This window comes from Pleurodeles waltl, chromosome 1_2 (assembly GCF_031143425.1).
Source record: "Pleurodeles waltl isolate 20211129_DDA chromosome 1_2, aPleWal1.hap1.20221129, whole genome shotgun sequence".
NCBI lineage: Eukaryota > Metazoa > Chordata > Amphibia > Caudata > Salamandridae > Pleurodeles > Pleurodeles waltl.
In genome coordinates, this window is record NC_090437.1 from 664,989,091 (window position 1) to 665,061,179 (window position 72,089).

Sequence of the window (72,089 nt, forward strand, 5' to 3'; positions counted from 1 at the left end):
GCCCCATCTCGCTCCTCCCTTTCCCTGCCAAGGTAATAGAGAAGACCGTCAACAAACAGCTTACCACCTTCCTGGAAGACAACAACCTGCTCGACCCTTCACAAACCAGATTCCGAACCAACCACAGCACTGAAACCGCCCTCATCTCAGTCACAGACGACATCAGAACCCTGATGGACAACGGTGAAACAGTCGCCCTCATCCTCCTCGACCTCTCGGCGGCCTTCAACACCGCCTGTCACCGCACCCTAATAACCCGCCTCCGCTCCACCGGGATCCAAGGCCAGGCCCTGGACTGGATTGCCTCCTTCCTCTCAAACCGCTCTCAAAGAGTTTACCTCCCACCGTTTCGCTCAGACCCCACCGAGATCATCTGCGGCGTACCTCAAGGCTCATCGCTCAGCCCAACACTCTTCAATGCCTACATGAGCCCCCTCGCCGACATAGTACGCAAGCACGACATCATCATCACCTCCTACGCCGACGACACCCAACTTATACTCTCCCTCACCAAGGACCCCGCCAGCGCCAAGACCAACCTACAAGAGGGCATGAAGGAAGTGGCAGATTGGATGAGGCTCAGCCGCCTTAAGCTGAACTCTGACAAAACGGAAGTCCTCATCCTCGGCAACACCCCGTCCGCTTGGGATGACTCCTGGTGGCCCGCGGCCCTTGGTACCGCACCGACCCCCTCAGACCACGCCCGCAACCTCGGCTTCATCTTGGACCCTCTTCTCACCATGACCAAGCAAGTCAACGCCGTGTACTCCGCCTGCTTCCTCACCCTCCGCATGCTCCGCAAGATCTTCCTCTGGATCCCTGCCGACACTAGAAAAACCGTGACCCACGCCCTTGTCACGAGCCGCCTGGACTACGGCAACACCCTCTATGCTGGGACCACCGCTAAACTCCAAAAACGCCTGCAACGTATTCAAAACGCCTCGGCCCGCCTCATCCTCGACGTACCCCGCAACAGCCACATCTCCGCACACCTGAGACACCTGCATTGGCTCCCAGTCAGCAAAAGGATCACCTTCCGACTTCTCACCCACGCACACAAAGCCCTCCACAACAAGGGACCGGAATACCTCAACCGTCGCCTCAGCTTCTACGCCCCCACCCGCCTCCTCCGTTCCTCTGGCCTCGCGCTCGCTGCCGTCCCTCGCATCCGCCGCTCCACGGCGGGTGGGAGGTCCTTCTCCTTCCTGGCAGCCAAGACCTGGAACACCCTCCCGACCAGCCTCAGGACCACCCAGGACCACTCCGCATTCCGGAGACTCCTCAAGACCTGGCTTTTCGAGCAGCAGTAACTCCCCCTTCCCCCTAGCGCCTTGAGACCCGCACGGGTGAGTAGCGCGCTTTATAAATGTTAATGATTTGATTTGATTTGATGATGGTTTAGGGGGGGTATATGGGTATGTGCAGTGGGCATGCTTTAGTGATGGGTGTCCATGCGTTGTTGTTGCATGCAGGGCTTGGTGTTGGGATGTGTGGTTTGTGATATCGGTACATTTGAGAGGAGTTGGAGTGATAGGGGTGGGGGCGAGGGTGGGGGTATGTGATAGCATGCAGGTAGGGTGGGGGATGTAATAGTTAAGATTTGACTTACCAGATCCCATTCCTCCACTGACTCCTGCGAGGCCCTCAGGATGCAGAATCGCCAAGACCTGCTCCTCCCATGTTGTTAGTTGTGGGGGGGAGGTGGGGGTCCGCCGCCAGTCCGCTGAACCGCCTTGTGGTATCTTGAGACCACGGAACGCACCTTCCCCTGTAGGTCGTTCCACCTCTTCCTGATGTCCTCCCGATTTCTTGGGTGTTGTCCCACTGCGTTGAACCTGTCGACTATTCTTCGCCATAGCTCCATCTTCCTTGCAATTGAGGTGTGCTGCACCTGTGATCCAAATAGCTGTGGCTCTACCCGGACGATTTCCTCCACCATGACCCTGAGCTCCTCCTCCGAGAACCTGGGGTGTCTTTGCCGTGCCATGGGGTGGTGTGGGTGATGTGTGGGGTGGTGTGTGTGGTGATAAGTATGGTGATATGTAGTGGTGTGTGGTGTTTTGTGCGTGGAAGTTGTGAGGGTGATGGTGTTGTGTGCCTGTGGATGCTAGTTTGTTGATGGTGGTGTCTCTCGCTGGCCTTCTCTCTGTAATTGTGGTCCTAGGGGTTTGTGGGTGATGTGGGTGTGTGTTTTATATTGTATTGGGTGTGTGGGAGTGGTGTGTGTATGTGTATCAGGTGTGTGTATTTTGAATTGTCCAATGTAGTTGTGTTTTGTAAGAGTGTGTGTATTTTGAGCGCAGCGGTGTGTACCGGCAATGGAATACCGTGGTTGAAAGACCACCACGTGGATTCGTGCGTCGTGATAGTGTGGGCGTATTTCTTTTGGCGTGACGGTGGAGGTTTAGTTTTCGCCAGTTTATCACTGACCTTTGGTGTGGCGGACTTGTGTGGGTGTCTGAATTTTGTCGGATTCCGAGATGTGGGTCATAACAGCTGTGGCGGAATTCCGCTGCTGCAGTGGTGTGTTGGCGGTCTTCTGCACAGCGGTAAGCGGCTTTTACCGCCAATGTTGTAATGACCCCCATTGTATTTCTACATGAGGATAAAAAGTAATCTTAACATTCCCTAGAAAACAATAAGAATTGTACTAAGAACTTAATATGCACATATATGGCCTGATTACAACTTTGGAGGAGGTGTTAATCTGTCCCAAATGTGACAGATATACCACAAGCCGTATTACGAGTTCCATAGGATATAATGGACTCGTAATACGGCTGGTGGTATATCCATCACTTTTTGGACGGATTAACACCTTCCTCCAAAGTTGTATTCAGGCCCATAATGTCTTGAATTTAACACCTTTGCAGAAAATTCAAAAGGGCTGGATAGTTGTGTGCACGTCAGGAAACACTACACATCAAAGTTTTAACTGTCATGAAATGATAGCGCACATTGTAAGCGGTCTGTTCTCCTAGGTTTAAATGCAGGGACACTGTTGATTCCAACAAGTATATGCAACTGCCATGAAATGGTTGCGTACAATGAATATCAAGAGTTAAATGAAAAGGAATGAATTGCGCGTTTTGCCGATTCGAGTGTCACCATGTAAATGCCAAGAAATGCTTGCGCACAATGCGTATCAAGAGTTAAATGCAAGAACAACAAAGCACGCGTCTTGCCGGTTCGAACTCCACCATGTAAATGGCAAGAAACGGTTGCGCACAATGTGTATCAAAATTTAAATGCAAGGAAACGAATTGCGCGTCTTGCCGATTCGAAAGCCACCCTGTAAATGCCAAGAAATGGTTGCGCACAAAGTGTATCAAGAGTTAAATGCAAGGAAACGAATCGCGCGTCTTGCCGATTCGAATGCTAATATGCAAATGTCTAGAAATGGTCACGCACACTGTTGCCGACCCGAATCTCAAAAGTCAAATGCCAGAAATGAATTGCGCGTCTTGCCGATTCGATAATCAACATGTAAATGCCAGAAACCAAGAGCACATTTACACGCACAAGGAAAAATCTCCCAATATGAAAATTAGGCCCTAGAACTCGAATGCCTTCGAAAACGGGATCGAGGCCCAGCCCGATCTCCGTCTTACCGCCCTGATCAAGGATCACCAATACAAATGAAGGGCAAGGCCTGGAAGAATCAAAGTAGGCCTCCGGAACAGGAGCTCAGGAAGTTGCTGCTGCTCTGCACCGGGACCTCTGAATAGTGAGCACATAGAGCTGGGCTGGCTCCCTTATATAGAGTCTGGCCCAGCCCACAAACCACACCCAGTCATGCTGCAGGAAAAGCTTCCAGAAGGTCCTAGAAAGGGACCACACCCTAACACACTCAGTAAGCCTGCAGCAATACATTGCAAATGAACAGTTGTTGCAAACATCATTAATAGTGTTTTTCAAGGTTAAAGTCTGCAAAGCAAAAGGTTAACATACTGCATATAAATACATTGCATGAATTAGGTCCTTGCATAAAGGTTGGGTTTTTGCATTTTTAGTTGCCCGTAGAGCGCGCACTGTCCTGATGTTTGGTTGCATTTTTAGTTGCCCGTAGAGCGCGCACTGTCCTGATGTTGACACATTGCCCCACGGAGGTGGTGGTCCCTGTGGCTGGGAGGGAGCACACGCGCCTCGCATAAATTTCATATCCAGCCCAGGGAGAAGGCGTCTCCGGGCTGTGGGGGAGGCCGTATAGGCCTCCTCCATTACGAATAAACATTTTGCCCCAAGGAGGTGGTGGTCCCTAGGACACGGGGGACTGCACGACCCCCACATATTTTTACATCATCGCCCCAGGTAGGTGGTGGTCCCAGGGCAAACATAAGTCCTAGCGGGGCCCTGTATGCCCCCCTCCGTTTTTAAGCCCCCTATCACACGGGAGACCTGGCACACCCAGAGGGAAAAAGAAAGAAAAGAGCAAAGGACCGCCCTTTATAAAAAACGAATCTCAGAAAAATCTGTAGATCCGGATCTGCAGATTTTTCCGATATATTTTTAAGAAATGCTTTTTAGCCCTGGCGGGGTCAATGAGGGACCCCACGGGCTAAGGGCTCAGTGTGACCCTACCATGGCCCCTTTTTAAAAAAAATACTTTTTTTGTAGGACTCGGCTGTAGTCCAAAAATGGCTGCCTATACTTCCTTATTGAAGTGGGGGCAGCCAATCAGATTTCAGCATGGGGACAGGTGGATCCGTGGAGGATCCATGTCCCCAGATATCTATATTTTTTTTAGCTCTAATATCTCCAAAACTACTGAACAGATATACACCAAATCCCAAAAGGCACAATCTGGGGAACAGGGCCTATCTTTCTGCCAAATTTGGTTTAATTCCATTCAGCGGTTTGGGCTGTAGGCGTATCTAAAAACCCTCTGAAAAAATGAATGGGGAAAATGCATTTTGGGACCCCCCTTTTTCTCAGCCCCCACTAAATGGATCACCCCCAAACTTTCAAGACAGCAACTAAACCCACTGAAGTATACATTTTGGAAATTTTGTGAAGATTTGTCAAGTGACACCAAAGTTATTAAAGAGCTTGTCCAATGGAAACTAGGTCCTAACTATAACTACCTACTGGAGACTGCCAGTAGGTTTTCGCGTTTCGGCCTGAGCCTTCGACTGGCCATAGAGTAGATTGTGAAGTCAGTGTATTTAAATCATGTGATCTCCCAACATTCACCAATAAAAATCCATGATCATTTTATATCACTTAAAAGGCATTTCTAATCGATTTTGTAACCCAAATTTAGTTCATTTGTCTCAATTGGAGATCAAATTTACCTTAAACATAAATGTATCTCATTAAATCAATATATATGTTTATTCCCTTCCTTCGAAGATTTTCTTTTTAGGTAAAGTACCATTTCTATGTTGTTTAACAATGCACAATTATCGACATTAGGGGATTCCATTTGAAACAATGACTGCTCTATAAACACCGTATATCATTTTTACATCTCTCCTCACATTGGGTTATTTATTCACGATAAAGTACCTAGAAAATGAAAACATATTGAGCTAAATATGAAGCATAACCAAAATAAAAAGGCTGCTAAATTCTGCAACTTTATGTAAGGGGATACTTTTCCCCATGAGGATCTTATTTGTTTCATTAATTTCATAACCCCATGATATCTTTCGGTAATCATCTCTAAGGTCTAACTAACTTTTCACGAAGGTTCAAGAAGGACAATCCAGTTCAAAACCTGTCTCTTATCAAATGTCTCCTTTTGGATCTTTTCTGTTTTTTATTATTTTTTATCTGTTCTTTATCTCCTATAGGTGTCTATGTAACTCTGCACCCATGTTCAACCCCCACGGCATTTCAGTTCCAATTAGAATAATCCATTTGGATTCCATCCTCCTCAATCTTTGTTCTCGGTCTCCACCTCTATCATTCTGTTTAATATGTTGAATGCCGTAGTATCTCAAGTCTTTTTGTTAACCCTGATGCTCTTCCCATATGTGCTTTGCTATTGAATATGTCATGTCTTGATTGCTTATTGCCCTCATGTGTTGTAAAATTCGTAATTTTAACTTATTCACTGTACTTCCAGCATATTTTTTACCACACACACATTCCAATACATAAGTGACATATGGGGTCTCGCAGTCTATTCTTTCCATGATTTTAAGGAACCTTCCATCAAATGTTGTGAAATGCGTCATATTTTTACAATGGGTACATGCTTTACACTTTGTACACCTCCCCAATCATTGCCTTTTATCACTCAACCAATTAGATGTATTTTTATTTTGCGGGATCATGATCCCCTAGTGTAGGCGCTCTTCTGCATGTAATCAGTGGATGATTGGGTAGTGATTTAGATAATGTATCATTTATATATATATATATATATATATATATATACAACAACAATAAACAATAGCTTTATTCGGTCAGAAAGGCCATCAAAGCATAAAAATACATACATAGCAGAATTAAAAAACATGAGATAAAAAGATACAAACTGACTTAATAACTTAATATATATATATACAATGATTAAAATATGACAGGGAAAAAATACATCCCTTTGCTTCATACCTTCTAATAAGTAGTTAATAACAAAAACGAAAAGATTTATTTCAATGAATGATATCGTATATGACAAGGGGTCACAAGGAACTTGCTAACCGCAAGGATTACAAATTTGGAAGTATCACTCTTTAAGATCCTAATAGCTATAGAACACTGGCTCAAGCCCAAATCTCAACAAGTTCCACAGATCCATTTTGACCTTGGGACAGTATAAGCAGGGCAAAAAAACATAAAGGGGGTCATTCTGACTCCCGCCGGCCGCGGTAACCGCAGGGCCGGCGGGAGCCGCCAGAATACCGCTGCGCGGTCAGAAGACCGCCGCGGTTATTCTGAGTTTCCCCCTGGGCGGACGGGCGACCGCCAGAAGGCCGCCCGCCCGCCCAGCGGGAAACCCCCTTCCACGAGGATGCCGGCTCCGAATGGAGCCGGCGGAGTGGAAAGGGTGCGACGGGTGCATGGCAGACACTGAAAATCTTGGTGGGGCCCTGTTACGGGGGCCCCTGCAGTGCCCATGCCATTGGCATGGGCACTGCAGGGGCCCCCAGGGGCCCCACGACACCCCTTACCGCCATCCTGTTCCTGGCTGCCAAAACCGCCAGGAACAGGATGGCGGTAAGGGGGTCGGAATCCCCATGGCGGCGCAGCAAGCTGCGCCGCCGTGGAGGATTCCCCAGGGCAGCGGAAAACTGGCGGTACACCGCCGGTTTCCCGTTTCTGACCGCGGCTGTACGCCGCAGTCAGAATGCCCAGGGATGCACCGCCAGCCTGTTGGCGGTGCATCCGCGGTCCCCGGCCCTGGCGGATTTTACCGCCAGGGTCGGAATGACCCCCAAAATGTTCAATGGTTTCAGCGCAGCCAAGACAAGCTGGGCAGAGATCAATAGATGGAGTGGCACCCCAGCTTTTGGTTAAGTATAACAACGGGAGGCTTCCAAAACAGAAGTGTCCGTAGAGACCCTTCCCCAATAGGTCAGGAATCAGATCAAGATATTGTTCATACTGGGGATACCACTTAAAATCAATAAATGAATTGGTCAACCGGCCATAGGATGTACAATAGACCTGGTTACTTTTTACATAGGACCAATATACTTTCTTCAAAAGAGTCTTATCAAATCTCTCCAGATTGTGTGGCTCTTCCCAAAACCTTCGTAGTCCCAAAATACAGAACCAATTGGATACATGCTTAACCCATGGTATAGTGGCCGCTTCCGGCCTCTTTAGTATATCAAGTGCTGAATCTCTATATACAATAAGTTCAGAGACAGCCCAAATCCTTACCCAGTATAGCAAAGGTCTTAAAGCTATCAAATCGGCTATACGGTTGAAACATAGGTCCAAAAACATAGGGATCAAAGGAGTACTGCGAGGGCATGCAAGTAAAGCCCTGGCAAAGTTATTTTCTCCTACCGCTAGTCTTTTGCTCTCAGAAAATCCCCATATTTCAGCACCGTAGGCGGCAGCACCCTGCGCCTTTGCCAGGTAGATTTTAATAGCTGGAGAAACAGCTTTAGATAAATAATTCTTGTAAAAGCGCAGGATAGCAGCCGCTCTGTGCTGAAGAAGCCCCATGCTTTGTTCCTCCCAATGCAAATTATTTGATAACCTTACTCCCAAGAAGTCAATAGTCTTGACTCTACTTAATAGGGCCCCATCCAAGTTGATGGTGCATCTCCGACGAGAGCCGGGGGTGAACACCCTCAGTTTTGTTTTATTAGCATTCAATTCCAAACCATGATCATCACAGAAAGACTTGAATCTATCCACAAGGATTTGAAGGCCCATAGGGGTCTTGGAGATAAGAAGCGAATCGTCAGCAAACAATAGTATTGGGATCTTCTGCTCGTTCAGAGTGAGAGCGTCATTAGAACATGAGGACAAAATTTGTACCACTTTGTTAATAAATAAAGTGAATAGTGTAGGAGCCAAGACACAGCCCTGGCGAACTCCCCTCCGTATAGGGATTTTATCTGTCAGTTTTCCTTGGTCGCCCCACCTCACTTGTGCATACGTATTAGCATGTAACCGCTGTTAAAGAAAAACTAGATTATTGGGAACGCCCATCTGGAGTACTGCTTCCCAAAGCTTTTATCTGGAAACCAGATCAAAAGCAGATCCAAGGTCCACGAAAAAAACATATAAAGGTTGTTTGGCGGGAACCACATGTTTCCAGTACAAAAGTCAGTCTAAAACCTGATCTATCGTGCTAGTTTTCGAAAGGAAGCCCGCTTGCAGCGTAGAAAGGGCCTGATGGTCTTGAACCCAGCTAGTTAACCTCTCAAGCAGTTGTTTGGCAAAAGTTTTCTGCAGATTATCAATCAAACTGATGGGTCTGTAGTTGGCAGGGGAATTTGCGTTGCCCTTTTTAAAGATGAGAATTATTTCGGCTCCCTTCCAGGTGCTAGGGATTGCACCTCCGGCGGCGATTCTATTTGAAATCAAACTAATGTACCAGGACCAAATAGATATTTCTGATTTGTTTAAATCACCTGGTATCTTATCAGGCCCAGGTGCTTTTCCTGATTTTAATGAATTAATTGCAGTTTTAGTTTCCTCTATGGAGAAAACAAGTTGTTCAAAACAATCACTCAGGCTGACCAGCCGTGGGGTAGTTGAATCATGTGCTGGTAGGTGTACAACTGAGGGGTTATGAGGGGCAGCTTAGGGTTGGGTGAAATGGTCTACCCAAGTCTCAGGTTGAGTATGGTTCCTAGTACACCTCCTGCCCCCTCCTTGCCCTCTGGACATTAATTCCCAAAACATCACATTATTGTTGTTTTCCGTAGCAAGGATCAAGCCCTGCCATATCGAGTCTTCCCATAACTTTTTTTCTAACATTTGAGCCTTCTTATATGATCGCCTAGCTGGTTGAATCTCTGCTAGGGAGCCTGTCTTAATAGCATCTTTTAATTCAGATTTTGCCCTACTGCAGTCCTCATTGAACCACCCTCTATCACCCTTGGGAAGGTCAACTCCTAATTTAGCACTAAACTTTTTATAGAAGAACCTCTGCAATCCCTTCAGCATTTCTTGATGAATATCCAAAATAGGGATGTTATCAGCTTCATAATCCTCATAGATTGCCAATTTATCCATAAACAGTTTATAAATCCCCGTTATCAAATACCAACTCGACAGAACCTTGGGCCAGGAGACTTGTAATTATTATTCAACAATGGTGAGGGAACCACTGTACGTTGCATATTCAGAGTTCTCCTAAAAACACCCCTGTCCATGAATAGTAGCAAGGGATTGGGATCACTTTCGATTCGAGATTCTACCTTCATGTCCTTTAATAGAGGCCACAATCTAACATCAAGTAGAAAATAATCTATTACACTTGAGGACATCCCTTGTTTAAAGGTAGGTGCCATGTTTAAATCTGAAGGTGTGCGTCCATTGCAAGCCCTGAGTCCATACCTTAAGCATAGCGTAGCTAGCTGAAGGGCTACGCGAGAACGGGTACATAAGTGATTGTTTGTTAGCTGTGGGATTCCCCACATTTCATCTTCCTCATCTGTTAATCCAGTAACCATATGGGAGGGTTCAAAGGTACAGTTTAAGTCTCCTGCTATTATTAAATAGAACGGGGGACATAAGGAGTCAAGAAGTTCTGTCAACTGTGTCAAAATTTGAGACTCAGTGCCCCTTGGAACAGTTCTAGGGTATACATTAATGACAATAATTTTTAATTCCCGATGAAAAGTAAATTGAACTCCCATTAAATCCACTGAATCTGTTTTTAGCAAAAGATGTTCACATTGCAAATCCTTATTAATGAGCATTAACAATCCCCCTTTGGCACGACCAAGGCCCTTCTCTGGTAACTGAGCAGGAATATTATAAGAAAAAAAAACATCAATATAAATTTGCCCATCAGCCCAGGTCTCTTGAAACAAACAAATGTGAAAATTATTAATGAAGGTAGCCCACTCCGAATCCCCCAGCTTCTTGCCAAGACCGGCTACGTTCCATGTTAAAATTAAAAGCTCGGGGTTAACTATGTTGTTGCTGTAAGCGGGGCTAAGTCCCTCTTCCATACAATTGTCCCCAGTGATAGCACGAAACCGCACTTCCTGATTGCTATTTAGTCAATCAATAGCATCCAGGGAGTGAGAAGAGTTATGATTCACAGAGGGTTCACATCCCAAGGCCGGGGCTAACTCACTAATATTCCTTTCTGTACAAGTGCAGGGTGGTTTTATAGAGAGGTTAATACCAACCCTTCTCTTAACCCGCAAATCACAAGTTTGGATTACAAATTCCATGAATTGATCCGCCATAGCTTTTTTATGAAGGAAACAGAGATATCATCATGATTTAGCCCTAGTTGACTATGTCTACCTAACTCAAGGATGCCAGAGCGAATAACCGAAAGGCAATTGCATCTGAAGCGTAGCCAAAGGATGACCTTATTGGTCAAAGACTCATGATCCTCGGGAAACCAGGTGGCAATTTGGGAACATTAATCATGTAAACGGTACTATCTCTACTTGTTTGGCCCGAGTGTCGTGTCTGTCGTGGCTGCTGTGGAATGTCAGTCAGGGGCATACCTAATCCAATGGGGATCCCATGAGGGCCTGCTGCTCCACCAGAACCTCGGGATGTGGCTGCCCCCTTTAATATACCTTCCACAGGTCGAGGCCCTATCGCAGTGTGAACACCCCCCCAGGCACCCCTTATATTGGAAACTCCAGTATGCTTCTGCTGTGACCTTGCAAATTCTAGTTGGTTGCTCTCAACATGGGTCAAGAGTGGATCAAGTAGAAGGGGATTCATAACTACCTTGGGGGGAGGAATAACTGATTGTGATCCTAGCTTAGGCGCAGCTGTTGTTCCCCCACCCATTCCCACCTTTTGCTTTGTTGTCTGGCAGCTACAACCATATTTTGGCACCAGATTCTCTCTCAGCAGGCCCATTAAAGATACAACCAAGGTCTTAACTTCATCCACCTTTTGTAAAACAAGGGCTAAATTAACCTTCTCATGAGGAATTTGCACACCATCAGAAACGTAGTCATTATTTCGCTGAACATTGTTCTCAATGGCCTCTCCATGCTGGACATGTGCTACACAGGCAGGCAAATCTCCCTCTTCCTCCAATGGCCCAAATCGATTTGTGCATGGAATATTAGGAATCACCACGATCTCTGGGCTTAGTGTGGGGGCAGGGGTAAGCCGTAATACCCATGGAAAGAGAATCCAAATGACTAAATGGAACATCAGGGGTGCTGCAAGGAATTGCTACTGTCTTATGCGTAGATTTGTCCTTAGGGGCAAGAGAAGCCTCAACTTGAGAAGTCAAAAGTGAGGGATGTATAGTTGATGTCTTCCTCTTCCTGGTGAAAATTTCTGGTATTTTCACCGCCCCTAGGATTTTGCTCTTTTTTGTAGGTGGGTAAGAATTGCTATTCAAAATTTCATCAACCTCCTTGAATAGCAAATCAATTTCATCCAAGGGATTAGTTCCTTTACTAGTTGTGGGGCTCGCTATTTTTTTAGTGAGTTTTTTCGATTTCTTAGTGCCATTCTGGTGGGCTGGGACATCCACAGCTTTACGTTTTCCCATTACTAAGTGCTGATGGTATACAAGTCACAAAATACAAAAGTAATAGTGATTGCCCAGCACACTAGTTTTTTTTTTAAGGGAAAATGTAACTTATCCAACCTCAGTCACTTGGTAAAAAACCTGACACCAACCCAGACTGATCTAGCGGCTTAACTGTTTGAATAAGGTATTCAGCACACAAAATATCACTGTAACAATCACAGGGCAGGAAGGGGTCAGTATCGTACCTTAGAGCCCAGAGGGGGGGCCCAGCCCAGCCTCAGACGGGTGCTGATGGGCCCGCCTTTGTCCCGGGCTTCGCCCGGGCACGGCCCGCACGCGTCCCGTGCAGCGGCAATGAGCGGCGCGCTTTATAGCACCCGCATAATGGTCCCCAGGTGTGAGGCAGCACAATGGAGCCTGGGACTTGGAGTCCCACCAGGCAAGGAGGAACAGGCAGCAGCTGTGAGCGGCGATGCGCAGCGTGCTATATAACGCCTGCGTAATGGTCCCCAGGTGTGTGGCAGCACAATGGAGCCTGGGACTTGGAGTCCCACCAGGCAAGGAGGAACAGGCAGCAGCTGTGAGTGGCGATGCGTGGCGTGCTTTATAGCACCCGCGTAATGGTCCCCAGGTGTGAGGCAGCACAATGGAGCTTGGGACTTGGAGTCCCACCAGGCAAGGAGGAACAGGCAGCAGCTGTGAGCGGCGATGCGTGGCGCGCTTTATAGCGCCCGTGTAATGGTCCCCAGGTGTGAGGCAGCACAATGGAACCTGGGACTTGGAGTCCCACCAGGCAAGGAGGAACATACATAGTCACCACTAAGTAGGTTGGTCAGACTTTCCATAGGAAGAGCATTTTTTTTTTACTTTGATGCCGCTTGACAAATCTTCACATAACTTTCCAAAACAAAAAGTTAATCTACCTTAAGTCCTCCCTAAAAATTTTAGAGGTGACCCATCAAATGGTGAAATGAGGAGCAGAGTGCAAAGTGAAAAAATTAAAATAAAATTCAATCTACCTCCAGGTGGCTCTATAGGCCTTGTCAAGGCATTATGGGGGTCATTCTGACCTCGGCGGTAAAAGGCCCTTACCGCCGGTCAGAAGTCCGCCATTCTACCGCCGCGGCCGCGGTAAACCGCCACGGTCATTCTGACCCACAACGGCGGAACCGCCAAAATCCCGACATCCAAGGAAGGCCGCCACATCAGCGGGCCGCGGAAAACTGGAGATGACCAAACCTCCACCGTCACGCCAACACAAACACGCCCATGCCATTCTGACCCACGAATCCACGCGGCGGTCTTTCAACCGCGGTATTCCATTGGCGGTACACACCGCCGCGGTCAAAATACACACACAGCTCCAAAACACTGCCACATTGGACAATTTGAAATACACACACCTGACACACATACAAACAACACTCCCACACATCCAACCAACTATAAAACACACACCCACATCACCCACAAACCCCTACGACCGAAGATCATAGACGAAGGAGAGAGAGACACATCACAGAATAGAGAGCTACATCACACAGAGGCACACTACACCATCACACACACCACATAGAAGCACAAAGCACCACACACCAACACACTCTTCACCATATACACCACCCCACACCTCATCCACACCACCCCATGGCACCCCAAAGGCACCCACGCTTTTCGGACCAAGAACTCCGGGTCATGGTGGAGGAGATCATAAGAGTCGAACCCCAGCTCTTCGACTCACAGGTGCAGCACACCACTATAGCCAGGAAGGCGGAGCTATGGCAGCGGATCGTGGACAGGGTAAACGCGGTGGGACAGCATCCCAGAAATCGAGAGGACATCCGCAAATGTTGGAACGACTTACGGGGAAAGGTGCGCTCGATGGTCTCGCAACACAACATCGCAGTGCAGAAGACTGGCGGGGGACCCCCACCCACACCACCCGAATTCACAGCATGGGAGCAAGAGGTACTAAACATCCTGCATCCTGATGGCCTCGCTGGAGTACACGGAGGAATGGACTCTGGTAAGTACAATCTCAACTACTTCACCCCCCCCCCCAGCATGCCAACCCCCACCACCACCCTCACCCCCAACCCCCCATCACACATCCTCCCTGAGAATGTCTCCCCAGCACAACCCACCCAACACCAACCCCTGCATGCCACCACAAACTATGGACACCCATCACCTAAGCATGACCACTGCACATACCCCCCCCCCCAACACCCCCACAACACCTCCCCCAAGGGAATGACAGCACTGGGGGACAAGGGCACCCATAAATCGCACACAATAGCACACACAGAAACAATAACCATACTCTCTTACCCCATGCAGGACCCGAACGCCAACACACCGGCCAGGAGGGTCCAGAAATGTCCATCCCCCCCCCCCGGAAGAGGCACCCAGTGATGACAGCAGCTCTGTCGACCTGGAACCTGACGACCAGCCCGGACCATCGGGGACCTCTGGACAGTCGGTTCCCCACACACAGGCCACAGCAGACCCAACCCCCTCTGGGAACAACAGCACAGCTCCCACCCAGCGGGCCCATGGCTCTGTCTCTAGGACAGGTCAATCAGCGGTGTGTCTGCCACTACAGGGCCCCCAGGCTAACCCACCACCCCAACAACAACAGGGACCTGGGGGCAGTGGTAGTGGGCACACCGTCCAGGGGACAGAGTCCGGGGGAAACAGGGCAACTCGGAGGGCTGCTGTGCGACAGGGGGGGGAGGAGAGGCCCAGGGAACCGACTCTCCAAGAAGCCCTCACCACCATCATGGCAGCCTACCACCGCTCACAAGAGACGATGGCGACGGTACTGGCCAGGTTCCAGGAGATCCAGGCACAGCATGAGGAACGCTACATGGGGTTCAACAATCATCTCACCAACATCTCTACCGCCATGGGGAGCCTAGTCCAGGCCCTCCACCGGATAGAAGACACGTTGCGGGACCATGTGGCACCACACAGGGCCCCTGTCACTAGCCCGGACCAGGAACAGCCTACCACCTCCGCCGGCGCTAGTGGACAGGAGGCCCCACCACAACGACAGGCCACCAGAACCCCACCTCCTGCTGAAGAACAACCACCCCGCAAGAGGAGCCTGAGATCAAAAAAATTGACAGAGTAGGATGTCAAGACCCCCGCCAGAATGAGATACCCCCTGAAGTCATCCCACTGTCCCACATTGCCACCCTGTCCAACCTTGAACTGCCCCTGCTCCATCCTTCCACAGGCATATGGACAATGCACCTGTGAGACTGAGAACTGGACTCTGCCATGGCCATTACTCCACCCCCACCCATCACAGTGTTTATATCATGTACCATTATCTAGCACAAAAAATAAATCACTCAATGCACTGAAATCATGCTGGAGTCAGGCTGTATTATTTACAAATGTAAAACACATTACCGATCAATTATGTTCTGTAAACTTTGTGCTGAACACATACCGAGATCAATAAGCATTAGTCCATGGGCTAACCAAGCAGAAGTCACACAGTGGGTCATACAGCACTGAAAAGGGAAGGGAGAATCAAACATCAGTTTCAAATAACTGGGGGGTCATAGACAAAGTTGAGAAAAACAAGGCAGTCAGGAAAATTAAAATGGCGTGTGTGATTCTTACCTGTGTGCTACTGAAAATACTGTTGGATAACTGTCCCTGTTGTCTGGGTCGTCCTCTGAGTCTTCCTCCTCTTCACTCTCCACAGGCTCTACAGCTGCTTCAACACCACCATCTGGACCATTCTCCTGCAGGAAAGGCACCTGACGTCGCAATGCCAGATTGTGAAGCATACAGCAGGCCACAATGATCTGGCACACCTTCTTTGGTGAGTACATCAGGGATCCCCCTGTCATATGCAGACACCTAAACCTGGCCTTCAGGAGGCCAAAGGTTCTTTCAATGACCCTCCTAGTTCGCCCATGGGCCTCATTGTACCGTTCCTCAGCCCTGGTCCGGGGATTCCTCACTGGGGTCAATAGCCAAGGCAGGTTGGGGTAACCAGAGTCACCTATTAGCCACACACGTTGTCTCTGTAGCTGTTCCATCACAAAAGGGATGCTGCTATTACGCATCACATACGCGTCATGCACTGACCCAGGGAACTTGGCATTCACATGGGAGATGTACTGGTCAGCCAAACAGACCACCTGGACGTTCACAGAATGGTAACTCTTCCTGTTTCTGTACACCTGCTCATCGTCTTTTGGGGGGACTAAGGCTACATGGGTCCCATCAATGGCACCAATTATGTTGGGAATATGTCCAAGGGCATAAAAATCACCCTTCACAGTGGGCAAATCAACCTCCTCTGGGAATATAATGTAACTCTGCATGTGTTTCGTCAGGGCAGACAACACTCTAGACAACACCTTAGAAAACATTGGCTGAGACATTCCAGATGACATGGCCACTGTTGTCTGGAATGATCCACTTGCAAGAAAATGGAGGACTGACAGCACCTGCACCAGAGGGGGAATTCCTGTGGGTTGGCGGATGGGGGACATCAGGGCTGGCTCCAGCTGGGCACACAGTTCATGGATGGTGGCACGGTCAAGTCGGTATCGTAGTATGATGTGGCGTTCTTCCATTGTCGACAGGTCCACCAGCGGTCGGTACACGCGAGGATTCATCCTTCTCCTCGCAAATCCCAGCGGACGGTGCCTAGGAAGGACAACATGGAGCACAGAGTCAAGATAATCACTGGTACGTTCACCACTGCTTGCATGGCACACGGTTATCTAGGTATTGAAAGGCGTGTATGTGTGGCAATGCCAGGCCTAGGCCTGTGTGTCGCAGTAGAGATTATGCCATGTGGGCCCTTGAAATGGCGGCTGCCTGACCTGTGAAGTGGGACAATGGGATGTGAGGTCACTGCGCTGGCGGAGCACACCGTGGCGGTAGGCGGTCGAAGACCGCTATACGGAGCCGCATTGGATAACATTGAAGCCTATGGGTTTCAGGAGCCAATGACGATGTGTGCCGGCGGTCGCGGTACGCACCGCCGCGGTACGCACCGCCGCGGGCGTGACCGCCATTTTCTATCTGCTTAATCACTCGAGACCTGATCATCCACAGGAGAGGACCTATACTGCAAGTGCTGCTGTGAACTCGGTCTGGAAGTGACAATGGCTGCTGCGACTGGGGAAAGGGCCCCTGCCTTCACGTCTGAAGAGTTGGAGAAGCTCGTGGATGGGGTCCTCCCCCAGTATGCGTTACTCTACGGTCCTCCAGACCAACAGGTGAGTACACCGGGTGCACATGGAATGGGCGATGCCTGTGTGGAGTGGGGTGGATGTAAGTTGGTGGGGTGGGGGGCGAATGAGGAGTGCAACGCACGACAGATGAGAGCATGTGCTATATTGCAAGGTTGGGGAGGGGGGGCCAATCACATCTAACATGCAGTAAGTTGATGATTGTTTCCTTCCCACCCTGTACATGTCACATAGGTCAGCGCCCATCAGAAAGTCGGGATTTGGCGTGCCATCGCCAAGGAAGTCCGGGCCCTGGGGGTCCACGTCAGACGGGGCACCCACTGCCGCAAGAGGTGGGAGGACATCCGAAGCGGAACCAGGAAGACCGCCGAGTCACTGCTGGGGATGGCCTCCCAACCTAGGAGGGGTGCCAGTCGTACCCTGACCCCCCTGATGTCCCGGATCCTGGCGGTGGCCTACCCGGAGTTGGATGGGTGCTTGAGAGCATCACAGCAGACACAAGGGGGTGAGTATCAGCACATTCAGCTATCTTTCTGCGCAGTGGAGGCGTCTGGGTGGGGGAGGAGGGTTGGGGGTGACATTAGGCCAGGGCGCTTTCTGTAGTGTAGTCCTCTCCCTTAGTCATGGCCCTGTGCTCCCGGCCCCCACCTCCGTAGGGTGACAAGTCCAGCTATTGATGGTCCAGCCTCACACATGTGCGTGCTTGTCGTCTCCTGACCTGTTGTCCGAGTCAGAAGTACTGAGTAGTGTGCCCCGAATGCGCGGCTTAGTGCATGCGGCTCCTGTGTCTGTCCTCTCCGCCAACGGTGTTGACATTGCATGCACTCAACCAGGTTATCTCTTTCTCCCCCCACCCTTCTTCTTCATCTTCTTGTGCATGTGTGCATTAGCATCATCAGGCGGAGGAGATTTGGCATCGGAGCACGAGGGAGCTGCAAGCCACAAGGCCCCGGTGGGCACAGGAACAGACACCGAGGGCCCAAGTGAGCCGGAGGGCGAGGGGAGCACCACGACGGGGACCGCTGGTGAGAGCAGCGACAGCGACACGTCCTCGGATGGGAGCTCTCTAGCGGTGGCGGCAACATCCGGGCCCCCCGCCTCTACAGGTACAGCCGCCACCCAGCGCACCAGCCCCACCCTCCCAGCAGCCCCTCAGCCTACACTCCGTGCCCGCTCACCCAGGAAGGCGGGCGTCTCCTTCGCCCCAGGCACCTCAGCCCCTGCCCCTGTTACCCCTGCTGCCCTCAGTGAGGAGGTCATTGATCTCCTCAGGACACTCATTGTTGGGCAGACTACCCTTTTGAATGCCATCCAGGGGGTAGAAAGGGAGGTGCATCGGAGCAATGCCTACCTGGAGGGCATTCATTCGGGTCAGGCTGCCCATCAATGATCGTTCAATGCTCTGGCCTCAGCACTGACGGCAGCCATTGTCCCTGTTTCCAGCCTCCCTCTTCTGACTGCCTCCAGCCTGTCTCTGTCTCCTGTTCCTCAGCCTATCCCATCCACACCATCTGACCAGCCTGCACACACCTCAACACCCAAGGGCAGCTCATCCAGACACAAGCACCACAGATCCCACAAACACTCACCCAAGCAACACACAGATGCAGACATCCCAACAGTCACTACCACCCCTGTGTCCCCCTCCTCCTCGTCTCCCTCCTCCCTCCCTGTGACGTCTCCACTCACACCTGCATGCACATCAACATCAGCCAGTGCTTCCATCACCACCACACCCTCCTGTACAGTCCGCACGCGTGCAGTCACCACCCCCACTGCCATTTACACGTCCCCTGTGTCCTCTCCCACTGTGTCTGTCACCACCCCTTCCAAGACACACAAACGCAGGCAGACACCCACCCAACAGACATCCACCTCACAACAGCCTACAGCACCTGCACCTTCACCCAATGACAGCACACCTGACTCTCCTACAACCACATCCTCTTCCTCCACTTCCATCTCCACTTCTCCTACCTTTTACCTTGGCCCTAAAAAACTTTTCCTGGCTAATCTTGACCTCTTCCCCTCCGATGACCTACCCCCTCCATCTGCAAAGAGTCCCAAGAGCACCACAGCCACCACCAGCCCAACTTCGGGTGTCACTGTTGTGCATGGGTTCTGGAGCCCACCCTTTGCCAGCAGTGACACCTCCATCAGCAGCAAGGACACATCCAGCCCCCCCCCCGGCAAGAGGACCAGGAAACACAAGGGCCGCCGTGCGAAGACTGACACGGCTGCCCCCAAGGAGCAGAGTTTGCCCACTTCACCAGCCACAACGTCTAGGGGAGGCAAGGGCCCGAGAGCCCCATCTAAGGAGCGTAAGGGCAGCAGGGCGGAGACGTCAGCCAGCAGGAGCGCGGAGCAGGTGGGCCCCACATGCCACATCCCAGCTGTAAAGGAGGACACCAAAGGGCCCAGGACTCCGTCACCGAAGGGCCCAGGAACATCACGGCCGGAGGGCGTCTGAGCACGGAGTCCAGGCCAGGTCTGGCTCCCTTGAACCTACTGGATGTGCACCGCTGAACAGGGCCCGCCGTGCAGAAGAGCACCGCTGAACAGGGCCCGCCGTGCAGAAGAGCACCGCTGAACAGGGCCCGCCGTGCAGAAGAGCACCGCTGAACAGGGCCCGCCGTGCAGAAGAGCACCGCTGAACAGGGCCCGCCGTGCAGAAGAGCACTGCTGAACAGGGCCCGCCGTGAAGATAGGCACCGCTGAACAGGGCCCGCCGTGCAGAAGAGCACCGCTGAACAGGGCCCGCCGTGCAGAAGAGCACCGTTGAACAGGGTCCGCCGTGCAGAAGAGCACCGCTGAACAGGGCCCGCCGTGCAGAAGAGCACCGTTGAACAGGGCCCGCCGTGCAGAAGAGCACCGCTGAACAGGGCCCGCCGTGAAGATAGGCACCGCTGAACAGGGCCCGCCGTGCAGAAGAGCACCGCTGAACAGGGCCCGCCGTGAAGATAGGCACCGCTGAACAGGGCCCGCCGTGCAGAAGAGCACCGCTCCGCTGGGCCCTTCCTGTCAAGCACCACTCCGCTGGGCCCTTCCTGTCAAGCACCGCTCCGCTGGGCCCTTCCTGTCAAGCACCGCTCCGCTGGGCCCCGCCATCTCAAGCACCGCTCCGCTGGGCCCCGCCGTCTCAAGCACCGCTCCGCTGGGCCCCGCCGTCTCAAGCACCGCTCCGCTGGGCCCCGCCGTCTCAAGCACCGCTCCGCTGGGCCCCTTCATCTCAAGCACCGCTCCGCTGGGCCCCGCCGTCTCAAGCACCGCTCCGCTGGGCCCCGCCGTCTCAAGCACCGCTCCGCTGGGCCCCACCGTCTCAAGCACCGCTCCGCTGGGCCCCTTCATCTCAAGCACCGGTCCGCTGGGCCCCGCCGTCTCAAGCACCGCTCCGCTGGGCCCCTTCATCACAAGCACCGCTCAGCTGGGCCCCTTCATCTCAAGCACCGCTCCGCTGGGCCCCGCCGTCTCAAGCACCGCTCCGCTGGGCCCCGCCTTCTCAAGCACCGCTCCGCTGGGCCCCTTCATCTCAAGCACCGCTCCGCTGGGCCCCTTCATCTCAAGCACCGCTCCGCTGGGCCCTGCCGTCTCAAACACCGCTCCGCTGGGCCCCGCCGTCTCAAGCACCGCTCCGCTGGGCCCCTTCATCTCAAGCACCGCTCCGCTGGGCCCCGCCGTCTCAAGCACCGCTCCGCTGGGCCCCTTCATCTCAAGCACCGCTCCGCTGGGCCCCTTCATCTCAAGCACCGCTCCGCTGGGCCCCGCCGTCTCAAGCACCGCTCCGCTGGGCCCCGCCGTCTCAAGCACCGCTCCGCTGGGCCCCTTCATCTCAAGCACCGCTCCGCTGGGCCCCGCCGTCTCAAGCACCGCTCCGCTGGGCCCCGCCGTCTCAAGCACCGCTCCGCTGGGCCCCGCCGTCTCAAGCACCGCTCCGCTGGGCCCCTTCATCTCAAGCACCGCTCCGCTGGGCCCCTTCATCTCAAGCACCGCTCCGCTGGGCCCCGCCGTCTCAAGCACCGCTCTGCTGGGCCCCGCCGTCTCAAGCACCGCTCCGCTGGGCCCCTTCATCTCAAGCACCGGTCCGCTGGGCCCCGCCGTCTCAAGCACCGCTCCGCTGGGCCCCTTCATCACAAGCACCGCTCCGCTGGGCCCTGCCGTCTCAAGCACCGCTCCGCTGGGCCCCGCCGTCTCAAGCACCGCTCCGTTGGGCCCCTTCATCTCAAGCACCGCTCCGCTGGGCCCCTTCATCTCAAGCACCGCTCCGCTGGGCCCCGCCGTCTCAAGCACCGCTCCGCTGGGCCCCTTCATCTCAAGCACCGCTCCGCTGGGCCCCGCCGTCTCAAGCACTGCTCCGCTGGGCCCCTTCATCTCAAGCACCGCTCCGCTGGGCCCCTTCATCTCAAGCACCGCTCCGCTGGGCCCCGCCGTCTCAAGCACCGCTCCGCTGGGCCCCGCCGTCTCAAGCACCGCTCCGCTGGGCCCCGCCGTCTCAAGCACCGCTCCGCTGGGCCCCTTCATCTCAAGCACCGCTCCGCTGGGCCCCGCCGTCTCAAGCACCGCTCCGCTGGGCCCCGCCGTCTCAAGCACCGCTCCGCTGGGCCCCTTCATCTCAAGCACCGCTCCGCTGGGCCCCTTCATCTCAAGCACCGCTCCGCTGGGCCCCGCCGTCTCAAGCACCGCTCCGCTGGGCCCCGCCGTCTCAAGCACCGCTCCGCTGGGCCCCGCCGTCTCAAGCACCGCTCCGCTGGGCCCCTTCATCTCAAGCACCGCTCCGCTGGGCCCCGCCGTCTCAAGCACCGCTCCGCTGGGCCCCGCCGTCTCAAGCACCGCTCCGCTGGGCCCCTTCATCTCAAGCACCGCTCCGCTGAGCCCCGCCGTCTCAAGCACAGCTCCGCTGGGCCCCGCCGTCTCAAGCACCGCTCCGCTGGGCCCCTTCATCTCAAGCACCGCTCCGCTGGGCCCCGCTGTCTCAAGCACCGCTCCGCTGGGCCCCTTCATCTCAAGCACCGCTCCGCTGGGCCCCTTCATCTCAAGCACCGCTCCGCTGGGCCCCGCCGTCTCAAGCACCGCTCCGCTGGGCCCCTTCATCTCAAGCACTGTTTATGGTTCACTGTGCCCACCATGCCTCCTCCTTGACCAGTGGAGACTGTTATCCACTTGAGAGACTGTGGCTTTGCACTCCCCAGGATGGCAGAGTGGGCAACCCACCCACTGTAGAGACTTGAGAGACTGTGGCTTTGCACTCCCCAGGATGGCAGAGTGGGCAACCCACCCACTGTAGAGACTTGAGAGACTGTGGCTTTGCACTCCCCAGGATGGCAGAGTGGGCAACCCACCCACTGTAGAGACTTGTGAGACTGTGGCTTTGCACTCCCCAGGATGGCAGAGTGGGCAACCCACCCACTGTAGAGACTTGAGAGACTGTGGCTTTGCACTCCCCAGGATGGCAGAGTGGGCAACCCACCCACTGTAGAGACTTGAGAGACTGTGGCTTTGCACTCCCCAGGATGGTACAGTGGGCAAGCCACCCACTGTAGAGACTTGAGAGACTGTGGCTTTGCACTCCCCAGGATGGTCCAGTGGGCAAGCCACCCACTGTAGAGACTTGAGAGACTGTGGCTTTGCACTCCCCAGGATGGTACAGTGGGCAAGCCACCCACTGTAGAGACTTGAGAGACTGTGGCTTTGCACTCCCCAGGATGGCACAGTGGGCATGGTGGCCCCTTCGTGGATCTTGCGTTGTGGACTCATGTGGCTGTGGTGCCCCCCTCTTCCCTTCCCACTGAGGTGCCTGTAGTATTTTCATCAGATGCCCCTGCAGTGTTCTCTCCAAAGGACTCAGGTCTCCTGTGTGGGCTTTGCCCTTGTGTCGCTACACTGTAGCCCACGGACTGTTCCATTTGACTTGGATGTAGCGGACTAATTGCCTCGGTTCGCCATGGCAGTGTGTATAGTATTATTTTGTTATGGATATTTTGCATAGTTGCCGATACGTCTCAGAGTCTATTTTTTATAGAAAAATTTGGTTCACAATTTAATTATGTCTTTGCATTTTTCAGGGGGGTTTGGGTGGTGTCACTGTGCATTGTTGCTCTGCATTGGTGTGTACATAGTTTGGGAGGGTGGGGGTCGCATATGTGTGTGCCCGTAACCTTTCCTCCTCCCCCCTCCCGTGTGTCGTAGGTGCAGTACTCACCGTTGTCGTCTGCGCCGGAGTTCGTACTCGTGGTAGATGAGCAGGTAGACGAGTGCAGGTAGGATGTTTAATTCGGGTTCCATGCTGTCCTCCGTACTCGTGGAGTGTGTTTTGGTGAGCGTTTTCCCGTCCGTAGTCTGTTTCCGCCGTGTTTTTATCGGCGGGGCTCCCGCCCCGGAAAAGGTGGCGGATTGGTGAGTTGTGATAGTGTGGGCGGTACATTGTCTGCCGCCTGCCTGTTGGCGGTGACCGATGCGCTGTTTGTCTGTACCGCCGTGGCGGTCGGAGTGTTAATGTGGCGGGCTGTGTTGGCGGTTCCCGCCAGGGTCAGAATTCCATTTTTTGGACCGCCGGCCTGTTGGCGGGTTGGCCGCCGCTTTATCACCGACCGCCAGGGTTAGAATGACCCCCTATATGGCTGATGTAATCAGTGATGTCATCTGTTAAGTCATTTGGAATGTCATCACTAATGTAATCAATTGTGTCAATAACCATGTCATGAGTAATGTAATATGGGAGGTAATAAGCATGGCATTGCAGAGGAGCAAGTTTTAGCTAACTCAGCTAGTGATAACTGTAGATTTTCAGTTTATTTATTTTTTGTTTAAAATGGTATCCTTCAGGTGACATTTTCACCCAACTATAATGTCATTTTAACCTTCGTTTTTTCAGTGAATTTCTAAGGTTTTTCTTAACGTAAAGTAAGATATTATTACCAGACCTAACTATGACATCAATTTAACTTTTTTTTCAGCATATACATATACTTGGTCACCACTGGGTAGCTACAGTTAGGTCAGTGTTTCCATAGGAAATTAATTTATTTTGTTGCTAGTAACTTTAGTAACATTTGACAAATCTCCACTAAACTTTCTAAAAAAGTCCTCTTTTTTTGCCTAGTTTGTGCATGGAAGGTTTTGGGGTGATCCAGCAAACACAGGCCATGAACATGGAGGGTCCTATAATGCAAAATTACCACACATTTTTCATAGACTCGTATGAGAAGGGCTAACTGCTAAATTAAATTACACCAAATTTGGCAGGAAGCTAGATCGTGATCCACAAATTGTGCTTTTTGTGATTTAGTGTAAATCTGTTCAGTAGTTTTTGAGAAATTAGGGTTAAAATATGTTTGTATATCTGAACGGTAGGGTCTGCGAGAGTCTCAGGGGAGCACCAATTTAAAAATAGACCGTTCTGATTGGCTGAGGGAGCTTTTTTCCTCTTGGACCATCTTGCTTCCGAGAGAGTCAGGCTTTCACAGTAATGAGCACTGTGACTGGCTGACAGCAATACGAGAACAATGTTGCTGGCGGTCATTATAGAACTTGGTGACTTAGGGTCTTATTTCGATCTTGGCAGTAATGGTACCACCACCGGTTTTCCATTGGAAAACCGATCAGTTTCCTTGGAGGTCTGGCCGTTCAATTTAGATGTTGGCGGTCCCATAGGCGAAAGGCCGCCAGAGTCCCGCAAATTCTGCCAGTAATGTCCAGCCGCATTGACGGCGACATTGGGAATAGGGGCTGACGGCAGGACTGCAGCCACCTTTACTGCTGAGCAGATTTGGATATGCCTTACCACCACACCAGCTGTGGCGATCCAACCTCCACACCTGAGTTGGTGGATTGGGGGCGAAATGAGGTACAAACCTACCTTTTTTCCTCCTTCCACTTCCGTTTTTGACTGGACATGACTGGACAACACCTTCCATCGCTGATACCACTGGACCACAGAGAAAACACGAACCACCCTTATCGTCGGACTCAAAGGTGGCGAATCCGCATTGCCAGTCTAGATTGTGTGGTCACTGCACATGACCACAGGACCCCTGCAGCCATATACCTGTGACAGTAATATTTTTAATTACTTTAACATGGATTTGTCGTGAACACATATGTGTGGGGCATGGATAGGGACACACTGGTACATGACACATATTGCACACATACACAACTGTCATTGTGGTGTCAGTGTTCATTGCCAAATGCATGTTGGAACCACTGTGATGGTACCTTCACACCCGTCCACTATGTCTATGTGTGCACATTGCAAGGGGACCTGTGCCTTTGATGTAATGCCTCCAATTTGTGTATGAGAGTCAATATGTGTGTGTGTGTGTGTGTGTATGTATGAGTGGATTGGCTGGTTGAGGTGGAGGCAGCTGGAATGGGTGAGGCGGTTGAGACTGTATGTGCGCCACTTTCATGTGGGTTTGATCTTGTGCATGTTTGGTTGTGTGTTGTTCTGCTGTGTGCAACAATCAAGTGAGTGTTGTGTGGTTGTCATTGTCGTGATGTGTGTAATTGTATGAGTGTGTTTGTGTAAAGGAGTGTGTAGTTGTGTTGCTTATTGTGGTTGTGTCGCATATGGATGCAGTATCAATTGTGTCTGCGTGTCACATATGGGTGCAGTATCAATTGTGCCTGCGTGTTGAGTCATAGATGTATGGCAATGTCTGTTTTCAGCATGTACGTGCTGTGTTTTGTTGGAATGGCAATGGATAATAGTGTGTATGTAGTGTGCAGGGGGAATACATGTGGCCAACGTACAGTGTATGTGTGTGACTTACCTATTTCATAGCCCTTGCCATTGTCCGATGTCCTTTGGGTCCAGCGACGATCTCCTTCTGTCAGCAATCCACCACCAATACACCGCCAGCAGCACTAACATCTAAATATGGTCAGCAGAAACCTGCCAGCCTGATGGCTAGGAAGATACCTCCTTAATGGTGGTCGGTGACTCAGCCGCAAGCTCTAAATACGGCAGTCGGAACACTGTCAACTTGACAGTGTTTTCAAGTCTGCCACTACAGCGGATTGGCGGTAATACCACCAAGATCTAAATCAGGCCATTAATCTCCTGCCCGGAACTTTAGAAAATGATATATGGGTGCAGGGTAGGGATACCCTGTCCTGCTACGGCCCAGGGGAGGACCCAGAGGGACTCCCAGGGGCTGAATTGTTTTAGAATTCAGCTAATTTTGCTGCACTCTTGTGGGAGTCCCACAGGATCGCTACAGAAAAAAGAAATGGTGGCCACCATTTTATAACATATCTAAGTAGAGGGGGACATCAGTAGGGCCCACATCCCCAGCCCATTTAGGGCCATGGGGACCCCATCTCCTGTGACCCCATATACAGTGGTATATTTAAGGGGAGGGTGACATGTGGCCCCACTCCCTGACCCATTTTTTGCCCCGGGATATACATTTGGTGGGGCCCAATACATTTATTAAAGGGAGGGATGTTACCCCATATCCCCCTTTCTTGAGCTGTTTTCAGCCCTGGGGAGCCCATCCCACAGGGAACAATACATTTTTAAAGGGAGGGAGTCTGGCCCACCTTTCCAGAGCCTTTAATGGCCACAGAGACCCTATCCCCTGGGGCCGGATCACATACTGTGTCCTGGGGAGCCCACCCCAGGGAACACAGTGGTTTCCCTGCCCACACGTGTTTGCTTCCGTCTGACAACAGCATTTTCAAATTTCCCGCCAAACAGGAGCAAACACTTAGGGAGTCATTACGACCCTGGCGTTCATGGACCGCCAGGGCCGGAGACCGCGGATGCACCGCCAACAGGCTGGCGGTGCATCCAGGCCAATTCTGACCGCGGCGGTAAAGCCGCGGTCAGAAAAGGGAAACCAGCGGTTTCCCGCCGGTTTTCCCCTGGCCTGAGGAATCCTCCATGGCGGCGCTGCAGGCAGCGCCGCCATGGGGATTCCGACCCCCTTACCGCCAGCCTGGTTCTGGCGGTTTTGACCACCAGAACCTGGTTGGCGGTAACGGGTGTCGTGGGGCACCTGGGGGCCCCTGCAGTGCCCATGCAAATGGCATGGGCACTGCAGGGGCCCCCTAACAGGGCCCCACCAAGATTTTCAGTGTCTGCATAGCAGACACTGAAAATCGCGACGGGTGCAACTGCACCCGTCGCACCCTTTCCACTCCGCCGGCTCCATTCGGAGCCGGCATCCTCGTGGAAGGGGGTTTCCCGCTGGGCTGGCTGGCGGCCTTCTGGCGGTCGCCCGCCAGCCCAGCGGGAAACTCAGAATTACCGCGGAGGTCTTTTGACCGCGCAGCGGTATTCTGACGGCGGTACTTTGGCGGGCGGCCTCCGCCGCCCGCCAAAGTCAGAATGAGTCCCTTAGGGTCTGATTTAGAGTTTGGTAGATGGGGTTACTCTGCCACAAATTTGACAGATTTCCCGTCTGCTGTATTACGATTCCATTATATCCTATGGAAATTGTAATGCACCGAGGGGGTTACTAACCCGTCTGCCAAACTCTAAATAAGGCCCCACCGGCTGGGAGCAGACTTGTGTTCTCTTTCCCTGCCTGCACTGACGTAGGCAGGGAAACAGAACCCATATCGCTGCCGCTGGAGGAAGGAGCATAAATGCACTGGGCACCATGCAGGAAGCCGACTGGGCCTGTGGGGGCCCTGGGGCTTCCCTGGCAGCCCCCATCGTGTTGGTTGTGTGTGCCCTGGGTGGACACCAGGCATGCACCTACAACTGAAGCGTACCCCATGGGATGAGGTCCCTAGGGCTGACATAGGCTTGGGGATAGGGGCCATGCACATTCCCCCCCCCTTTATTAATTACTTGTCCCCAGGGGATGAGGTTTCCAGGGCCTAATAAGGCTTTTAGGGGCACATTCTCACCTCCCCTTTTTTAGTACATATGGCCCTGGAGGATGGGGTCCTCTGGCATGATAAGGCTTGGGGAGGGGTGCTGTGCAGTCCCCTTTACCTTTTAAATAAAAAAGGCCCTGGGGATCGGATCTCTGGGGCCTATGAAGGATCAGGGCCCCTTTTTTATTGGTTTAGCCATGGTAGACAGGCTCCCCAGAGCCTAATGAGGGGTGGGGAGGGGGAGGCGAGGCACCCGCCCCTTTTTTCTTATTATATTTTGTCCCAGGGGATGGGATCCCAGGGGCTTACTAAGACCTGGGGAGAGGGTATGCACACCCCTTCCATGTTTTATTGTATTTGGCCCCTGAGGGGCCTGTTTTACAGGAAAGAAAATAATATAGCTCACAAAAAAACAAAGGTTATAGGGATGTTACATTTAGGAAATAAAATGCAAAAAAAGCCTTAGAAATGCACTAAAAAATCAAAGGTTACAGGGACGTTATAGTTAGGTTCACATTTTATGTGCATAAAACCATACAAAATTCAGCAGTTTTAGTTACAGTTATATCAAGAAACTCTAACTATATAATTATAATGCTCTCCTTCATGAAGCCAACCCCAAGCTGTACATGGCCCCCATCCTCATGCCATATTTGGTCCCAGGGATAGCATCCCCCGGGGCCCATGCCTTAAATTATGCAGGAGGGGGGCAAGCAGCCCCCATCCCAGGACAATTTTGGCCCGGGGACCCTATCTCCAAGGGCCTGCCCAGTAACTAAAGCTGGAGAAGAGCATGCAGCCCCCCTCCCCAGGCTGATTTTGGCCCCAGGGATTCTCTCTTCTGGTGCCTAGCCTTATTCTTAAGGTGGGGGTGGGGATGCATCCCCCTCCCCGGACCCATATTGGGCCTGGGGACCCCATCACCCGAGGCCTGGCTAGACACTAAAGGGGCAGGGGGCAGGCAGCCCCCCTCCCCAGGCCAAAATTGACCCGGGGGCCCATTCTCTGGGGCCTGGCCAGACCTTGACAGGGGATGGTGGCACACAGTCCCCCTCCCTGGGGCAATATTGGCCTGGGGGACTGACCAGACAGTGAAAGAGGAGGTTGGCATACATCCCCCCCTCCATGGGCCAATATTGGCCTAGGGGACCCCAAGGCCTGGCCACTTTATGGTAGATGCCCTGGAGCCTACCCAGGGCACCAACAGGCTTGTTCTTGGAGGCCACAGGGGGAGCCACAATGCCCCCATAACTTCATCCCACTCCCTGCCTACTGCGAAAGCCGGCATTGCTCCTGCCGCAAGAAATTCTGCCTGTGGGTGGGAGCATTTTATCATCTATTTATATATACATATAAAGTGCAAGGGTGCTACAAAGATTCTTGAGTCAAAAAAAACAACAACAATATAAAAACATTCGGATTTTCAGTAGCAGGCGGATATCACACATGCATGATCTTAGTTTGCATGTGATCTTAGGGTGATAACCTAGCCTTGTTATCCTCTATGTCATATTTTACATGTTAGGTGTCTTAAGGTTTTGGTATAGACCACTCTTCAATAGTACAGATTCACTGTTATTTACTCAAACACCAACTAGTTAGTACAGATTCAATGTTATTTACCCTAACACTGGCTAAATAGTACAGGATATCTGATATTTATTGCACCCTGGCTAAATAGTTCAGATTCAAAGTTATTCACACAAACACCAGAAAGATGGCACAGATTCACTGTTATTTACCACAACACCATTTAAATAGTACTGTCCCCCAACGGAGACTGGGAGCCTGGGCCGGCTTTCTCCAACTCGGCTATACAGTGCGGGGTTGGAGAGAGCCCCTTTGTGCATGTGTGTCTGGCCGGCCCGAGACAGCCGGCCAAACATACATGATCACTGAGGGGAGTGCTCTGTGCACTCTCTTCACTGCTCATCACCCCATGGCCCCACCCCTTTAGAACTAAAATGACAATAAACAGCGTTTATTGTCATTTTGTTTCTAAAGGTTTGCAGCTCCTGCTGCTGCTGGGGGGGGGGGAGGGTGACACTCCTCCATCCTTACAAAGGAGTGCCCCTGTGTTCTGGTTCACATGTACTTATTTTCTAATTAGTGCTGTTTGTGGTTTGGTTTTGTGTGGTGAATCAATGTATATAGGATGCACACCAAGGGGGTTATTACAACTTTGGAGGAGGTGTTAATCCGTCCCAAAAGTGACCGTAAAGTGACGGATATACCACCAGCCGTATTACGAGTTCCATAGGTTATAATGGACTCGTAATACGGCTGGTGGTATATCCGTCACTTTTCCGTCACTTTTGGGATGGATTAACACCTCCTCCAAAGTTTTAATAACCCCCCAAGTGTTTTTGTGTTTGTGTTGTATCGCAAAGAAGCCTGTGCAATAAGTAGCTTAAATGCTTTTATTAAAACTGCCCTGCCTGATTGAAATTAGAAATTTAGATGATGATCATTATTAATCGGATACTTATAAAGTCAATACACACTCTTGTTTGGCTCTCGATTGGTGGTAGTGGTTTATGGTTGTCTGCCAGTGCAGTAAACATTCTGAGTCAGGGGTGCTCTTTCTATTTGTGATCAGTGGTTTTGGAGACCAACTGATTCTTACCTGTATTCTTTTGTTAGCTGCTTGAGCCTGTGGTGGTGCCCTGGCTGTGTCCATCTGCCTTTGTTGCTTTGAGTTGTTATATGGGTTCATAATTATGCCATTGGTGATAGGTAGCCCTTAACACCCACAGGCCACTTCAAAGTGCTTTTGAGAGAAGCAGCAGAAAACAGGGGCTATGGAGGGAGGAGGGAGAATGGAAACACAGTTTTATGTCATGTGGAAGAGCACATGCTCTTTGTGGTGAGTGGCATTTAAATGCTGCACTGTATGCCTGGCTGAGCAAATTACAGTTCTAGATTTAGAATGAGCAAGGACGCTGAGGTGCTCATTACAAGTTTGGTGATCTAAGTAGAATACCGCCGTCTGTACATGGGCCAAAACACCGCCAGCATTGGCAGTCTCACGACGCTGTATTACGAGTCACAAACTGCAGACCGCCAAAAATCTGCCAAAAATCTGACATCGTCGGCCTGAGGGAGGGCAGGAGAGAGCCGGTTCCACTGCCAGCCCCACCAAGATTCCGCCCTCCAAATTATGACTCACTAACCAGTACAGCGGTCTTTGCATGGCACTGATCCATTGGTGGTCTGAACCGCTGCGGTCAGAAACTGAACTCCACCAGAACACACCACATTGGACGGTACGAATACCAAACACCTGATATACATGCACACACCACACACACCTAAACACTGTAGTATGAAAACACACCCCACACATGCCCACATCCCCTTGCATCTTGAATTAACACAGAGAAGCGGAAGAGCGCACAAATAGAAGACACTGCATCTGGATACCATAGGCACCAGCACACCTCACATGCAGCGCACACAACACAACACGTCGCCACTGCACATAACCACCACGTACCACAAGCACACTGAACCACACAAACCCACCTCACAAAACAGCACACCTGCACCCCTGCACATTACACACCCGACCACCCACAACACATCCACCATATCATGAGAGAAACACCCACGGTTCACAGATGAGGAGTTGAGGGTCATAGTAGACGAAACCGTCAGAGTGGAGCCACAACTGTTTGGAGCACAGGTCCAGCATACATCCATAGCCAGGACAACTAAGTTATGGCAGAGTATCGTTGACAGGATAAACTCAGTGGGAAACCATCCACGCATAAGGGAGGACCTCAGGAAGAGGTGTACCGACCTATGGGGAAGGTCCGGTCCATGGCAGCAAGACACCAGATAGCCATCAACAAGACTTGAGGTGGACCCCCACCTACTCCCCCAAAGTTAACATCGTGGGATCATGGGAGGAGAAGGTCTTGGCCATCCTGCATCCAGAGGGCCTGACTGGAATATCGGGAGGACTGGAAGTCAACAACACTCCCCGGACACCTTGTACTCCTGCACAGCATATACCCCCACCACTCTTAAACCCCATCACAGCACCCTTACCTGTACCAATCCACCCTGAACCCAATAACCTTCCTTGCATGCCACACCTCCCTACTACCACTAATCCCACACAGGCTCACCAAGTGCAAAGAAATCTCCCACTGTAGCAAGTACTACAACTACCAGAAGGCAACACTCCACACCCTAGTATAACTGCTAATTCCACTTGTCATTAGGACACCTGCATGTATAACCATGTCACCCCTTCACCTACAGGATACCTGGACTGCTTACTAGTACATGGCAATGACAGCATTGATGACCACAACCTACTATACTACAAGCACTATCCATCAGCCCCCAAATATTGCCAGTGGTCAATCAGCTGTCATTGCCATCACTGGAAAGCATGTCAAGGCTATGATTGCAAACAATCATGTGAACAACAATTACATTTCAACAATGTAACACACTTCCTCTCCATCCACAGGTATCCCTACCACTGCCACAAAGCAGAGGATGCCAGAGACAGACTGTCAGCCCCTGGAAGTGGGCCCAATTGAGGACTATAACTCTGGATGCCTGGAAGGGGACATCTCACCTGGCTCATCTGGGATGACTGGTCAGTCCACCACTCTCACCCTACCCACAACTGAGTCACCCACCTCTGTGGCTGCAACAGCACAGGTAACCCCTACTCCCCAAACCTTTGTCCCAAGGACAGATACATCTATAGTGTACCCCACCATACAGGGACCTGAGTCGACCTCTAACATTCAAGACGATGAAGGTCCTGGTGTCAGTGGGCACACTTTGCTAGGATCACAGGCACAGGGGCAAGGTGCAGTGGGAGGGCAACTGTGGGTCAAGGGATGAGGAACCAATGGGACACGATTGGCCAGGAGGAGGCCATCTCCAGAGTCCTGGGAGCATACCAGCAATCCCAGGACAGTATGTGTCAAATACTAACAACTTGCAAGAGAACCAGAGGCTTCAGAGGGAATACCACCAGGAGGTCATGCAGCAGTGGCAGGCACACAATGCCAACATGGCCTCCATTTGTGGGGTACTCACTGAACTCACCAGCATCCTGCGTGTGTCCCCTACCCACCAGCAGGCCCCTACCAGTAGTCAATCAACACCTCTGCCATCTATATCTGCCACAGCTACTGCAATGGAGGCCCAGCCAGAGGACCCAAAAGCTATGAGTGTCCCTGCAGCTGAGGATCCCCCGTGCCAATGAGGCTGTCCATCCAGGTATCTTGCAGCATGTGAGCCCAAGACTAAAAACACAGCCAGGAAGTGAGCTCTCTCCTGAATATACTCCCTTGTGTGCCACCAACAGAAAACGCATCTTGCAATGTCTAAAACAGGAAGGTACCGAACATCATCTTTGGGAACAGTATGGATGGATAGCTGGACTGTCATGTGATAGGATTGGGGCAGACCATAGATATCCAAACTGCAGTCTTGAAACCATGCAACATGGGGAACCCTATGCTGATGTCATGCCAACAGCAAATACCACATGTCTTTGGCAGTTTAGCAGTTACATCTCCCCTGGTGGTAAGTCAGTATCTCATCAAAATGCATAACACAGACGGATAGATGTAGTGCACTCATATCCCCTGATGCTAGACAGAAGGAGGGGCAATGTCAATAGGCAGACAGAGTTAGAGGTCCCAATAACTTTAGACCACACATACCTGGCATTCAGTGGTTGAATTGCCGAATCAACTCAGTCCTAGAGTCAGCTGCATCCTCTTCATCTGCCTCCTCGTCACTTCCAGAGTCATCAGCCTGAGCCACTAGTCCAGCTGCCACCTCTTCCTCATCCAACAGAGGAATGTGTCTTCTCAGGGCAAGATTGTGTAGCATGCAACATGCTACAAAGTTTTGGCAGACTTTCTGTGGTCTGTACTGTAGGGCACCACCGGACGCATGTAGGCATCTGAATCTTGCTTTCAGCAGTTCAAATGTACTCTCTATCACATGCCTTATTCGGCCGTGAGCCTCATTGTAACTGTCCTCCCCATCTGTTGTAGGGTACCTCACTGGTGTCAGAAGCCAGGGCAGGCTGGGGTAGCCGGAGTCACCTGTGTGCACAAAGGCACAAATCATTTGGGAACTATGAGAGGTATAGAGCTGACTGTGAAGTGAAGCAGCATAGACAGTAGACTTAGACAGTGGTACATTTACCAATGAGCCAGGCCCTCTCTCTCTCTCTCTCTGTAGTCACAACATCATTTGTGGGACACTGCTGTTCCTCAAGATGTAAGAATCATGTACAGATCCTCAATACTTAGCCATCACCTGGGATATGTATTGGTCGATGTGACACACCACCTGCACATTGATCGAATAGTGATTCTTCCTGTTCCTGTAGACATGCTCATTTGCCCTGGGAGGAACCAAAGTGATGTGGGTGCCATCAATGGCCCCTATTACATGTGGAACGTGTGCAGTGTCATAAAAGACAGACTTTACAGTGTACAGATCAGCACATTGTGGGAACCTGATGTAGCTGTTCAAGTGCTTGAGTAAAGCATCCAGTACATCCTGTAACACAAAACTGAACATTGGCTGTGACATTCCTGCAGCCAGTCCCGCTGTCACCTGAAAAGATCTTGAGGCGAGGCAATGCAGGACAGATAACACCTGAACTGTTGGTGGGATGGCATATGGATTACATATGGCTGGCAGGAGATCCGGCTCCAACTGGGTACACAGTTACCTGATGGTCTGATGGTTCAGACGATACATCTGTATAATGTGTCTTTCTTCCATGGTAGCAAGGTTGACTAGGGGCTGGTGGACCGGTGCATTTCTCAATCTCCCCATTGGACAGTATCTAGGCATAGGACAGAACACATATCAGGACATCTGTTCCACTGTCTTTACTAAAGCACACCATGGAAGTGGTAAACAGGACAAGTCATGTAAGGTATTTGGTACCTGACACAGGGAAACAGTAAATCACGTACTACACAACTGTGACATCCTGCTGTCAATTCCATTGCTATACTTGTAACAAGGGGTCTGTACAGAGATGGAAGTCAGACATAGTAAACTCATCCCTAAGTTGGACACAATTATATAATGTCCACACATTGAAACAATTATACATCAGACATTTTGGCAGGTGACACTTTCATCACTAGTGAGTTCACATGAGTTGATATTGTACATCCAGCAACTAGTGATTAACTTTATGCTATGACGCACTAGCATGGCATAGAAATCTTTAAAATGTGTAAAATGGCAGCCACCTGTCCTGCATGTAGAGAACAGATGGAAGTGACCTCATTCTGCCGGGGTAAGACGTCATGGCGGGAGGCAGACAGAATGGCCATGCAACTCCTTATTGGTTAACATTGATCTCTATGGGAAAATGGGGCCAATGATGATTACAGCCGGTGGTGACGGTCATGACCACGGCAGCCGTGGCCACCATTTTCTATAGCCCAGCACACTTGACTCCTGACACTCGAGCAAGCAAGACCTTGACTGCGGGAGCTGCTGTGTTCTGTATCTGGAAGCCACAATAGCATGTCCTGCAGAGGACAGGGACCCAGCCTTCACCACGGAGGAAGTGGAGAAACTAGTGGAAAGGATCCTACCCCTGAATTCACAGTCGTATGTTCAAAGTGGTATACGTATCAGCTAGGGTGGTGCTTGACAGCGAAAGTGTGTTAATATGGACATGGCATGACTTTTGGGGTTGTGTTGTATGACTGATAATGGTGTATTGTGTACTCTGTATGTGCGTGTGCTGTGCATAGGCCACTACTGTAAGTGTACTGTAACTCTACATGAAGATCTCCTTTTGTCTATGTCTCCTATGCAGGTCAGCCCCATCAGAAAAAGGGATTATGGAGAGCCATCGCCAAGCAAGTGCGGACACTGGCCATAGCCGGCAGAGCACCCACTGCAGAAAGCGATGGGAGAACCTCAGACGATGGGCTCGTAAGATCGCGGAGGCCCAGCTGGGGATGTCCTCCCATCAAGGGAGGGGTGCCCGTCAGACCCTGACCCCCCAAATGGCCTACCTGGAGATAGATGGGTGCTTGAGGGCAGCACAGCAGCCACCAGGGGGTGAGTATAGACCGTATTACATCAGTTGTGTGGACTTCTATTGTGTCAGTTGGATTATATAGGTACTAATGAAGTGTGTGTACATTTGATGATATCATAGCCCTGGCTATTACTTCCACTGTTTAGAAGTGGTGTGAGTTAGCTTTTGTACACCATGCAAGCAGTAATATGTTGCTGTTATACCTCCTTGTCTAGTTACATTTAGACACACACCTATGTTGAGTGATTTCCACAACTTTATATCCCTATCCCTGAGTCTTCTTTAGATGGCCAATGTCATATAATTAGGGCTGAAATTGGGTAATAGGGCCTCTGAGTAGGGAACTTCTACTGTGAAATCAATGCATTCTCAATGGACTCATGAACATCATAAGTCCTTTACCAACCTGTCCAATATTTTGGGTGCAATGTACCTATTCAGGACATATGATAAACAATGTGTCACAAGTTTCAGTTTGGTAGGTATATGTGGGTAGTTGGAAGTTTTTACCATTGTAGAACAACGGATGTCAGACTGTAGCATGTCCAACCTAGTCATTTTGTTGGAATGAGGAGGTGACAGCTTGCATATTGGGTTATGTCTACATGACCAATATATGGGGACAATGTTTCATAGCCATTCCTTGCCACTCCGGGGGGGGAGTAGATTACTTATTGGTATGTGTACTAGACGGCAGCCAGTCTCCCTTCATCATCCGTCCCCCCTCCAGCTACTTGTGCCCAATCCACCATCCGTCACCCATCCAGACCATACATACATATCAGCAGTCACCCACAAAAAACAGACAAGGTGTGCAAAGACAAACACAGGCACCACGGGACACACCACCAGCATGCACACAGTCAACACACATCTGCACACATGAGAACAGCCACTCCCTACACTGTCTCCCCCACCACCTCCTCCATCACAGTCACATCACCACTCACCCCTGTCCACTACACCAACACTCCCTGATCCTACCACTTGTCCTGTCATACCAACAGACACCACAAGAGCAGACCCGCAGACATCCACCCCACACACCACATCCGCATTCACCACGACAACCATCACAACCACAGGCAGCACATCCACCTTACTTGCAGCCACTCCCCCAACATACACTCACACATCTTGCATTACATCTCCCTGCATCTCTTCCCCCTCCTCCCAAAAAACATAAACGCCCTCACTCACCCACCCAACATACACCCACCACACACAAGCACACATTGCACACACCTGCATCCACATCAAGCATACTGACACCTCTTACAACCACTCCCTCTACCTCCACTCCTAAACCTTTTACCCATGACCGCCACAGTGTACCAAAGAAAGTTTTCCTTGCCAGTTGTGACCTGTTCCCTGTCCCACCACATGATGCCCCTAAGCGCCATGTCTCCCTGCCTCAACCCAGACCTTCCACTTCCCAGTCCTCCCATGCCCCTCTCCCTACAAAGAAACCTCCCCTTCAAAGCACAGGGCTCTCCTCCTACCCCAAAATCCTAACCCCATCCACCACAATCTAAATCGAAACCTAAACTCTCCCCCCTCCCAATCCTAAACCCAGGGACCCCCTTTCCAAATCCAAGCCCCCACCACCACACCCACCCTTGGGGTACCTGCCTGCCCTATTGATGACCCTGCCACGTGGAGGCCAATTTGCAGTCAGGAGGCAAGTTGGGGCATGTGACTTGGCCTAATGTGCCTGGGGCACATCAGACATTTGGACTAGCCAGTAGGCCTCATCTGTATATAGTTTTTATATTTTTAATAATTTTAATACATCTTCCCACATAGCTGAGGATGTCAAGTTTGAGAAATTGCCCTGGATTTCCTTCAATATGGTTGTGTTATAGCTGTGTACTTTGATATGTGTGTTGTATGTGTATGGGATGTATCTATGTTGCTGAATGTGCTGGGTTGATGACTTGTGCCATGTGCTGGTTGTGTGTGGTATTGTTTGGTAGTGGTGTGTGCGTCTGTGTGTATAGTGATGCATCTGTGATGTCCTTTGTATGTTGGTTGAACGTGGCGTGTCATCTGAGGCCTTGTTTGGATGTCTATACTATTTATATGATTGTGTGTTGTTGCTGGGTATTGCTGCCAGTATGTGTTGTTGGGTGAAGCTGTTTGATGTGCCTTTCTGACTATGCATTTGTGTGTATGTGATGTTGTTGTTGTTGTGTGATTGTGTGGTGTTGTGTATGGCTGTGTTTGACAGTGGTGATGGTGTTTGTATGCACGGTGTGCTGTGTGAATGGCACATGTCTGTTGGCCGTGTTTTGTGTAGTTAGCGTATGTATTTGTGTAGTTTTGTGTGCATGTTTGTCTGTAGATGTGTGTGTTGATACGAGCATTTGTTTGCATGTGTGTGTGGCCGTCGCTGTCCGTGCCGGGTGTCTGTGTTGTGTGTGGGTGTGTAATACTGCCCTTCCCTCCAGTGTGTGCTAGGTTGGGGTACTTATAGTTGTCATCTTTGTCGTTGGTCCTGGTGGTGTATGGCAAGATACAGCAGTGGGAAGACTTCCAATTTGGGTTCTATGGCAGCCGCAGACACGCTGTGTACCTAGAGGTGAGTGTCTCCTTCTATGCTACCAGTTTCCACCAAGCTTTTTGTGGCGGTCGCACCGCCCCCGAAAATCCTGGCGGTCTGTTGACTCGTAATATGGTGGGAGGTGTATTAGTCCCCGCCGGCCTGGAAATGACTACCTCAGGTGGAGGCGGTCCAACTGCACTGGCGGTGACTTGGCTGTGTTGCAGTTGGATCACGCCGAGGTCGTAATATGGAGGTCTGTACCGCCGGCCTGGAGGTGGTGCAACCGCCACTGCCGGCGTGGCAATCCGGTAACCCCCAAACTCATAATGAGGGCCTGAGTGTGTAGTATATAGGAATAGGTGTTCATAAGACGTTGTGACGTGAAACAACTAGTTAGCTTAAACAGTTTTGATGAGTGGAAATGCATGCAAAATTCTATGTACTGCAGCAAAATGTTAAATGGCCTTGTTTGCTCTATACAAATTTTGATACACAGATAGTTAAATATATAAAGGTACATGTCCTGCTAAGGTTTTGAATTGTATTACTCCAAAATCTGCAGATCAAGGGAGAAGTCATGTGGACCAGAACAAGCCTAATATTAGCCTAAGGAAACCAAGAGGATAATGGGTCAGAGGAGTCACCAGCAAGACGAGAAGTAGTTGGCACATGAAAGGAAGGTAGCATAGTGCAAGCCAACTTTTAGTGTATGGAAGGAGGGACATGGGACATTTGGGAAAGTTCACAAATGGAGTCAGTTCTGCAGTCCCCCATAGACACTGCAATAAGACATGAGATTGGAATGTTTGGCTTTTGGATAATGAACAGAATAACATATCTAAATGTACATATACAAAAATGTGCCCATCCCTTTGTCAGCTTCCCCGAATTCCCTGATGCCAAACAAGGCCTGCTGCTTCACATACAAATGAATTGTTTCATCTTGTTTTTTGTTTGGAACATCTATGTAGTTACCCTGTGTCTAGTAGTCTCTGCCGAAATTAAACCCATGATCTACCTGCATCAAAATTGCGAGGGCAGACCATTATTGTGGTTGGCATGCATACTCATTGACGTTGCAAAAGAGAACACTTAACATCAAGCTATAAATCAGGCCCTAAATACCTTAAGCATTGGTAAGCTTGACAAACCTTGGTCTTGATATTTGGCAATCCCATTATACCAGTACAGTGATTTCATTAGCTCTCCAAACCAAACAATTCCTGTTCTGCAGCATCCCAATATTTGAGCACCTATGTATATCACTCTCTTGCTGTTAGAAACCTGATGCCTACATAGAACCAAGAGTAGGACTGGATTAGGATGCCCAAGGAGCAATGGATATCTTCAATAACGGAATACCATGAAAGGCTGCATGACTGAGGTGCATTGGTAGAGGTTTGCATGGGACACAGTCCGGCACCATCCTCCAAACCCTTAGGAGTCCCTTTGTTGTTATTAGCAAACATTCATCTCTCGCTTCTCAGTTATTAATCCTCCTGCCTATCTAGGGCAGCGAGCAAGAAACCCTCATCTACTGCCAAGCTCTTTTCCCCTCCCTATGGCGCTCTGCAGGCAAAACACTGAAATAAATCAGGATACTAACATACTTATGTTTAGTGGTGTTTAAAAAACACACTAGGACATCTTCAATGAAATTCAGGGCTTTTGAGGCAATTTGTTTCTCAAATGTCTTTAATTCATTGAAAGTTTTATTTTTATAAAGCACTGCCATAAGAAATCTGCTTTTTCTTATTGTTCCTGCATTTCACTCTGCTGGTATTTTGACTCAGTCCATTGAGATACACCTAACTGGTTTTCAGTGCATGTGTCTTCTTTATGGTGTTTAAGTTGACTGTATTCAGATTCTCAGCCACAGGCGCAGAATCTGCTTGTTCTTGCAGGAGAGAGCTGCAGATGTGCTGATTTCCCTTTGCTTGACCTCACAGTGGTCTGCAGTGAAGGAAAGGGAGGGGCTGGCCACCTTCCTAGGAAGCCTAGCTAAAGATAGGAAAGGAGTGTATGTCAGTGAATCTTCAAAGAGACTAGCAGGGCTGGGATTTGAGATGACAGAAGATACATTAGATATATAAGCCTAGGATTAGGGGTTACGTTTATGTAAGACCAGCCTTGGTATTTAATAGAAGGAAACCAAAGTAAATGAGCTAAAATAAAGGCAGCCCAGTGGGAGTGAATCCCGGGGCTCTTGCCTTCATCCAGGGGTTAAATATCCTCATCACACCAAAGGACCAAGTTACACTCCAGTCGCTCTTTTACCAACCCAGGCTCTGCTGCCAGGAGATGGCCTCTTCTAAGGCCCTTGGTCTAGCCACATACTTCCCGCTTCAGGAAGGGGGCTAGCCCAAGGGGCATAGTGGAGGCACCTCCTACTTGGCCTCCCTTCTGAATCTCACAAACTCAGACCCCAGGTGATAATCTATATGGAAGAATTTAGGCTGCAGTTTAGGCATTTTCCAACTTACAAGCGATCCTTACACACCATTTCTTTCCTTACTCACTGGGCCTGTCCCTTCCTCAACATACCCACAAACACTGTGCCCTACATTCAGTGCCTCTTTTCATCCCCATAAGCACTGTGGCATACATTCAGTGCTCTGTATTGCCTAGCCCCTCATGGCATGGGCGAGCGTATCATTTGCTTCCAGCTCAGCTGGGTGACCTTTTACTTCAGGCATGAATTTTTTATCTTGTACCTCCAGGCAAGTGCCTGATTCCAACCCATGAGATGACCATTCACATTGGTGTATCATTTTCCCTTTTATTTCCAGGTAAACGTGTGCTTCCAGCCCGCTGGTGTACCATTTTACCTTCTACTTCCAGCTAAGTATCTGCTTCTAACTTGCAGGGTGACCCATTCACAATGTACCAAATTCTTCTAGGCCACAGGCTCCGACATTTGGGAAGAAATGGGCATTCCGCTTCAGTACAGCAGTATTGTTGGGTCAGGACTGCAGCAGAGGCAAAGGGCATGTTAGTATTAATGCCCAGTAATATCTAACTGCTCTGGGATGCCAAGAAAAAGCCTCACCAGGGTCAAGCTCCCACCGCCTGAAACAAATGCTTTAATTTATATTTGTACCCATGACTCAAGGTTAATGTCTCCTTGACATATTACAAATAGTTAATGATTAGACTTATTGCTTGGGAGATGCTATGTGCCAAGCTTTAAATGGATGTGGCAGTGGGACAACTTAGGAAGCCAGCTGCAAGATGGAGGTGAAGACTCATAGTGAGAGGTTGGAGAGAGGAAGGTGTTGAGAGCTTGAGTGCTAATCATTGACTGTGGAAATAGGAGTGCGGGAGGTCCTGCAGCACCACCACAAAACTTGAAAGATTTTTTACAGTGAAATGACAATAGAGGGGTAGTTTAAATGCTTTTATTTTGGCAGCAATGTTTGTGTTTTCAAAGAAACACTATCAAATATCCCCTATGCTTTAGTGAGGTGACCCACTGGGGTGAAGCTGGGTTTAAGTCATCTAAGCAGAGACTCAAGGTTTTATTACTGATTCTCTGTGTTATAAAATATCCAAGTACTTTTCAAAATGTTGCAAAGGCCCTTCAAGCTCTGTATGTACGAAATGTGATATATTGGCTGAATCATGGTTGAAATATAGACCTTCAATAACATAACATCAACTTTATCAACATTTGCACTCAATCAAAAAGGTAAACCCAGGTAAGTGGATGTGGAAATCAGTAAATCCATACTTACCTTGAAGATTAAGTAATAGGTAATGTAGCGGATACGATATACTTGTAGGTAGATATTTTGGCTGCCATATAGTTGCAAGTAAGCTAATGAAGTGTTTCTCAAACTGTGGGTCGCAACCCACAATCAATATCTGGTGGGTTGTGAAAGTCCAAGCATTAAATAAGGATGCCTTTAAATTCTGTATTGCACTTGTCACGTTTTTTGTGCTTTATAAACAGAGGTCAAATGTCAGGCTATGTCTTCTGACAAATTGCTGCTTATTTTTTTTTAATTGGAGATCAGTTTTTCCAAACTCCTCTCACTTTGCAGTCAGAGAAAAAAAAGTTACGTGAATTATGTGAGAGCCTTGCTGGGGTACAGGAAGTGTAAAAAGAAAAGCTGTAGGATATTATTTTTTGCAACACCCCGCAAACGTTCCCTGCAATCCAGGCAGAAGCTAGAGACTATTGCCAAGACCCCCGCCAGGAAATAAGACTCTCCTGATTGTCACCCTTGTGTCCAACTCTGTCACCCTGTCCACCTTGAACTGCCATTGCTCCACTTCCTATGCCCCCCTTAGACAATGCACCTGTGATACAAATAGACTGGACTCTATCCTGGGCTTTCCTCCATCATCACCCCAGCCCATTGCACTACCCCCTCTTCTTCAAAGCACTGCAATAAACACACTTAGATAAAATACAAGTATGGCGTATGTCAGATGTTTTCAAAAGGTATTCGTTGAACAAAGGTTCAAACATTACAATTCAACTGTACAGTAATGTTTACATTGGAGAGACCTGTAGTTGGCTGCACTGAACACACCAAGAGCAATAGTGGGGCACCATCATCTGCAAAACGCGATGCCAAAGGGTACAGTGAGTGGCCATAGAAGTAGGAATACACAGCCTGCCAGTGACAATGTCACACATCAAACTGTCAATTATATGTGTATTGACACTGTCTTACCTGTGTCTCATTGGAAGTATTGACGAATAATTGCACTTCTGTTGTCATCATCCTCATCCTCTGCCTCATCTTCACTGTCCACACGGCCATCTCCAGCCTCCTCCTCCTGCAGAAAAGGCACCTGGCGACGCAAGGCAAGGATGTGCAACATACAGCATGCCACGATGATCTGGCAGACCTTCTGGATGAGTAGCATAGGGATCCACCTGTTAGATGGAGGCAACTAAACCTGGCCTTCAGGAGGCCAAAGGTCCTCTCTATAATCCTTTTTGTTTGCCCATGTGCCTCATTGTAACGTTCCTCTGCCCTTGTCCTGGCATTCCTCACAGGGGTCAGAAGCCATGAGAGGTTGGGGTATCCAGAGTCACCTGCAAATATCGAGGGACAACTGTTAGCCACACACTAACCCATAGGGCCCACACCATACCTGTACACCAACATCCACTGGGGGGGAACCAGGGCTCACCTATTAGCCACATCCTGTGCCTCTGGAGTTGAGCCATCACATTTGGGATGCTGTTATTCCTCAGGATAAAGGCATCATGCACAGACTCAGGATACTTAGCATTGATGTGGGAGATGTACTAGTCCGCCAGGCACACTATCTGCACATTCATGGAGTGAAAGCTCTTTCGATTTCTGAACACCTGTTCATTTCGCCTGGGGGGGGGGAACATATGCAATGTGTGTTCCATCTATTGCCCCAATGATATTGGGGATATGTCCCATTGCATAGAAATCAGCTTTCACTGTGGCCAAATCCTCCACCTGAGGGAAAACGATGTAGCTGCACATGTGTTTAATCAGTGCAGACAACACTCTGGTCAGCGCTATTGAGAACATTGGCTGTGACATTCCTGCTGCCAAGCCCACTGTCACTTGGAAGGAGCCAGTTGCCAGGAAATGGAGCACTGATAGCACTTGCACAAGCGGGGGGATCCCAGTGGGGTGACAGGTAGCAGACATTAGGTCAGGCTCCAACTGGGCACACAGCTCAGTGATTGTGGCCCTGTCAAGTCCATAGGTGAGGATAATGTGCCTGTCCTCTATTGTTGCCAAGTTCACCAGGGGTCTGTACAGGGGGGGGGGTGACTCCATCTCCTATTCATCCACAGCAGTTGCAATCTATGGGCCAAAAGAGTAAGCAGCTGGTCATTATCTCTACATTCCAACCACTACAGTTCAGTGCAAGTTGTGATTGTAACAGTATTTAGTTGGAGATGTCCAAATGGTGCATTTGTGTAGTGTGATGCAGTTAGGAGCCAGGGCCTGTCATTCCGCCTGTCCTGTATGGAGGGACAGGTGGAAATTAGGTAATTCCGCTGACCTTGTGCGCCATTGCGGGAGGCGGTCGAGAACCGCCGTGTAACTCCTCATTGGTTAACATTGGGCCCTATGGGGTACAGTGGCCAATGGTGATGTACGCCGACGTTGACGGTACGTACCGCCGTGGACGTGACTGCCATTTTCTATCTGTGCACTCACTTGCTACCTGACCTTCAACAGGAGAGGACCTACACTGCAATGTGCTGCTGTGACCTGTGTCTGGAACCAACCATGGCTCGTGTTACTGGGGAAAGGGCCCCTGCCTTCACCCCGGCGGAGTTGGAGCGACTGGTGGATTGGGTCCTACCCAGTACCGACTGCTGTATGGGCCTCCAGACCAACATGTGAGTACACCGTGAGTACGATGCATGGGGCATGAATGCATGGAGTGCTGTGTGTGAAGGCCTCATGTAGGGGGGGTGGTGGATGGACCCTGGGCAGCGTGCAGCCATGTCTGTGCTAATGGGGATGAGAAGGGGCATGGTGGGCCATGAGTGTAACAGGCAGGACAGTCGCTGGGCACGGAAGACAGCAGAGGCCCTGCTGGGGATGGCCTACCAACAAGGAAGGGGAGCCTGTCGAACCCTCACCCCCCTGATGGCCCGCTGATATGTGGTAGCCTATTCAGAGCTAAATGGGCCCTTTGGAGGCATCACAGAAGCCACAAGGGGGTGAGTACAGTGCCCTAATATACAACTTTCACCTGGGTGCTTGGTATCTGGGTGGGAGGGTGTGGGCCCTGTGGGTCCCCCTATCCCAGGCCTGGAATTGCAGAGTAGGTCCCATGGTGGGCAAGGTTTTGATGTGAAAGTACTCCTACCAAGGTAGTAGGCATCCATTACTGAGCAGGGGTCTGTGGGTCTCAGGTATGGTGCAATTGGTGTTAGGTGTCCCTATCCATGGGATGGTGACTAACATGGTGACTGGTAGTGCATTGCCTAGTGTGTAGGGCTGTTCCCTGTGTGTGAGTGCGTTGTGTAAACCGCCCACTTTTTTGTTTTGTCACCTTGTCCTTATGTGCATTAGCATCATCTGGTGGAGGAGCAGAGGCACCGACGACGGAGGGTGCTGCATCCCACAGGACCCAGGAGGCCGAATCCACCGGCGGTGAGGGCACCAATGGGACGGAGGGCGAGGGGAGCACCACGGCGGAGACAGGAGGGGACAGTTCGGACACGGATACCTCCTCCGATGGGAGCTCCCTGGTGGTGGCGGACACCTCTGTGCCCAACCCAGCTACAGGTACAGCCGCCACCCACCGTACCAGCAACGCCCTCCCAGCAGCCCCTCAGCGAGTTGCCCATGCCCGCTCAACCAGGAGGGTGGGCATCTCCTTCGCTCCAGGCACCTCAGGCCCTGCCCCAGTTAGCCCTGCTGCCCTGAGTGAGGAGGCTATTGACCTCCTGCGATCCATCTCTGTTGGGCAGTCAACCATTGTGAATGCCATCCAGGGACTTGCAGCCCAAATGCAACAGACAAACGCATTCCTGGAGGGCATTTACACTGCCTTGGGGCCCAACAGAGATCAATCCAGGATCTTGCCTCCTCTCTGATGGCAGCCATTGTCCCTGTTTCCACCCTCCCCCTTCAACTTCCTCTTCCCAATCCCATTCCCGTCAATGCCAGCCTATCCCAAGCACACTTCAGACAAGCAGGCACCCAGAACAACACACAAGAGTGGACATGGCAAACACAAACACCACACTTCATCCCACAGGCACTCACACAAACACCATACAGAATCAGACATACCAACATCCACTGCCTCCACTGTGGACCCCTCCTCCTCGTCCACCTCCCTCCCAGTTGCATCTACACTCACACCTGCATGCACTACATCCTCATCCATTACCACCATCACCAGCAAACCTATCAGTACACACCCCTCACTGGCAGTCACCACCCCCACATCCATGCACACGTCCCCTGTGTCCTCTCCCACTGTGTCTGTGCCCCCTCCTCCCAAAGTACACAAACGCAAGCACTCAGACACCCAACAGCCATCCACCTCACAACAGCATCCAGCCCATGCACCTGCACCCAAACACAGCAGACTGACACCTCCTACCACCACTCCCTCTTCCTCCACTCCCAAAATATCTCCCTCTTTGTGCCCCAATGTCCCTCAGAAGCTTTTCCTCGCCAACACTGACCTCTTCCCTAGCTTTCACCCCCCATCCCTCACATCAGGCCAGGGTGGTCAAAACCCAGCCAAGCACCTTAGCCACCCAGTCCATGGGCACAATAGTGTCCTCAACTACTCCAGGTGGGAAAGGATGCCGGCCACCAGCCAGCCAGATGGACAGGGTGCCAGCCCCAAGTGTGTCAAGGAAGGGCAAGGAGGCAGCCCCAGCTGCAGGAAGGAAGGGCAAGGAGTCACCCCCTACAATGGTGTCGGGTACCCTTCAGCCCTTCAAAGGCCACCGACCAAGTGCACTTTATGCTGAAATGAAAAATGTGCCAGGAATTGGCCATTATGAAGAAAAATAGACCAGTGCTATGAATCTCTCAGGTTGCCAGAGAAGTGCACCCATGTCATCACAGCATCTCCCAAACACCGATGGACGACCATTCCAAGGATGGTAGAAATGATGCACAATGTTCTCCACTACTAACTCTAGAAACTTTTGTTAATCAGAAGACGGCCAACTGCACCACTGCTAGATGAAAAGACAGTGGGGAACCTCAGCACAACTGAAGAAGCATTCACATAAGAATAACATGGCTAGGATTAAACCAATCAAATAAAGGTACATTGTTTACTAGTGCTCCCAAAACCAGCGTAAATGGAAACAAATTATGAAAAGTCCTCTCTTTGTTGACTCATGTGAATGCAGCACCAATGAAATGGCCATACGCCGATAAACTGCGAAGCTGAAATCTTCACAAAGACAGATAAAGTCAGCCAATGTGATCTGATAATTACGTGAAGGACTCTTCAGCCAATGACTGGCTTGTGCTAAATTCTCCCACCTCTCTGTAAAGACTACATCAGCTCTGCTACAAATCAAAAGTTGTTTCTAGCCAGACTTAAAAGGTGATTACAAGAGCCAACGCTAGATCTACCGTTCCATTTAGTTGCCATTTCTGTCTTAGTGCCTATTTGCTAACATATGATACTACAGTTTCATGGGCAGACATAGCAAATAAGTTCTGAGTCAAAACCACTGGCATTAAAAAAAAAATAACACACTGTGCCAACCAAAGTGAAAAAAGATTTAGTGCAACATATTTTATAAGTTAAACACTGGTTGCGGCACAAGAACTGTTTAAACATTTAGTAATCATCTATGCCATTGTGAAATAAATATTACGGTATATGTACACAGACTTGCCTGGTGTGTGGCATCACTGCTGATGTTTGGGCCACCCAGCTCCTCCATACAGGAGATGCACACATACAGAACACGACTTCATGCTTCTCTTGCTTACGTCGAAGGCATGTCACCCTAAACCAAAGTAGTTGGGGGGACTCACCTAGTTAAGTAGTATGCAAATTACATCCTGGTGCGTGACATCACAGCGTGTGACATCATGGTGTGTGACATCACACGTAGCATCACAGGAAGTGGCATCATAACCCATATTCTCACAGGAAGTGACATCACAAGAAGTGACATCCGATCTTTAAACCCAACACCTAGGTTTAGCAGGTCTATCATGAGTATATTTGAGCGCATTACAAGATTTAATAAATTAGATTTTGCATTGGAGTTGTGCGACGTGACATAATCCTCCTGAAAAATCTGGGACTCAATTTATACATTTACTTTTTAAAACTGTCACAAAGAAATTGGCAGCAAATAGACAAGTGGGAGTAAATCTGATCTGCTTAATCGGTTGCAAAGTCTGCATTTTAAAATATCTTAATGTGGGTTAAGGCACCTGCTGCATAGACCTTTGCTTCCCCATTAAATCTCGGTGAATAGTAATAATAATGGTAAGATAACTCTGGAGGTTAACACATTTGCTGGAGAGATCTGTGTTTTGTCTAGTCGCAGTTTTTGATCAATGTAGCATAGAGGGTTAATATGTCTCCAGCAAAGCATCATGTGACACGCAGGTGACAGATTTTTATTTTATGTAGATGAGTAAGTAGGTTACTGCTTTTAATACAGAGACCCTTTTGTTACTTGCAGTTCATAAATTGTAATCCTTCTCATATAGCACAGTGAGCTATGAAGGACATGTTTCTGCTACACCTTGTAACCCTCACAGTCTTATGTAACACATCCTGTACATTGATTTACACACATATAATTTATTCTCAATGTACAGTTTGAATGTGTGATGTAAAGTGCTCTGACACCCTGGACTGGGATGAGTAGCACTATAAAAAAAATATAAAAAAATAGTGGTATTTAAATTGTTATTTGTATAAATACTGAGACCGGTTAACACATCTGACTTTCTTACAGTGCATGCATATGTCTTATATACAGGGCTAAACAAAGTCAAAACCATGCCTCTCTTAATTACTATTGGAGTAGCTGTGTGCCTTTGTTACCTCTCCTATGCATCTAGGTGTGAGGTTCCAGCTAGCTCCCAGGCAGGCTACTTGAACAAAAGGAGGTCTGATGACACCTTAACTTCAGCCTTTGTTTTGGGCCCAGCTGGAATTTACTGCAGGTTGCTGTGTTGCTGCTGAGAAGGAAAGCAGAAAACATGCAGGAGCTGCTGAACGTGTCGGTGTCTGAAAATAACACCTGGCAAGTTCATCATATTTTTGTAGGGCCCAACTTCTTGGCAGGGGAGACAGCATCCACCCTGTAAAAAGAGTGGGTATATGCTATCTATTGGCGGTGTGTACCCTCAGCTTGGGCACTGCCTTATCTTGTTGGGTGTTATTTCTAGAACATAAACATAAGCCCAGTCAGACAGGGCAGCCAGTACTGAAGTCTGTGAGTCATTTGCAGGTCACAGATTTGAATCCGTGCAATGTCGACAGTTGTTCTAATTTTAAAATGAGTATTTCGACTGTGAGGTGAAAGTTAGAAGTGGCATGCTAAATTGGAACACCTAAGCAATCAGGGGTTTTGCATGGATGTCGCACTTATACACTGTCTGGTGTTTTCCGATACCTCTGAGTTTGCCCCCGGCTAATATTGACAGGCTAGATGCTAAGAAGACCCAGCAAATACCCCAAATACCATATTGGGGAACAGGCGCTGCCCGTCCTTTAGGGCAGAGGGGCCACCCCCCCCCCACCTTTGCCCCTCATGAAGAGTGTCTGTCAGGCTGAGCAAAGGTCAGCCTGACAGGCACTCTTCATGTTCAGGTCAGGCAGCCAGGAGCAGACATGCAAAATTTGCTGCCTGAGCTGAACTTTGCTGGGCTGAAGAGGTCACAGCTCCTATGGGCTTGACCTCCTCGGCTCAGCAAAGGTGCCTCGAGGCCCTCCCCCGGGTGACGAGGGAAGCGTCGCCCATTGACTTCGACCTGGGCGCTTCAGGTGTAAGACCCCGAAGCGCTCAGGGCAAGTGTCAATCAGTGACACTTCCTCACAGAGTAGAGTGGGGTCAGAAGTCTCACTGACCCCGTCCCACTCTGTGACGAGGCTGGGACTGCTGCCTTCCCTCACTGTCAGCCAGTGAGGGAAGGCAGCAGTCCCAACCCTCCTAGGACCTCCGAGGCTGAAGATAAGTGTGTGTGTGTGTGTGTGAGTGATCCTTTTTAATGAATGTTTGGTGCATGTGTGTATGTTTGAATGTTGATGAGTGTTGTTAATGGATGTGCGTGAGTGCGTGTAAGTGTGAGTGTGCTTCCCGCCTGCCCCCCTCCCTCTTAAAACTGCCAGCCACCACTGATGGGGAAACTCATATTAGGTGCTATTTATCACACCAGTTAAATACCGAAGCCCAGCGTACCAGTATTTAATGGGTGTGATGAATAGAACACCTATTACTCAAAGCCTCTGAGCATGATGCGGCTTTACCACCAGAGCTGCAGACTTTGGGATTGGGTGGAGGGCAGAGGTGTCAACTCAAAATGTTGTGATTCTGGGCAAAACATTTAATCTCCCCTAAATGCCTAAAAAAGAATGTGATATATCTGGAGCTCATCCACAGCGCTCCAGTACCTTCGGGTCCAGCTCACACTATAAAACTGCAAAACAAAAGTGAAGTGTAGGGCCAATTTCTTCACTGAAAGTACCAAAGGGGACAGATAGCTAGCTGGCTGGTGGCCTTTCTGCTACAGCCCACAGGAGGGATGTGAGATTCAGACATGTTTTCTTTCACTAGAAGCCGATAGGGGCAGACTGCTGGAGCAGCCCTAATTTTCCCAGCTCCATACATTCAATTCATGTTTTTTTTCTCTGCATTCAGACATGTTTATTTCTGCATAATACAATACTAAATCAAGACTATGGCGGTCATTCTGACCGCGGCGGGCGGCGGTCGCCGCCCGCCATGCGGTTACCGCCGAATGACCGCACCGTGGTCAAAAGACCGCGGCGGTCATTCCAACTTTCCCGCTGGGCCGGCGGGCGACCGCCAAAAGGTCGTCCGCCGGCCCAGCGGGAAAGCCCCTGCAACGAGGAAGCCGGCTCCGAATGGAGCCGGCGGAGTTGCAGGGGTGTGACGGGTGCAGTGGCACCCGTCGCGATTTTCACTGTCTGCAAAGCAGACAGTGAAAATCTTTGTGGGGCCCTGTTAGGGGGCCCCTGCACTGCCCATGCCAGTGGCATGGGCAGTGCAGGGGCCCCCAGGGGCCCCACGGCACCCGTTCCCGCCATCCTGGTTCTGGCGGTGGACACCGCCAGAAACAGGCTGGCGGGAAGGGGGTCGGAATCCCCATGGTGGTGCTGCAAGCAGCGCCACCATGGCGGATTCCCTGGGCCAGGGGAAAACCGGCGGGAAACCGCTGGTTCCCCTTTTCTGACCGCGGCTTTACCGCTGCGGTCAGAATAGCCCAGGAAGCACCGCCAGCCTGTTGGCAGTGCTTCCGCCGCCCTCCGCCATGGCGGTCATGGACCGCCAGGGTCGGAATGACCCCCTATGTGTCCTAGAATGTAAAGAAAAAATACTGGATGAGCTGCTCGTGTAGGTGTCTGGGACACTTGAGAGCTGTCTTGGGGGTTCAGAGCCATGGGCCGGGAAAGGGAATCGAGATGCAGGGCTATTCGTTTTTTTATTTAAAAGTCCTGAGGGGGCAGCCTCCTGTGCGCTGCTGAGCTATGGTCCAGGGCGGGAGGGGCATGGCTATTTATTTCTACTTACAGAACTGGAAGTCCGGTTTTTACTTTTTACATTCCGGAGCTGGGAGTTCTGTTTATTACATTATTAAAACAGGGGTATGAGTCTCAGAAAGCAAAAACAAATGGACCTGGCTGCAGGAGTATGAGAATCAGGATGCATATACCTTAGAAAGATTTAGGTGGCCCTCGAGCTGTCCTAAGCCAGGGGAGCAAATTTCGGTGCAGACTGTGGGGGCAGCACTTTCAGGTTTCCTAGGTTCTTGTGCAAGTACAATTTTTTTCTTTGCATTCTGGAATTTGTATTTCTGTTTATTACCTTGTCAAATTAGGATTACAAGTACCAAAGAAACTGTTGATTTAATAAATCCGACCCACTGCTGACACTGAAGCACTCCCTCTTCTGGACCCTCAGCTTTAAGAGGGTGGCCGAATTTAAATAATTTTGCTCACGGAACACGGCACAAAAATGTTTGAAGACCTCTGCATTAATCCATAGTACCTCCACCGCGAACTACAGTACAACAGACCACTATTGCATAATGATAAGGGATTGAGTAAAAATGATGTCAAATAGGATCCCTCACACATAAGACAGCTGAGAACAGGAAAAAATATGATTCCATGTGGGTGTCACAAGTGTTAAAGGAACAGGTCAGGAATAATGCTGAGGCGGTTTCTGAATCATTAATACTAGGAATCAATTGTGTCACCCTTTAAATAAGTTGTTTTTGACTTTTACCTGCATATTGTTTTGTCAACTGTTGCTAATGGGATTTTGTGCATAACAAACATATTGAGAAAAGGTCATGATGCCAATGTGGACCAACAGAAGGCACTGCGCTGACAAATCAGTGGAGCAGCACGGGTGTATATACTGCAGTCCACGAGAATGGGGAGGGAAGATACACCATATTAGCTCCAGGCTGACTTCATTGTGGCTTGTTTATTGGCATTCATGCCTCACACCTGAGAGAGCTGTGAAACCTCCAATCCAAGGCCACAGAATGCCCTTCATTGGTCCCATATCATCTCAAATTTCCTAGGGCTGTGCCCACCACCTTTTCAGTCCCCAGGCATGCATTCAACCTTGTGAGAGCCTGGGACTTGTTGGGTACCATCTGAATATGCCATACCTATGCTATGTCTCTTTTTGCAACCATCAAGCCCAATGAACAGAACACCAATTTCTTAGGGGGTAACTCAGTGTTTCACAGCACTCCCAGGAGGATGCAGTGGGGTTTAAATGCATAAAGTGATTAGAGCACATAAAAATAATTTGCATTAAGTAGTCATCCCATTAGAATCACCCCATCTATTAATGCAGAGTATTGGAAGTCTTATATTGGGTGGGAGGGAGTAAAATGGAGAGGTGGTAAAATATGGAAAAATGAAAACGTTGTCTAAAAAGATCAATAAACTCCAAGAAATGCCAGCGTAAGTACCCTTAACTGTGCTTGAACTTTTAAAATTAAGAGATTGCATCAGTTTTGCATCGGTCTGCACAGTCACAGCTAATACCAGTTGCAGCTAGATATCGAAGAGGAGGGGCTGCTCAATGCGAATTATTCGAATGTCTCATTTAATCACCAGATGAAGTCAGACTTTTTGTATACAAGAGATGTGTTTCTTTTTTTAAAGAGGCAAAGGCCGGTCTCTAATTTTGCTTCTGTCAGTCACGCCTTTGAATTAGCGAGCCACTGGCTGTTTATTAATTATCTCAAGAGGTTTTGTAGAATGTGCGGCACAGATAGCTTCTTGCATCTGCTCAGCCTCTTTGGTTTTCTGTAGCAGGAGACTGCCTCCATGGTTCTTACTTACCTGGCTTAGGGATCGTGGAAGCTTTAAGCTGTCCTCTTTTTCTGACAGCACTGTGTTCGCTGTTGTGGGGGTGTGGACAGTGGCTGCCATTTCCCCCCCGGCAATGGTGCCTTGTGGGGATGAGGCTGTGAAGCAGGCTGGGTGTTTTGTGTAGGTCTCGTCTTCGAGCAGAAAAGTGGCACTTTAAGGTGCAACATGTAGAATCTGAAAAGTTTCAGGTTCCAGGGGTGTAATTCCTTCCCACTAAAAAGAAACCAATACAAGATGTACAGAAATACTGTGATACTGCTGAAGAGAGCCCAAACAAAGATGGTTACCACCTTTCATGTGATGTGATCTCACTTTTTGTGTTTTACTATAAATGTAGGTTCGAATATTCTTTTGCAGTGTCACATCACAGTGGAGTATTATTCGGTATACACAGTGTCCATGAAGCATGTATTGTTGTCACTTTTTTGTTCTTATTACCCCTAAGGCCAGTGAGTACTCTTTCAACTCGAGTTCCTCGACAGTGCGGTTCTGTACTAACCTTTAAGGAGCTGTCATTAGCTGCCTGTTCCTCTTTGAATTTTTTCATCCTGTGTTGGACTGTACAAATGTTTTCTGCCTTTGGATGTTTTCCTCCCGTACTGCCACACTTCTTTCCTACGCCTATCTTGTCACATGGATGTTATTATTCTGCTTGGAAAAAGTCACTACAGCAAGCCATCACCCATATATTGTATAAGCCAAGACAAAAAAAAGTTGTACTATGGCCAGCCCTTGATAGTATGTATAAATCAGACATTCTCAGTTTCAATGGCCCACAGGAATCAGTCCTGCTTAACGTATGAATGCATCAACTATGTAGGATGATCAGACTGCACCAACTACATTGTTGGATGTGGGTAGATGACAGAGGGCCCGCTGTCTTGATGGAAAATGGAGTGGATCATTTATTAGTGTTTACTAGACATATACACCAACATGAGAGATTGAAGGCTGACACTAAATAGAATAAAAACAGAGGTGACAGTGGTATGGCATCTGTACCATTACCATATCCTTTCTAAATGACCAGGTTAGCTTGGAACACCCACTTCTACATCTCTGATGGTACAAAAATCTTAATATTAGGATTAAGATTGATAAAGACCCGTTCTTAAAAAAAACGTCAGTGGTTACCATGTTCTGACGGCTAGGAATATGACCTCTTATAAATCAACACACACAGCAGGAATGCATTGATCACGGCTACAATGTTTTCAACTGATGGCTACAGTAATTTTCAGTATTTTGACTTGTTTTGATTTCATGTATTACTTGCACAGCACCGTCTTCATCTCTGGGGGCATCATAGCCTGGACCAGTAAAAAACCTAAGGTGGTCAATCACATTAAAACATGGTGGAGAATAAATCTAGGAAAAAGAAAGTCTGTTCAATGATAACTTCCACAATTGGGAGTTTCTAGTGAGTATAGAACAGGACAGGCAGGGCAATACTTAAACTTCAGAAGAGATAAAGGGCCCGATTTAGAGTTTGGCGTATGGAGACTCCATTACAAATGTGTCTGATCTCATGCCTTATTAGATCTGCATTATATATTAATGGACTTGCAAAAACGTACAAGGGAGTTGTGTAATGTTTGTTGTGGACATCCCATCTACCAAACTCTAAATTAGGCCCACAATCTTGTTCTAGTTGCATTGTCTGCAGAGGGTACAGTAAATGCAGTTTGCAGGTCTTTAACGTTGCAGTAGAGCTGTCTTGGGGAAGTGATGGTTTATATTTAGGGGGGCGCAAGTTATAGTTACCTTAGGGCGTGCGTTATAGTTCTTGAGATAACTTTAGCAGTTGGATTTCTATAGTTTTGTACATTTAACATGAGCCTAACTATAACGTTCCCATAACCTTAGTTTTTGCAAGTGAATTTCGATGCTTTTTAAATTCTATTTCCTAACTATAACGTCCCTGTAACCTTTGTTTTTTTCAGTGAATATTTATATCTGTATATGTGTGATTGCACAGGGAAATTTGAAATCTGCAGAAAAATTGAGTTTGGATGGCCTCCTTGTCAGTTGGCCTCCTAGTGAGTTGTGATAGGCAGCTTTTCTTTCAGTTCTTGGGGCCTCCTCTCCAGAAGATTCAAATAAATTTGTGGAAGTCCTAAAATTGACTATGAAAATACTGCATGACTATAGGTACATGATCTATGTGGAGAGGCGTGGGAAGCAAAGCATGTCAACTTTAGAGGGGAATCTTACCCATGAGAATATGGAAGACATAAATCTTCTCAACCAGACTAGACACAGTTCCAAAGTCCTGAAACAAGTGGTGCTTCTAGGCCAAAATAAGAAGATGGATTAATCTGCCTTCTTCTACTAATTGACTAGAGAATTAAGTATTGTGTATTCCCCATAGTTGTTTTGTTCCATACTGCTTGCTACCTCTGCCAAATATATGCTATTTGACACTTTATTACATTTTTTGTGTTCTGGACTTATTTGCCAAAGATCAACCACAACAAAATGTGCTCAGGCCCTCTTCCAATCATGATGATGATGATGATCCTCCTGTCCGGTCAGGGTCAACATGCAATCAAGCAGTTGAGACTGCATCAAATACAACTGTGTTAGAGTGTGCATAGTGACATGTCAAAGTTGTAACCCCCCACCCCAGCCTCTGTGCGCTGCAGCCTGCTAGAGTCTATTGACATTTTATTTTTTCAATAATTTTTTGAAAATATATTTATATATCACTTAGACTAAGTGAAAACTTTCTGCACTAAGCACTTTACGCTTTTGCGAAGGCCAACCCAGCCTTCTAACTTTTTGTGGGCACTAAAGAGAACCGTTGCTCTGGGTAATATTCATACCAAACATTAACAATGCTTAGAAACGTCCGAATTATGGAGTTGACCATATTATAAATTATCATTATTGTAAAACGATAGACTAATATATTGTGTTTTCATTGGGCAAGTAAGATCAGAACTCTGTGGGGTTGTTAAGACTTTTACAGCTTTTCGAGAAATATCGACATTTAAAAGTAAGTAGCCAGCAGGTGTTTTTATTGCCAATATCTATAAGTAGAAGATTAAAAGGGATTGGAGGTGGTAGAAAATATCCATGAAGCCATCGGTGCCTGTATATAGTTTTGAAAAGTACACAGATGTCATATCCTCTGCTTTGGCCTGGCGACCACCGTTAACTTTTCTGAACAATTTTCCCCGGAACTGCCCTTTCAAGTCATACATCTCTTTGCAATATTGGAGTAAATACCTGAGACGTTGCCATGGTATCCAACCTGTGGAAGAGGTTTTCGAAGTTTCTGTGCACTGAACTGCATATTAAAAGGAAAGGAAACTGCTGTGTCTAATCAATCACAAAAATAGGATGAAATTGCAATACCTTTTTGACTGTTTTCACAAATATGTAAATTATAAGTAAAAAGTCCCCTGAAACATGTTTGCTTTTATATCTCTTGTGCTCGCCTCCCACTGAACCTGTTCCTCGCCCTCGTATCAGAAAACATCATGCCTTCTGCTACATTTCCTTTTAAATCTAAAATTGGCCTGGAAATAGGCCCAGCCCACTGTGTCAGACTACAAATGGTCCCTTGTCGTCCAAGCCCCTGCAGAGCAGGTCCAACCGAACAACCGGTCATCTGGTCATCCTGTCAGCTCCCAAGCATACACCAATTAGGGGATGGAGTTGATTTTTTACTACCAATGATTCACCATCTCTTCCTACTCTCGCCCTGAACGCGCGCATTCCTAGCCACTTCTCCACAAATTCGCAGCCTCCTCTACACATCTTTAAATCGTTAACATTGCCAGCATACTCCGTCAACGTGTTGCCTCATTTCCGAAAGTCGTGTGGAGGCATCTCTCAGCAAGACCTACTGCAAATCATACTAATCGGCGGTCATTAAAATAGAATGGAAACGCTGTGCTTGTTAGCACGTGACCTTCCTCTGCGCGCCCCCAAAGAGCTTCACATACTTTAGCGTCGCCCCATCACAAATGGTCCTCGTTTTACGTGCTCTGGATTGATAGGAAGACTCGATGTTTTTAGCCCAAGTTCAAAAGGGTGAGTCCGAAGCTACCTAGCTTGAATAAGCCAAGATACCCCTTTTATACTGTTTTAGTTCACAATTTGTAAAATAGAATGACTCCTTAAAGTAGGCAGCATGCAGTGCAAAGGTACAAAATGTCGATTAGCCATTTTTAAATCTTGGATTGTTCTTTTTTTCGTACAATTTTAAGAGATCATTCTTTTTACATTTTACATTCATATCTAATTTGGATCCGGGGTGAAATCACTGATATATGCGTTTTTTCCGGAAATATCATAGGGGTTCTAGAGTGACTAGAGATCGGCCAGACCTTGATCATAGGTATTTCAGCCTCAATAATGTCCTGAACCAAAGCTGCTGATGTGGTGCCCACATCAAAGAGTCAAACCCATGGTGGTGAGAGCATGAACCACATCCGTCACACTGCTTCATATGCACTGATAACCACCAAGTAAACATGGGGCTTAGCCTGCACCTGGAGACAAGACACTAACGTATGCAGGCAAGCCTGCTGTCCATTCTTGTACTAGACGGGTAAAAAGACATTGAACTCAGTTGAATTTGACTTGTGAGAAACTTTAACACAATCTGCACCTGTGCCTGACCGATGCTCAAGCAATAGTTTGGTGGGGATTGTAGATATGGAATCTCGATCCTCGCGGGAAGAGCAGATCTGCAGAAAGGGGATGTAGTGCCTTATTATTAACCACAATTTGGACTACAACTCTGTATTACTTTTTCTTTGCATGCTGCCTTTAATTCTACTAGATTAAAAGTACTTTTAAAAAAAATATATATGTACTAGTCTGGCCATTACATTATTGTGTGGTGGGTGATTCTTGAGCTGTAAACTCTTGTCTCCCACTCTGAATTTCTATTCTCCCCCCCCCCGTCAGTCCTGTGCCTCCCCAAACGGGGATATGACACTTGCTTCTTTTTTCACCTTTTATACCATTCCTGTGATTTTTGTACTTGCAATCCAATAGCATGGAATTCTATTGTTTGTAAGACCCTAATGTATGGCCAATGATGCTCATGCAAACTGTTTCTTCATTGTATCTATTTATTTCTGTAACGTATGTTTGCTCTGATTATTGTCAATCCGAATTATGTGTGTCAGTGCTTTTATATCCTGCCTCAGTTGCAAACCTCTGACATATTTTGCACTGCTAAATGTTCTTTGCTCTGTCATGCAAACCAGCTGATTCACTATTACCTGCTTTACGTTTTTGCACTGCAATCCCCTATAACTCTCACTGAACTGCAACCAGTTTACTGCACCATTACTTACTTTGTACACCTTTGTACATAAATCCTCTGTAAATCCCTAAGATCCATATACTGCATTCTTTTACTTTGCTATGTCTCCAGCCAATACTTGGTTGAATCATACAAGGAGTTCTCACACCTCCTTATGGACAGTGCTCCTGCCTGCTATTGGGTGAAGTGGTACTACATAAAAACATATATGTAAATACACAAATATAAACGTTCTTTCTACAGCTGTCATTCATTTACAGCAGCTACAAGGTGAAGGCTCTGCTAGGGGATCAGTCACCTTTGCTAAGAGCCACAAGAAGTGAGAACAGTGGCATAGCCTTGGACTCATTGATCCTAGTACAACCAATGAAACTGGGTCCCCCCAGGGTATATCAAAATACTGCTATAGATGAAGTGCAGTGGGCCCAACACACCCCGGGGAACCGGTGTCACTGCATCTGCTACACTAATTATATTTACTGTTCTCGAAGTTTCTCACTATCCTTGAATTTCCTTTTCACCTCCATATCTCCACCTCACTCTCCTCTCGTCTCCTTCATCCATTTAATTTCTCTTCTCTGTTTCCTGCCGTAGTCTCTCTCTTCCCCTCTTCTGTCTCTCACTTATCCTCATTTTCTTACTCGCTTATCTCCATATTTTCGGTTCCTTTTCCCTTTCTCACTTTGCTCCTCCTTATCTCTTTTCTTGTCCAACCATATTTCCTTCTCCCATTCTGTCACCTTTTCCTGCCCCCTCCTCATTCATTTACGCTCTCTTTTTCTTTCATTCCTTTCCGCTCCTGTCACCTTAGCCTCTCCTCCCTCTGTACCCCTCCCCCTGAAGAGTAAACACAGCCAAGCATGCACTGTGTCTTCAAAAAATCAGGGAGGGCTGCCTCTGAAATACCATCATCTGGTGAAGGGCAGACTGGGCCTCCTCCCACCTCTGGGCCCCGGTGCATTGCACCAGCTGCACCAATAGTAGCAGCGACTCTGAATCAGAAAGGCAGGCTTGCGGAGCCTCTGCGCACCCTCCTTTCCCTACCAGTTGCAGACGCTGAATGAGAGCTGGAGCAAAAGCGAGTCGTGGGAAAATCGCTAGTCTGACAAACCTTTTCAGTAGAAACTACAGCAATGAGCAGTCTCCTGTTGCAGCAGTCGCCAATTCTGCGTGTGCGAGCACGAGCACACGCACAGGTGCGTACTGCGTACATACGCGCGCGCAGAGGAAAATAGCGCGGTTTAATAAGTTACTAGCCCCTCACGAGCAGATGTGGTCAGCCACAGATGGTGTTTGTGGTGGATACAGATGGAATCCATGAGCAGAGCTTTCCCAGGTGCCACGATGATTCCGGAAAGTCAGGTGCAGGCCGCTAGTTGTTTTAAAATTTATTTCAAACAGGCGCCAGAAATGAAGCGTGTCACGAGAGCAGTGTGTGAACAGGAGAACAGAAAAGCACAAACGATCCAGCAGGCCATATGGGCATGTTTTGGTACCACCTTTAACAGAAGAACCTCGTACACACGGAGGTTAAGTGATTCTCCATGGAGCTCCATTAAGATTCCCCAGTTTCTCACTGTGGCACTTTGGGTCATCTGGTACACCCCAGCTAAATAATATTTATGAGTTTTTTGTTGACTCACCATCGAGTACAAGGGAAATGCATCTAGAGAACTGGCGCCGAGGCAGCAGAACAACCCACATCAAAAACATAGCTGAACATTATACCTAAGTTTTCTAATTTCTTAGGAAAGCCCAACCCTTCCAAAATGAATACTGTTACAACAGTGTTAAAAGGTTGTATACTTTTATATTGCTGGCCGTGTTTCATAAATGAATATAGGCTACCAGAGCATGCAACTGAGGGTATAGTCCCAGTATCTAAAACACAAAGTTACAGATATTCTCATTGCAAGAAATATTGTATTATACTGCACTTTGATTTATGTTAGGGATAAAGTACTCTTTGCTGTACATTCTAAGGATGTTGCAAGTCACCATAACCATACAGAGGAACACGACCTAAAGCTGAGTTATTTTATTTATAAGGTTATGGTACTCTGATGCAACTTATAATATCCTTATCATGTACGCCCAGGAGTACTTTATTTTATATAATACATGTTAACACCCTCACCTTTCCCACAAATCACCTAAAACTGTGGTAACTAGCCCTTTCATATGAAACAGAGAGTATGTTTGCAAACATGAAGAATAAGAATAGAAATTCCAGTGCAAAATTAAACACACTAAGCACACTAAAAACTGTTAAGATAGTTGTTGCAAAAAGATATTGAAAACAGTTCCATACATGCAAGGTTTATTTTTAAACTGCAGTAGCTCAGAATGTGTAGAAACATGCAGAACAATTCTAACTGTTCTATAAGTATATATGGAGTGCAAAAAATAAACATGATCTTTCTGCTTGTCACTGTACACTATAACAGGGCAGAAGAAAGCAAAGCAATGTTTTACTTTTGTTGAATTAAACAGTTACTATGTGACCTGACTTGCCTTTCAACTTGGTTGCTGGTACTGGCAGCAGGCATTGTGACATCAGAACTCAACTGTAATAACTTATTACAGTTGAAATTTGATGTCTTTTTGTTATAATCAGTGATTGGGTGTGTCACAAGTTGCCCATTATACCGAAATTACAGACAGGCATTTACACAAGGCTTGCAGAATCCTATGTATTAGATGAGGGATAAAATAAACCCTGTCATTCATTATAAGGATATTGCAAGCCACCAGGAAGTCCCATAACCCTATAGAGGAGCGAGGCCGAAGCTGACCAGACCATTTTATATGAGTAATTGAGAGTGTGGTCTATTGGCTCCTCTTATGCAAATTGTGTTTGTGGTGAGCGTGTGCAGTGGTCAAAGTTGGGGGGATCGGAGGGGCACAATGTGACCCTACTTTTCTTATTTATGAAAAACCTTGACCTTACTTTTTATAAAAAGACAACCATCCTGGGGTACTTAATTAAGATATTTTAAATGCACTTTAGCTGAAGCGTCATGCAGTGAGTCTCCTGTGCTATGAAACCGAAGCCTGGCAGACAACTAAACAAGCCTTTCTGCCAGGGTGCCTGCTTCCTTGAAAGAAATGCAAATGTACGCAACAAGTAAATCTGCAAATGTATACGGTGATCTGCAAGTGTATGGGATGCTTGGGAGCCAGCACCGGCTTTAATTGATCAAATCACTCATAGCTTTGGATGACAAAGGTTTCTTTTTGAGTGGTAGTGGAAAGAGTTAACAACTGAGCTGTGAAGTCCTTACTAGCCGTAAAGAGATGCTGATAAAACAGATATGTAAAAAAATTGCATTATGTACAGTCTGGGTATTATTAAAATATATATTTTGTAAGTACCATTTTATCTTACATTTTTTGCGAATTCTGTACCAGTCTATATTATACTGTGTGTAATGCTTGTTTAAAATAATGACTTACATATTTCCACAGGTTCCGACCTTGTAGCACTAAAAGTAACAAGCCACTATTCTCCACTACACCATTCAAGATTTAATTCTGTGGCTCTCCAGGTTAACTAATAGAGGTTTCATACTGTACAGTAGTGCATTTTCCACTGAGTAACAACTTTAAAAAATACATTAAATGCATTTGAGCTGTGTATTATTTTATATGTAGCTAACTGACGGCGAAAGACCAAAAAACTTCCAGAATATTATTTTTTCTAGGCATATATTTTACCCCGTCCCCACGCTCACTGACCCCACCCCATTACATTCAGCATCACAGTTCCGATACTTTTTTAATGTACTTTGACCAATGGGCATGTGCATGTCTAATATGCGTGTGCCAAATATATGGTAGAAGAATGTGTGTGCATAAATCTGAGTATTGAAATCAGTGGGATTCATTTTGGATGGTCTTAAGTTACCATGACGCAAGATGGAGTGTGGATGCATTTTCCCCAGACAGTGGAAGGTTATTGCCTGCATTCCTGTGGATAGAGGGTGGATAAGTGAGGAGGTAGTGACAGGGCTGCCTTTGGAAATTGCATAAAGTCTTTGTTAGGAAGGGCCTGCTGATTAGTTCTTCCTGGGCACTGCCATTTTTGTAGATGGTAGCAGTGACCAGTGGCACTGTTCAAGGTGAAGAAGTCTAAGTCTGGTCCACCCTTCTGTGTGTCCTGGATTAGTGCTTCAGCGAGGTTGATGAAAGCTGCAGGAGCTTCATACTTCATTAAGCTCATTTTGTGAGTGCTCTGATTTGGAGATAGCCCCAGTATTACTTTGTGTGAGAAGAATAAGAAGTATTACTTTACACAAAGGCTGTGTCTGGAATGGATAGCAGTCTGCAAAGGACAACTAAAAGAGAACTCCTTAACAATCCAACAATTTTTTGGCAATACAGTCTTCTCTAACAAAGATCACTGACATATTTCCACTTGTCAAAGTGTTTATATGGGTTTATGGCTGTGGAAAAAGAGTCATGAAAGTAATTTTAATACCGTAAATAGGCCTCTGCCCAATTAAACAAAATGCTATAGTGACAGGCCTAAATGCACAACTTTACATCAGTAAGTGACGTAAAACAATTTCACTTATGATCAGTCTGTCCAGTGCGGGGTAATAGTCCAATAGATACTAGCAGTATTGAAAGGAAAATGAGCCTAAACACTCTATAAATATACAGGTAATTAAGGTGGATGAGGTGAAAAAGCATGGTGGGTGGAGTCAGTGAGTATGAAGACATAGGGGTTAAAAAGGCATACGTAGCGGCGTGCACTTCCGGCAGTAAGTGCACATACTACAAGAGATAAAGTGAAACTCTTAAGCCATTCTAGTAAATGAGTCGACAATGAATTTACAGCCTAGTTTTGAAGGCATTCACTAGTACAGTAAAACCGGTGGCAGGACTAAAAAGGAGGCACAACAGCATGTTTTTATTGTCTTTAGGCACTGTTCAGATATGTTGACTGAGGCATATGTCAAGATGTGAAAGGAAACATGCAGCCCGTAATGAAATCAACACGAGCTAGCACAAATGCAGACACAACATAGGTGAAACCATTATGAACTTCTGACACCTTAAATAGATAAAAAATAAGAGTTTGGCTTTTATTATATCCTCGTGATAAAATTGTGTGCCCAGTACATGCTGTGTACAGAAGGCAACAATTCAATTCAAATTTAGTTGAATTAATGATCTAACAAAAACATGGTGCACAGAGTACTTGAGGCATCACTACATAAAGTGAACAAATGTCTGGACTCGTGTAGGGCCTAGCACGCAGATGGTACCTCACTTGACACACATGCCTTTCAAGTCAAAATGCCACAAGCTAATTACCCCTTTCTTCTATGATTGAAAATGCTGCGTTTGCTTGGATACTACAGACCCAGGCCACGAAAACTTAAATGGTCACGCATTCACCTTTTACTTCTACCATACTGCGATTAGAAACATTCCATCAGGGCAGGACACTTTCGATTCAGTTTAGGCAGAAACCTTTTCTACTTTTCCATGAAACTCACCTGCTCTCTCCTGTCAACAATGTTTGGCTGGATTTCATAGCAACAGTACATATAGTAGGGTGAGATTGAGATAGCAAACAAGCCAAAATGCATGTAGCTCACCTTTAGAAGTCTTCTCATGATGCACAATTTTGTTCCTAACTGTTGGTACAGCCACTTTGGCGAATATTTCTGGCAAGTGGCTTCTTTGAAAGTATGTTGATTCGTTAACCCTGCAAATCTGGACAGGATTTTAAGGTATCTTTACAGCGGTTATCAGGATTCTGTACTAGTGAAATTGTGGAATAAATTAGAGGCAAATGGTTCCTCCTAGTGTGCACAAAAAAGCTTACCCCTCCCAAGTAGTGGGTCACCACTCTTCCACTTCTTTCCGTGTAACCACAGCCCGGGCAACTGCTCTGCTTCACTGTTTTGGCTCTTAAGGCCTCATGAGTACTCCTTCTCATGGGTCCAGCTATTCTCGCTACCAGCCCCATTATAAACATGCCTGCAGATTTATCGTGGACCCTGTGTTTTTCTCTTGGACATTTCTCCTCCTCCAATCAGCCAAAGTCTCCGTGGTTTTAACTGAGGATGAATGGGTGGGCTTGAGGCTGTTTGTGGGATTTACAACGAAAAACTGATGTGGAATTATTAACATCACACCCCTTAACCAATTAAGCTGGTAACACTAGTTTTGAGTTACAGGGCGAGAGAACGGGACCCTTAATATGGCCCTTAGAGTGCTGTCTAAATCAATCTTCCACATGACAAAGACATTTTGACACATTTTTATATGTCTTGGATTTCCTCGAAAGGTCCAAAAGTTCCAAGTGACCACATAACTCATCATCTCAGATCTTGGTTACACTAACGGACTAAATCACAATATTCAACTCTCAACCATGAGAAACTACAGTGAATTCAGGATTCAGCAGCAAGACTTCTACAAATTCATATCTCTCCTGTCCTCCCAGTTACCAGAACATCGTCTTTCAAGCTATTATACATCTCTCATATGGTGATAATAGACAAATGACCTACATTTGTGAAATAAAAAATAACTAAATACTTCCTACCTTGGAACATTATATATATAGCCATTTTTATGTTTGCTACGTTCACATATAATAATTCAAGTTTACAGGAAGAAAACTGTTGGTGGTCTATCCAACACCCCCAAATTATGGACCTTCCACCCTACAAAGAAAAGAGCCATTGCAAATCACTTGGAACTGGGACATAACAGAAAAAGCTAAGCAAATTGCAAACACAGCTCACTGCTCTAAACTTGTCAAACTCCAAGGGTCACCTCAATCGGCCATACTGCTTTACCCGGTACTTCACAATAAAAAGACACAAGTGTGTAGTCAGTAAGAACAGGACTAATTTCACTAAACTATCTGTACAAGAACGCAACTCAGCACTATTATTAGTTGAAACCAACTCCCTAATAAGATACTTATCTGCTTCAACATCTTTACACAAAAGGCTGTTATTCAGACTACGGATCAGCAATACAGTGGCTGCTAGTTTGCCTTAACTTCAGAATGCAAATGTTACTTTTATAGATGTAGTAATTAAATGTAAACAATGGTACTACTGAATATCGACCCATAGAATTTCATGGCACAAGAATATCTAGGACAGAATACAGAGGGACAAAATATTGAAAAGTAAGTGCATATAGAGAAGTACAGATTTATTATTTTTAACTCCACATCCACGCAGCTTGAAGATATATTTACCACATAGGTACATGTATGTGGAGTAAGGTATAGAACATCTACTTACATGTCAGTATTTTTTTCAATATTTTGTCCTCAATATTGTGTCCTCTAGGTATTCTGGAGTCGAAATTCATAGTGCACAGCAATGTCAACAATTAGCTCCAGTTTCTTTATGTCAAAAGAGCATAGACATTACCATATTAATAAAATCATTTTAAAATACTGAAACATTTCAGGATTCATATGTGAGACTTTAAAGGCATAATTGAAAAAATATATACAATCACAGCTATTTTACCAAAATATATTATACAGAAATATCTTCATGTATATGTTTCCTAAATTTACCTTTCTAAAATAATTCCTATCTCTAAACTAAAGGTGCCTCAGAAGGTATAAATATCTCCTCATCCAAGTCTTCAATTAATTCTTCTTTGAAATCTGGGTTGTGTATTTATGTAGCCTATGCACATAGATAAAAAGAAACATGCAGTAACTACTGAAGAGTCTTGGTAAATACAACGCAGATTCATTGGAGATACCAGTTTAATGCACAACAATACTACCAAAAGTCCTCCAAGATGGAGCTTGTGGCCACATGTACGTAGACATTGGTTTGCAACGTCCTAATTTTAACTTATTGTGTTTCGCAATTAGGAAGTTGGAAACTGCAATGTACAAATGTGTCTCAGACACATTCAGCAATTCCCAGTGGGTCGCAAATGGACCTGCCTCATCAATATTCATGAGGTAGGTCACAATTTGCGACTCATTGGGAAGGGCCTGATATCACTGGGATGGTGGCCTGCTGGGGTCAGCAGACCACCATGTCTGTGATTGCCTTTTAAATGAAGCAATTCTTTTTTTTAAATCAGCCTGTTTTCCTTAACCCCTCGGGTACCCAGGACGTAATGGTAATATCCTCGTTTGCACCGCTTGGGTGCCAAGGACGTAACCATTATGTCCTATTATGGGCACTCAGGGGGAGCGCTAGCACTCCCTCCAATGGCCAAGCACCCACCTACCCTGAGCAGGGATGGAAGGGAAATCGTGTCCCCTTCCACCCCTGCCCCCCCGACCCCTACCATTGCGTCTGATGTCAGAGGCTGCCCACTCCGCGCTGGGGGCTCAGCTTCCAGCGCGGATCAGAAGAGAAATGCAAAAGCATTCTTCTTCCAATCACGTGGAGGGGGCGAGTGAGGCATCAAAGGAAAGGCCTTTCCTTTCCTTTGATGACTCTCTCAGCATTGCCCACTAGACCCCAGGGAGTTTTTTAAAAATATGTATGCATAAGGGGCAAATCAGGCCCTTAGTGGCCACTCGTTGTTATAGCATAAGCTGGCAGGAAGAAGAGCACCAGAAAAAAGGCTTATAGCATTAAGACCTCTCAACACAACTTAGAGTTATGTAAATAAATGTAGATGCATAACAAAACTGCAACCACTGAAATGTTCTTCTGGGTTATCTCTTTTCTGTTAAGGATCTGTACATTGGTTTTGCCATCCACGGCTGAGGTTGTAGCACTCACTACTTGGGCATATGTAAATGGCAGGTGACTAAAGGGTGCAAATTCACTCTGCAGGAGGCAGATCAGAAAGTGCTTGGGGCTAAATCAAGATCTTCCTGCAAGAGTTTAGTAACCAGAACAGTACTTTGTTGTAGTGTATGACAGACTCACGCTGAAAACTGAGACATAGGAGGATGACAGCAGCAGAATTGGGCCCCAGACAAACTCAATAGATGGCAGAAGCCTTCACTCTTGCCCACTTTGCTGTCGCAGCCTCCTTGGCATGAGAGGTGGCCACTTTTCCTAGTATGGAGTATACGGACTATGGCCCTCATTATGATCTCGGCAGTCCAAACAGTGGACTGCCAAGATCACCAACGCACAGGACCGCCAGTGCTGGCGGTCCTATGACCACCATATAATGACGCCAGGTGGCACACCGCCATTGATGGCAGTGTGAACCACCAGACGCCATACTGGCGATCGGTGGCGGAGGTGGCTGCTGCTCCACCCTCACCGCCACGTCAGCCAGACACCACCATGCCTATTATAATGCAATAATAGGCATGGCGGTGTATGGAGACAAAGCGCTGCCGGCAGAGCAGCATTCAGGGAGCCTGTTCCCTCCGGGAGAAGCACCACGGAAAAGGTAAGTGCTGTCCAAGAGGGAGGTAGGGGTGGGGGATAGTGAGGGGGTTGGGGAGGGCCTACAGGGAGATTGGGTGGAGGAGGGGTGGGAGTTCGATTTTCAGGGTTCAGGAGGTGGGGGGAGTCTAGGGTTTTGGGGGGTGGGTGGGATTTGTGGCAGGGGAAGCCTGGCATGTCTCATAGTGGTGACAGGAATGAGAATTCCTGTCACCAGTATGCTTTCCACCAGGGATTACCTGGTGGGGTATCCCGCCAGGAAATCCCTGGTGGGAATTGGATCATTATCCTACCGGTGGTCTATGGTCGACTTCCGGGTCGAAGGTGGCTATCTCCGGCCGGCGGCCGACTCAGCCCTGGCGGTGGGTGGTAGTAGTTCACTACTTGCATTATTATATGGAGGTTGAGCACTGCCATGCCGTCGGCGGTCATACAGCCACCGCCGGCATGGCGGTGCTCGACCGCCAAGAACATAATGAGGGCCTATCTAGTATGGAGTATACGGACATGAGATTAGTATAGCTGAATATATATGTAACTTGCAACTTAACCATAATTGCATCCACCATCACTGACCATCTAGAAGCATGTTTGTGTTGTGCATTGAAACACACTAGGTGTGGGCTTAACTGACATAATCATGTAGAATTCTCCAAGAATTCAGTGGGATTCCACAAGCTGCATCTTGCACACGTCTCATCAGAAAAATGATGCCATGACGCTGCGTGCTCTAAAAATCAAAGCGATCATGTTGGATTGCAGAAGTGTGTGGGAATGTTTTAGTGCCTGCTCCTGCCTAGCCATCCCTCCTGTTTCTGTTCCCTTAGGCACCATCCAACCCAATTATCCTCATTCTGCTCCACCTGTCACCTTTTTAATATATTTTCACTTTTTATTATTAATTTCCTACTTCCCTAAGTGTTTATTTTAATTTTCTTCCTCCAGTTAGTCTTTTTATTGTGCCTATGCACACCATGGCAGAGGCAGGCAGCACTGTGGCAGACAGCAGCATGAGGGGGCACAGACAAAATCGCCCGGGAGCTGGACCCGCTGCACCACCTGGGAGTGGAAATTGTGGGGTTAGGTAAGTGATGTTCTGTAAAAAAAAATGCTTTTTCATATTATATTTATTTATCCCTTTTCAGGTAGCATTACCTCACAGTATGTCTATGTGTATTATATATGTATATTATCGGTCACCACTAGGTAGTTATATTTCGGACCCAGTTTCTATAGAAAAAGCTTTTTTTTAGTTGCCTATATCTTTGGCATTGGTTGACGAATCTTCACAAAATTATCCCCAAAAATGTGATGCTCACTTGGGCTGCTGTCTGGAAAGTTTCGGGATGATCCGTCAAGCCAGGACTGAGAAAAGGGGCTTGGGGTCCCAAAACACTTTTTCCCTATTCATTATTCCGTAGGGAATTTGAACAGTGAGAGCGCCTGAACCACTGGTCAGAATTACACCAAATTTGGCAGAAAGGTAGCTTTTAGTCCATACAGTGACCATTTTGTTATTTGGTGTAAACCTGTTCAGTAGTTTTTTTGTAATTAAAGAAAAAACAAGTTTGTATATATAGGGATGCAAAGGTTTTGCGATTCCTCCTGATCTCGTGCTGAGATCTGATTGGCTGCCCTTCAACAAGGAAGGGTTGGCAACCACCTTGAGACTTGACTTTAGCTGAGTCCCAGAAAACAAAAGAAAAAAACAAAAGGGGTCAGGGTAGGGACACTCTGACCCCTTAGCTGTGGTGCTGGGGTCCCAGAGGGAACCCCTGAGCAAAAAAGCATTTTTTTTTTGAATTTTCAGCACAAGTCATGGCGGATCTGCTTGCTGGAAAAAAAAGAAGAAGCATGGACTCTCGCGCTTGTTTCTGTGAGGCATCTGAGTGGGCCAGGTTCCAGGGCATTGAAATTATCAATGAGGGGGGGACTGCCCATCCCCTCCACACCCCCAGGGACCACCACCTCCCCAGGCAGTAATCAAATGTAATCCAGGGGGCTGTCCGGCAGCCCAAGGGACCATCACCTCCCCTGAACACCAATTAAAACCAGTGCGGGGGAGACACCCGCCCCCCCCCGCAGCCCTGGGGACCACCACCTCCCTGTGGCACCAATCAAAAACAGTGCAGGGACCACCTGCCTCCCGCAGCCCTGGGGACCAACCCTCCCCGGGGCTCTATTGAAATACTTTGTGGGGGATGCCCGGCCTCCCTGCTGCCCTGAATACCACCACCTCCCCAGGGCTCCATTCAAATATAGTGCCTGGGGCTTTAGCAGCTCCCTCTCTGTGACAGCAATGCTGGCTCCCAACGGAGGTGGGAAGCCAGCTGGGACCGCGGGGGCCTTCAGCTCCCCGTGGGCCCCAACACTGTCACCTGCTACCCTTGGGGGGTACCACGTCACATGACCAGGCCCCATGGCAGAGATCGGTCCTGGGAAGGGAAACATGACCCTAACTATAACTACCTACTGAAGGCAATAGGTATGTGTTGTGTTTAAGTGTGCTCTTGGGTGTGCTACTGAGGATAGAATGTGAGTGCAAGAATGTGGACGTGTAATGTGTGAGAGAGCGGGGACAAGAGACAGTTGGAGCGTACGATTGTGACAGACTGTGGAGGATCCGGGATTGCTCCTTTGTAAAAAATAAATGTACCTTTATTATCGACCAGAAGACCCCTTCTTTTCTTCACGTTTGGTAACGACAGGGAGCAGGCGCAATCGTTACCCACGCTATCGTGTTTACGTAATTTATGAAGGAAGAATACCGAATATAAATGAAGTATAGAACATGACAATGCATTTATAAATCCTAAAAATGCCCCTTTTCTGAAATCTTTTGAAATAGATAGAGAATATATAGTGGCAGTAGATGCCAGCGATTATGGCTGAGGAGCCACACTTATGCAGAGAACAAAGTCAGAATAATATGTGGTATCATATGCATTCAGGGTAATGCGGAAGGCTGAAAGATTCTATTTTGTACTAACGAAGGCGTTACTTGCTTTTACATGGGCGGCTGATCAGTTCGGGCAATTTTTATGGGGTACACGTTTTGTTTTATGAACAGATCACAAACCCTTAGTAAATGTGCTATCTCCAGGAGGGGGAGAAAATTAACATTTAGGTTGTCACGATTAGTGACTAAATTACATCATATCTGTATAAAATTGAGTATGTACCAGGAAGGTTAAATGTTCATGCTAATTGTTTATCAAGATTATCTCTTGACATTAATGTGAATGATAATGATATTGATTACGATTGTGAAGTGGCATATACCATAGATGACATAAATGGCTGAGATCAAACTAGCATAGAGATAAAAATGATTTCAGAGGAGAACTGAGAAGATCAAATGAGAAAAGACTTAAAAATGTCTGTGGTGTGTGAATATTTGTCTGAAGGTTGGCCTGAGGAGAGGAAGTTGGGTGGGGAAACAGAATTTTTTAAGCGATGAGTTAATGCATGATGGATTCTGCTTATTTATAAGAGATAAGATCATTCCACCAAAAGGTTGAAGGAATAATATTATTCAATCAGGTCAAGAAGGTCTCATTGGCATGTCCGCCACTCAGAGAAGAATTTGAGAATTGTATTGGTGGC